Consider the following 72,089-nt stretch of genomic DNA (forward strand, 5'->3'; position numbering starts at 1 on the left):
TTGGCTGCTAACAGAAAGGTCACTGATTCAAAGCCATTAGTGGCTCTCTTGGAGAGAAGACTTGGTTATCTGCTCCTGAAAAGATTAGTACCTAAGAAAGCCTATCAAAACAACAAATTCAGTGCCAACGAGTCCATTCGGACTCACAGAATGCTGCAGGGCAGGGTAGAAATGCCCCTGTGGAGTTCCTAGACTATCTTTATGGGAGCAGAAAGCCTCATCTTTCTTCCCATGACCACTGGTGGTTTTGAAACACTGACCTGCAGCTAACAGCCCAACTTGAAACTCAACTGTGTCACTAGGGCTCCTGCGGATGGTGGCCCGTGGGACAAACTTATTGTCATATGGGGTTGCTGAGTCACAATTGGGTTGTTGTTTAAGACAGACTGAACTTACAACAATATCTGTCTTTAAGAAACCACTCAAACCAATCCCATTGCCTTCAAGTTGAGTGCAATCCGGTGACCCTATAGGACCGAGTAGAACTGTCCCATGGGATTTTGAAGGTTGTATTTACTAGAGCAAACTGTCACATCTTTATCCCCAGGAGTGGTTGGTGGACTTGAAATGCAAACTTTCAGTTAGCAGCCCATTCTTAAACCATTGTGCCACCAGGGCTCCTAACTACTCAGTAGGTATTAGATAGATAGATAGAAATGTTGTATTTAATGGTAAAGCTTAGCACCCTCCAGCATAGGGCATGGCCTGGAGTTGAAGCAGCAGGGACAGGTCGGTGAACCCCTTGGAGCCTCACATGGCGAAGAGGATGAGGAAGGCGACCATCAAACAGAAACGCCCCATAGCCTCCCACAGGACAAAGCCAGGATGGCATAGAAGAGTGGCTGCTTGAGAAATGGTTCCTGGCATAGCTGATGATCAAGCTGCCAAACACTGTCCCAATGCCAGTCCCCGAACCAGCCACACCAGCCGTGGCCGCCCCAGCACCAATAAAGCTGTCTGTGCTGTCAACATCCAGGGAGACCACGCTGGTCTGGACCTCCCACCTGGCCACCCGGAGCAGGAGCTGCTTAGATGGGATCTCTGGTCTATTCAGGAACGAAGCAGACACAGGCCTGACGAGACCCCGGGCACAGCAGCGGACCAGAGCTGGAGGAATGAGTAGTGCCCGGTGGTCTGCATGTTTTCACTCTCTCTAGCTATTATATTTTTAACCCCCTCCACCATCACAAAATCAACATGTAATCTTTTAGTTCGTGATTCCATCGTTGAAGTCCTGGGGTATGAGGTGGAGGAGAGAGGTGAGAAAGGATCCCTTTCCTGAGGCGACTAAACAAGGAGAGAGAAGAAGTTGAGCAAGGGCGTGAAGAGAATACAGGACTGCAGTCTAGTGTTCATGGTGCAGATCAAAGTCTACGCATTTACTCCCAGGGGGCCCGTCGTGGGTGAGAATGTGGTTTTCAGGTTACGGTAATGCCAGGTCTTGAAAGTGCCCTCTACCCAGCAATCTTTAAAAACACAAGTGAACAATAAAAACAAGGGCATACAGCACTTGTGTGCATAGGAAAAGTTTACTAAGACATCTTATTAAAAGTGAATATATCACACACACACAAGATTCCTATCAGCATAGACCTTTGAAATCAATTCCTGGACCCATCTATAGTAAGCCATTTTAGGAGAAGACATCTTCCAGTGGCCGGGAATTCCCCTTTATTTGAACTTGAATCTCTGTATGCAATCTCATGCTTGAGATGTGACCAGAGAGCACACACACAAAAATAATGGCATCCATATGGCTTTAAATTCAGTTTCTTTTAAAGACCACTGGGCAAAGTAGAGTCAAACACTGGGTACACATTTTATGGTGTCAAATATTTAGCTAACAGAATTTCATCTTTCTCCCAAAGAGCACAGGATGGGTTCAAAGTGCTGACCTTGTAAGTTAGTCCACTAAGCTACTTAGCCCCCTTTCGGGTATTTGAGATCCAGGCAAACTCTCAGGCAGCATTGAGGCCACATCTGTCTCTCTGGGAGGGCTCAGACCAGACACTGTGAGACTAGGCTGCCACCAGCTGGCCCTGTGGATGAATGTCTTCACCTCTTGGTGCCTCTGTGGGGCCGGAGTCATAACCAACCTGCTGTCACTGAGTCAGTCCAACTCACGGCGACCTGCCCTTGTGGACGGAGCAGACAGCCTCATCTTTCTTCCACGGAGCAGCGAGTGAGTTTGAACAGCCCATTGTGTGGTTCGCAGTCCAATGCTTATCCCACAGCGCCACTCGGCATCCTCCGACAACAGGCACCCAGGGAGGCTTCTTGTTGAGGAAACGTGCAGATGCTGAGAACTCACAGACCAGCACCTGGCAGGGAGTAGGATGTCCTTATCTGCCTAAAACTGTTCATACGAACACCGTGAGACTTTAATGACTATACAGAAACCAGCGAGATGCTAGCATGTTCATGTAAGATTAGGGGGGGAAAAGAACCCCAAACATCAAACTCACTGCTATCAAGTGATCCCACTCAAAGCGACCCTCCAGGACCAGGCAGGACTGCCCTTGTGAGTGTCTCAGGCTGTAACTCTTTGTGGGAGAAGAAAAGTTCATCTTTTTCTGGAGGAGCGGCTGGTGGCTTTGAACTGCCGGCATTGTGGTTAGCAGTCCAAGGTGTAACCACTCCACTATCAGGGCTTCCAGAGCGCCCACGATCAGGAAAGCAAGGGAAAATACTCTCTCTAGAAAATACACGGAAATACTTAAAACTGAGACACCCCCCCCCAACACACACACAAATGGTCCCTTAGTCTTTAAAAGCAAGTGTACAGAATGCCTTGGCAGAGAGGCACAACTTCCCCCAAACAACAAAGTTGTTAAGTTTTGACTTGGAAAGACAAGGCTAAATGGGCAAAGGGGAATCTTGGCAAGGAAGTGATCCAGAAAGATTCCAAGTGGTCAAAAGTCATTTGACGCCGTGTGGAGACTTCCTGCGACTGAACTCGAACTCACGTCCACTTTGTGCCTCTCTCGTTTCTCTGAGGGAAGCACGATTTTCCTCCGCAAAGACCATGACTGCTTTAAATCCTAATCCCAAGCCTATCTCAACTCCAGGCAAGGATCAAGGGTATCCGGCACTAAGCATCTTGTCCTAAGACCCACCTGAATTCATTGAAAAAGAATCCGCGTGTCTCAAGTACTGAGATGTTTTTCATGTGCTTCTCCCTCCCCCAATGAGCTCTTCTGTCCGTTGACATAGAAAAACTTACCCTCATCTCAGAGGGGACAGTTTTCTGACGAGGCGCGCTGGTGGCTTGGCTTAGTGGTTGTGCTGGGCTGCTAACTGCAAGGTCAGCAACTGGAAACTTCCAGCAGCTCCTTGGGCGAGACAGGGCTCTCCACTCCCCTCCAAGTGACAGTCTCGGGGTTCTACCCTGCCCAAGGGGGGCCCTAGGGGTCGGCGTGGATGCCAAGGCAGTGGGTTGGTTTTGACTTTTGGATTAACCACCTTTATCTGTTGATCGGGGGGGGGGGGGGGGACTTCTCGCCCTGAATCCATCCCAGCTCACATCACACGCCTCTCCAAAGAGCAACAGCAATGGGGCATTCACCCAAACCCCATCACTGCTATTCAGCCGATTCTCACGGCGACAGGGTAGAGCTGCCCGGGCGTTTCTGAGGCTGCCTGTCTTTGGGCACAGAAAGCCCGAGCCTTTTCCCGTGGGGTTACCGATGGTTTTCAAGTACTGTCCTTGCGGTTAGAGCCCAGTGCGTAGCCTGGCACCAGAACTCCCAGCTCGCACATGAGGGGAGGGGGGTTAATGAAATGTCTGACCAGATGGACCCAAAATGTTCGACATATCCAAATGGCCCTTGGCAGAAAAACACGTTCCCATCTAGCACACCCACAGGGGCAGTTCTACACCCCTCCAGTCGCTATGAGCTGGCACTGACTTGGCGGCGAAGTCGATCCTCCCCTCTCCCATGCCCCTGGGTTACCTTTCTGCTACCTGAGCACCCTTTGTCTTCATGCGTGGACAGCTCTTTTGTGAACATATAGAATCCTCTTTGTTTGGGAGGCTGATAGTTTAGAGAAAGGTCAAAGGATAGTAAGTCCTTCCACCAAAAAAAAAAAAGAGAGAGACAGAAGAAACCAATATTCATTTTGGTTCTCATAAACTTCCTATAAAGATGGATTGCAATGCGCAGAACTGTCCTGGGTCAGAAAAGAATTTCAGAGGAGCTTTTTTATGAGAACCCAAGTATCTACTGTCCAGCACGGATTCCTTACGGCATTCCACACTGCTCCCTGACGGACAAGACCACTTGTATTCTGTGGGCTGAGTCTCGGGCCCTACCCACGACCCACTGGAGCCCAGAAATCTGTCAGATTCCAAGATGGTTCTTCCCGTCGATTCAAAGGCAGTGATGGCCGGGGTGGGCAGCGTGATGCTCAGGATCACAGGTAGTCTGGTGGTGGGAGGGGGGCAGTGGGGAGCAGCAGCAGCATTTTACTGTAGGATAACTGGAGGCGGGCTTCGGGTGAAACATCCATCCTCTAACATGTTATCTGCCATCTTGAAATGCCTTCCCATTATGCTTAACCTTTCTCACCAGGTGCTGCTGAGCTTATCCTGACTCCGAGATGTCAGCGTAGAAGTGCGCTCCACGGGTTCTTTAAGGGCTAGTTATTTCATTTTATAGCAGATTGCCAGGCCTTTCTTCCAAGTGCTTCTGGGAGGGATCACGCCTCCTAGCACTCACTTGGCGTCCAAGGGCACTACTGCCGCCCCAGGCAGGGACCCTTGGTCTGGACGACTGCCCCGTGTGTTTCACGGACAGGTAGTGGTGCTGCCGGACGGTAAGAGCATGTGCTCACACGTCCTCCTAACTTTGACAGATCGATTCACAGAAACCTCTTCTCTTCTCAAAAGGGTGGCAGGATGGACTATGGCTGGGTTTCTGAATGTTCCCTCGGCCAGGTTAATGACCGCAGAGAAAGCCACTTCGTTTTTCACCTTGATGGCATATGGCGCCCCCCTCGATGCTCACCGCTTCTGCCCGAAAGCATTTCCCCAGGAAGACCTGGCCATCGGGTCCCACTAGGAACATTTCTGCCTTGGCCTGGAGGGCCGCCGAGTAGGGGCAGGCTTGGCAGCACCCAGCAAGAAGTACTTGCAAAATTAAACAAAAACCAAGATTTCACACAGCAAATATTGTTAGTAGCATTTTTTTGAGGGGCAACAAGAGTAACATGGAAAACAAACATTTCATCTTCAATGGAAAAACTAATTATGTCTTAGTTGGTTACTTTATGAATCAGATTTCTTAGAGCCGAACAATAGCATCTGCAACACTGCACAGAGCAGCAGCATCTGCAACATCTTACAAGATACGTGCTGTTCAGATGTGAAGCACACTCCACCGAGAGGTAGAAGCAGAAAGAACCACCCCTACACGATGTAGGTTTTCTAGACCAGCACGTTCGCATATGTCAGTGAGCCAATGACTGGAGAGAAGAATTAAATAAGGTGCATGCTGACAGTGCTATGAATAATTTTTGTCGTGAACATTCTACAATGAGCAACTGAAAATTTTGTTCTCTCAGACCAACTGTAATGCTTCAAATTCGTTTAGGATTTTCTTTTTAAACTCTGCAACATGTAAGCTACATGAGAAACCAGGTGTTTGCCAATTAATCCATTTTACGAGGATGGCAAGTGGCAATTTCCTGATTGGAATACTGCATCATTAACTAATGCTATTTACAGGAAAGTATCACAGGAACATTCCAGAATTCCCTCAAGTAACAAGAGAACATCGTTGCTAGCAGGGTATGGCCCCTCCAGCGAGACAGGACTCATTCGATATGAAGCACATAACCAACTTGTTTTAAACAATTACAACTACCCCAGTCACGATTTGTGCATCAGGTATGCTAAGTATACCGCATCCTTAGACTCATCCAGAAGTACTGGAAATGTTTTCTACAATAAGCAAACTTAAATTTTCAGTTGGGCAAAAAACAAACAAAACAATCGAGGCAATTAAATTTCAGAGATTGCTTTTATTAAATAAAAGTTACACTATGATTTTTATATACCGCTAAACAATGACTCCTGCGCGTCTAAAGGCAGCGGGAGTTCCCATTTCCCTTTCACAATGCCATCTGCATTTAGATTTGGAAAATGGTGGGGTACAATTTTTTCCATACGTCCCTGTATCTGTCCTGGGTAAAGGGACTTGGGAGCAGGACGGAAAACAAAGCAGAAATGGAAGCACATTTTCAGACACTGACAATAATGTTTCCTTACAAGTTGGGCCTACTTGGCTGCTTCCCAACATTTTTGGTACTCTCTTCCACACAAATGCATCTCGGTTTTGGAGACCCCAGGAGACCTGGTGGGGAGGATGCTGGCCCAGCACGGCACACAGCAAACTGCTGTGGAGCACGAGCAAGCACTCGAGCGACGGCATTCCCAGACCACCTTCATGTCTCTCTGCGGAGGCACTGGCTACACGGAAGACTCAAAGTCTCGGGTTATGGGATGGCAGGGTGCTGGGGGGCAGGAGCAACAGCCAACACATCAACCCCCAAAAGATGTGGAGATGCATGGTCCCCAAGAAGACAAGCACAGTGTTGAGGGAGAAAAAATCAGAGGGGGAAAAAAAAGCCATACATTTGATAACATTATTTCTTTTGTTTTTGTCTAAAAAGTGGGGAATCTCCTTCAGGTGAAGCAGCCACCACAGGTGTGTACACCTAGTCTGCCAGCTGGGGCGGCTTCGCAGCCGACTCGGGCCACTCGTACACGTCGGGAAGCAGGGACTCGTAGGTAGTCCGCCACAGTCTTTCTCGGACAAACTTGGCCTTGTCCTCGGGCTCAGGGTGCCGGAAGGCCATCTTCTTAGCATACAGGTATTCTATAACCTGGGAAACACACCAGCAGCACGATGATGACGCCAACAAGAGAACATGATAGATAATGCTTATCAAACAACATTTCTTTGACTCATTTTTTTTTAAATTCAGAAACTATATGTTGGATATAAAACTGATGATTTAAAATGGAAACGGCCACCTCGTTCACAATTAAAATTTTAAAAAAAATAAACTACAGACAGTTTACAGACCATAGGTTACCCCCACTTTTCTGTGCACATGGGTTTTCTCTGTACAGTGAGGCTCCTCACTGGGTTGCCCAGCGCAGTGAGAGACTAAGTGATGAAACGCAACAGAGTCTCCATTTCACCCCGAGGCATCAATCATTTCCCCCGTTTCAGTTATCTTTGAATTAGTAAACCCAATTAGGAAATTCATGAAAAAGAGGAGAACAGCCAAGGAAATACCAGAAAACATAATGGAAGGAAACACAGAGTACCAAACACAAATACATATGCTTCACATTGTAATAAACAATACCTCAACACAGACAAACCTGGTTGGGAACTGATCAACTATATTGTTTGCTAAAAACGAAGCATTCCAAGCTGTCTCGGAAGCAACAGATGGGATGGTGACTAAACAGTGGAGAGCAACTAGTCACCCTTGGGGAAAAAAGATATTCCCCTGTCCCACATTATACATTAAATCACATCTCAACTAAGGACTCACAACACTGTATGTCAGAATACACCGCTGGATATATTTGGAAGTGTGAGAAATTCGCTTTATGAAAATTAAGAATCCAAAAAACAGATAACGTAATTTCTTAGAAAGCACTTAAAGAATGGCATGCCCGCAAATCCCAGGAAAGCAAATTAATAAAAACGAGACGTGGGGAGAAAACGACAGCATAGCAAACAGAAGGAGCACAGCCCTTAATCTATGTAAAATATTAAAATAAAACCCCCCAAACCTGTGGTCATAGAGTTGATTCTAATTTCATGGAACGGCCAGCCGTCTCCTCTTTCTCCAAAAGAGCAGCTGGTTGGTTTGAACCACTGACCTTCTGGTTATGCATTGGCCAAAGCCACCCTGCCACCAGAGCAACTTAATTAAAAAAAAAACAACGCCTTCACAAGCCAATAGCAGAAAGGACAGATACTTTCATACAAAAATGATTGAAAGCCAAGAATAAGAAGTTCACGTAAGAACGACGAAGGGGTTTTAGTTTGTGAAAAAAATGGAATTAAAAAATGGACCTTTTCATAAACATTTGAAGTGCCTCATAAAAATGTTTAATAAACACACTAAAAAACTGCTCATTCCCACTTAAGTGCTTTAAACAAAAGTAATACGTAACGAGTTACTTGGCTTTACATATTAGGAGCCTCAGTCCATTATAAGGTGCCCTGGTGGCATAGTGGTTATGTGTTAGGCTGGCCACTAGCTCAAAAGTTCAAAACCACCAGCCGATCTGCAGGAGAGCAGCAGCTTCCTACTCCCATAAAGCGCTGCAGCCTCGGAAATCCATGGGAGCAGTCTCCCTGTTGCCCAGGTCCGCTGTGAGTGGGCACTGAGTGGTAGCTCACTGAGCTGCTGGCGGAGGGGCCAGCCGAGTGGCGAGCAGTTACTCCAGGGGAGAGCCCGCTCCCGCCGAGAGTCGCTGACAGGCTCAGACACCCACAGGGGCAGTTCTGCTCTGCGCTGCGGGGCTACTGAGCCTTTCGGAACTGACTCCTTGTTGGTGGGTTTGGCGTTTTGGTTTTCAAGCACAGCAATGCCGTCTGTTCTTTTAAGCAGGAAGTTATTTTTAGGAAAACCAATCACACATGCATGTAAATACTTATCTATAAGAATGTTCACTACCCAAAAAAAGTTCACTACGGTATTAATTCTTGCAATTCCAAGACTAGTTAGGGCACTGCACAAGGGGGGAGATGGGGGGCGAAGACCACGTCCACCGAAGAAGAAAATGGCCTGGCATTGCCTGTGCCAGTGAGTTCACAGGTTCTGCCGATGCGTCTGCGCCACTCACTGGGATGCCTGTCAGCGTCTGTCAGCACACGACTGTAAAAGAGCATGGACTTTCCGACAAACGTTTGGAAGCTCCCGCACATTAACCAACACCCTAGAACAAACAAACTGAAAAACTTCAATGTCCCAGGAGGGAAACAGTTCAACACATTGTGGTATTAACCGCCAAAGACAACACCGTGCAGCCCAGTAATCCTACGGACAGTCAATTACCGACTTACACGGGAAACGATTTATCATATGCTAACCGGCAAACACACGGCGTGAAATCTGTCCTCAAACAAGGTCAGGGGACTGCGCATGTGAGCACGTGTGTGTCCATGCGTCTACAGTGAAAAAGAGACTCCACAAAAAAACCAAGCTCGCTGCCGGTGAATTCCTTCTGACCGCGAGCGACATCAGAGCTACAAACCCAACCTTCTAGTGTGAGTCACAGTCTCGTAGCAAAAACGCGTCACCGAGTCCGTTCTGACCCATAGCAGCGACTCTACGCACACGGACTGCAGCACTGCCTAGGCCTGTGCCAGCCTCACAGCTGGCCTGGTCTCTGAGCTCCCTGCTGCAGCCACTGTGTCAACCCATGGCGGGCGGCCCTTCCACGCGACCAAGCAGGGAGCCCTTCTCCAAGGACTGCTCTCTCCTGACATGTCCACAGGGTGGCAGACCACGCCTCGCCGTCCCTGCCTCGCAGGAGCACTGGCCATCCTTCTTGCAAGAAAAGGGCAGGTGACCTAAACTGTCTCCGTGGCACCCTTTCACGTGCCCCACGTACCCATGATGAACTGGCATCACACGCAGCGCGACAAGGCTACTGGGTTCCGTGGGCAGAAACGAGCACTTACTTTAATGGCGATGTTAACAGAAACTTCCTGAATATTCGCAAGTGGAGGGTAGAGTCTCCCTTCCAACAGTTCTTTCTCCGTCAACTGGCCGGTCAGCGCCTGCAGTGGGAGAGAGCATTTTCCTTCTGTTTACAAAACCCCGAGTCATGAGGGCCTCATAACATGGGAAGAGCGTTGGGAGAGCAGAGACCAGTTGTAGGTACGTGAGGCACTTCAACCACTGCAGAATCATCACCAAACCCGCTTGAGAGACTACCTCTTAGAGACTCGAACTCACGCAGCGCGTGGCATAACGAGGGCCACAGCAGCTACCATGAAAGCTGATCATCTGAGCCCCCAAAATGATGAAAAAAGATAGTGGTAGATACAACCTAAAAAATAAAGTCGATAATGTAATATTTCTCTTCTTGTTTGTTTTCCACAAGCCCCGTCTCGAAGTCTAGAATCCCAGCAGACTAGCACTCCAAAGAGACCAGTCCTCTCCTACGGCGAAGCGCAGTTACGTGTTCCTGTGGGATCACAGTCGGCTACCTGCAGGCATACAAGTGGGCCGTGCACGGGCTTCACTTTCAAAGGCTGCAGTGTGCACCACAGATTTAATTCTCGTTCTACATTGAAGGGTCATTACCTTTCTTAAGACAACCACATTTCAATCATTACCTTCGCCGCTTCCAGGAAGACAGTGTTACAAATGTGCCGGGTGCCACTGAGAATGACGGCGAGAGCCACACCTGAAATTCATTTGAGAGAGCTTACTTAGAAAAGGCACGTCTCAAGTTATGAAGTTCTTAGAAAAGGAGATGAAGACATTCTGAGATTTTAAGGAAATAAATGGTAATCCACCCCCCAAAACAGAAATCTTAACACATGACAGAATCAACTCATCATTCTTTTCCACGGAATGAAACGACTTTAGAATTATCAAATGGCTTTTCTCCATTAATTAAAAAAATTCTAAATACTATAAATGCACACAATTCCCCCAGGCTTCTAACAAAAGACGGTGGTTCCCAGCCTTCCTCTGCCCTCCAGCTCTCTGGCACGCCAGCCCTTTCAGTCCTGCGGACAGAAATACGCATGCTTCTCCCGCTCCCTGTCACACATGCCTATTTCCTGATTGTTCTTTTTTAAGTTTTAGAAATTATTTATTGACTCTTTCCTGTAGGAAGCATGTATTTAACCCTTCCACATTTCCACTCTTCTTCCCCAGACAGCATAATTTTTGGTTCAATCAATATCCACCATTTATATGTATTATCACTTCACATACTCTCAAATTTGACTTTCTAGAACAAGTCTCAGCTGAAGCCTTCTTCTGTCTGCTCCAGTCTGGCCTAGCTGCCCTCCCTTCCTGACCGGGAGCTGTCATTCTAGAGAACCCTTTATAAACCCCCAATGCTTACTCACTCCCCGTCCTCGTGTTTGGTGTGGCACATTCCCCTGAGGCTTGCCGAAAACCAGTTAGAATCAATTCAAAGGCAGTGGTCTGGGTTTGAGGTTTTTTCTTTTTTAATGTGTGGAAATAAATTTGTGGACTGTCTTCTACTTCTCTCGACTTCAAGACTTTGGGTTTAGCACTCTAGATTGGAAACCAGGTTCCTTTAGAACAGCGCGGCTTTATTCCAACATCTCCTAGCTCCGGTGTTGGTGAGAGGGCCATGCCCATCTGAGTCCAGAGCCTTCCAGGTATCCCACATCTGCAGGTGTGGCCCTCACGTCCTGAAGCTCCCTGTGATCTGCCTTCGGGGGCTATTTTCACCCGCCCCGCAAGGCCCTTGGTGAGCCCTTTTTCTCTGGAAACGTGGCTCTCTAGACGCTTGCAACATTCGGACAAGTGACCTTTTGGGACAGTCCTCCAGTTTTCTTCTTCCACTTTCCCTTCTGTTCTTGGCTTTATTTCTAGGCAATTACCTCAGTTTTCTTCTAACCCTGCTACCATATTTTCCATCATTTAAAGGTGTATTTCCAAGAGCTAGAGATACATTTTCTTTTGCCTCAAGTAAGATCTTGATAGTGTTTTCTTTTGTTAAAAAACGTTCCCACTCTCTAATACAACCCCTGTTCCCGTGCCTTCCCCTCCCCAAGTTGCCTTTCTCTGTTTTTTCTGTCTTTAAATTCTTTTGTGAAGTAAATTCTAGTAAAATCCTCCAGAGAGCTTTCAGAGAATATTGCAACTTTAAGGGGGAAAACCACAAAGGTGTAAGTCAAGGACAGTTGAGGGATTTGACCATAGTCTAGCATGAGTTCCTTATTGGGGGCAGGGCGGATGAAAGGGGGAAAAAATCATTAAAGAAAAAATAAGTTTCTTTATACCTCAATCTAGATATATTCTGAACATTTTCAGAAAGCTAGAGAGAAAACGTAACACTGTTATGGAGAAGGAGCCAGTATATAAAGGACGTCGGCTGAATCTCACTGACAGCAGCTTTGTCACCAACCACACTGGATGCTGAAAGGGATGGAGGCAGGCTTTCTAAGGTGTGAGGGAAGTGGCACTTACTGAAGCTGCTTCTTTGCCAGACTTTCAGGGGAGCGGAAGCAGGTAAAAGTGAATAAAAACAAGGCAGAATGACAAATGCTTATGTAGGGGACAGAGACCATAAACACAGGATTGCAAGACACTTGACTGAAATGGGGTCAAGAGGAAAGAGGAGAGCTGGCAGGAAATAAAAATTCAGTGATCTAAAATCGGCTGTTCCACTGGTTTTATCAAACCACATGCTTATCAGAACAGTGAGTAACATTTACCTAACTGTGGTTTTTAGATTTCAGAATCAATCCCTACACCCAGCAGAGTCCACAACACAGTGCAATGTAAATGTCACAAATCGAAACAGCAAAGCGCTACGGCAGAAACACTGGGGAGCCCAGATTGAGAAGTAAAGTGAGAAAAGACAAAGTTAAACAGCAGAGTGCTCCCTGGTAACAAGCTGACCCAAACTTCCTTACACTGCTAACAAAAATGCTTCTTTAAGTCAGTTATAGAAAGGTAACTACTCTAAAACAAACAAACAAACAAACAAACAAAACACCAAGCTTACGGCCATCACATAATTCCAACTCAGTGACAGAGTACAACTGCCCCTGTGTGTCCCTGAGCCTGTAACCCTGGACAAGAGTAGAAGCCTCATCTCCCCCACAGAGTGGCTGGTGGTTTCACACTGCCGCCCCGGGGCCTGCAGCCCGGTGCATGGTGCACCATGCCACCAGGGCCCCTGAAATTAACCACTAGAAACGCAAAGATAACAACAAGCGAGCAGTGGACAGTGAAATCAACTCTCAGAAGGCAGTTGGTGAGTCAGACAGAGGCGAGAATGGGCATCAATTCTAGGGTCACCAGCAGGAGAACTCCGAGGAAGCTCCCCACAGCGGTCACTTCTGAGACGTGTAATAAGGAGGTACACAGGGAAGGCAGTCCTTCATGCCATTCCACTGTTTATTGTGTGTGTATTTTTATAAACCATACACTGTATTGTTTCTATAATGACAACCACATTAATTAACAAGGCTAATTAACAATAAATAAATCTCCAGGGGAAATAGAGCAAAATTGAACTTGCTGGAATCCCAGTGTTTTTATGCTAAAATTCCATTAACGCTGTTGCTCATTTTAATTTTAACTTCTATAGGACCTCCCTCCAAAGCATTTTTGGGAACACAGGTTAAGTCTTCCTCTCTAACAGGCCAAGTGGCATGTACCTGGGAAAATGTACGCGTTGTTCCCTTGGCCTGGCATAAAGACTTGCCCGTCACTGAGCTTCACTGGACCGAATGGACTGCCACTTGCAAACAAACACCTTCCCTGTTAATGAGAAAACATGATTTGCATTTTGTCACACTTACATGGATGAGAAGGTTACAGTTAATTCAGACAAAATGAAATCCTGCTGTAAAGCAGATTCATACATTACTTGGAAATGAGACAAAAATTTATTACAGTAACAATCCTTTTGTTAGGATATCTTATGCACAGTATACATTCAGGTAAAGTTGAAAAAAGGGGCAATGAATAAATTTGACACCTCCCTCCACTAAAAATTAAAAAATGTAGATAATCAATAAACACCATCAAAGACTGATATAAACATCTGCCAGTAAAGAGGGGAAACATCAAAAATTAAGTGGCTACTGTTTACTGTACATCTGCTGCCTTGGGCTCCCTGCCAGTTGCTGTCTGTATGTTAATTCCACTCATTTAGTACTTCGCCCAAACCCCACTCAGCTAGCACGGTCTTCATCTCGCTGAGACACAAAGGAGGAACCAAGGCGTAGGGAGGGCCAATACTCCGCAGAAAATCTACCCCTCAAAAATTGTAGCAGCTAAGCCTGAATCTAGATTTTAAAAATAAATTTAAGATGTTTCTATTATGATGTCTATTCTACATTATATCATCTCAGCAAACAAAAAGAGGGCGGGACACTTTGCCTGGCTGAAGAAAACCACATTTCCCAATTGCTGCCTCCTCTGTTTAGAGCCATGCTCCTAAAAGGCAAATGGTAAGTGCTACTGGTTGGTTGTCTTTTTAAATAGCATGTACCGCTCCACATCGTACCGAAGAAAGGCCAAGGGAAAATGTAATAGATCACAAGCAACAAAACTGACCTGAAAACACTCAAGGCATCAAATAGCCCTGTGGATTATGTAAGGTAAAAGGTGTTTACAGACAAAGCTAATTACTTCTTGCGATGCACTGACTTATTATTTTTTTTTAAAATATGGAACGCTTCACGAATTTGCGTGTCATCCTTGCGCAGGATGGCTTATTTTATATGGCTCCTCTTCTTGTCTGACCTACGTAGGGTTGTTGAGGGTTGGAATCAACTCACGGGCAGTGGGCTAGTATTAATTTATAATCTTCAGGGAGAAATGCTATGTCCCCGTGGTGTCACTGAGTGTAGAGCTTCAGCAAGCTCTGAGCAGCGGTCTCCAGAATGGCAAGGTTCTTGTTCCTCACTTTCTTTTTCCCCCGACTCAGCCTCTCCCCTCCCAAATGACCTCAAAATGGGGCCCCACCTCAAAGACACCGGTATTCTCACTCTGAAGCCCACCTGAGTCTCATCTTTGTTCTGTGAGCAACTATAATTGTAGTGCGCGCACACACACGCGTGCACACACGCACGCACACATACACACAGTTTTTCCCTGAGCAGCAGAGAGTGCTAGAGTGACATCAAGCTAGCTGCACGGAACCTCAAGGCGGCAATCGCTGAAGCGGTGACAGCAGCAAACACTGACATGGGTGCCACTGGTGTATGCGACAGAGATGCTGGTGGCACAGGGGCTACGTTTCGGGCTGTCCTCCACAAGGCCAGCAGTTGGAAACCAGCAGCTGTTCTTCAGGAGAAGGACCGTCTCAGAAACTCCCGGGGCAGTTCTTCCCTGCCCGTGGGGTCGGTATCGACCTGATGGAGGGGGGGGGGGTTGTTTGTTGTTTTGTCTGCTGTACATTATGCCACGCACGGTGTCTGACTGCTACTGTGTGTGAAGAGACAGCAGTCTGCAAGCTAGGAAAATGTGAAAACTCAAGGTGCAAGGTAGCAAGCCAGTGTCTTTGGGAGTTGCTATTCATTCCTGTGATGCCCCTTAACTACAGGAACATTTATCCTATACATTCCTTAAGATTTGAGCAGTACTTTAGATATACACTGCATATCTCCTCTGCTCGAGTCACGGAGCAGCTGCACTCTGGCCCACAGTCGCTAGGAGTAGAATCGACTCGATGGCTACGGGTTTGGGTTTGAGGACACTAAGCTTTACTTTTCTTGGGCAATAACCATTAGTTTCTGCAGTAACAGCAAGAGAGTAAAGCTGGATGAGCAGCTCAGATGAAAATACCTCATTGTGGTAAAATGGTTACAACAGGATACTAGAGAGATGAGTGTTTTTTAGAGACTGATTTTAATATAAGCATATGTATGCACGCACATGAATACGCTGACTTTGTAGACAACTTTAAACGTACTAATTATTACAGCTCTAAGAATTATAATGATTAAAAGTAGTGTTGCTGGAGATCAAGAGTGAAAGAAAGACTTTGCCTAACACAGGGTGACATTAGAGAAACCAAAGGAATTTGGAGGGAATCTATGTAGTGACATAAAAGTTTTCAACACAGAAAAGAGAACTCAAGGTCTAGAAAGAGCACGGCTACTCTGTCAGAAGGCTCTGAGTGTGAGCGGAGGGCTGGCAGTGTTCTCCTAGGTCTCAGTAAACTAAGGGGAATACCAGATAAACTACAAACATTTTCGTGAAGAAGCCAATGAGAACATAGGAGTTGGGGCAGAGAAAGCATTTGATCTGTCTCCTTCCAAGCTACTTGCACAGGGATGCAGGAGCCTGAGCAGCCAGGCCTTCAGGAGGTTCACGACTGGAGAATGAGGAGTGGCGGGTAGGTGCCGGGTTCTGACCCCTGTGAGAAGGCCACTTGCAGTGACTGGGCGAAGCTGATCTGCCCGCCCTACCAACCCCTAGGAGAAGGAGTGCTCTCCAGAGTCTCCACCGATCCCGGCAGTGTTGTAGCCACACCACCCACTCTTCCAAAACGGGTGAGCATCGCAACCCAAGAGCGGGCGTGAGGAGGGCACTCAACAAACACAGCGCCTAAAAACAGGCGCAGAGTTGTGATTTTGGAAATTAGTGAATACTAATTTTAAATATTTATGATTCCTACAGTCAAGAAATTAGAGAAAAACTAGAAAACAGCAAGCTGTACACGAAGAGGATTAAATAAGTGTTTAAAATGATCACAGTTGTAAAGTGTGACCAGAGTTCTGGGATTTTAAGACTGGGTACTCAGAATGACAGGAAAGGCTCTCTCTGATCTGCTGCGAAGCGGTCTTGGGTGCACGGGGTTCATGAAGCAAGGCTGGGGAGCAGTTGCTTGTGTTTGAGGCAGGACAACTGCAGGCTGATGATGCGATTCTCCCCACTTCTATGTATGCAATCTTTTCAAAGAATATTTTACAGGAGAGGAAACAAACGTGTGCCACAAACATATTTCCGAAGGCATGGCCTCATCATCGCCACCACTGGCTGCCACTTTAAATGCGCCTGTAGGGGTCACTTCCCGGTGGGGCAGGCAGCCTCTCCACGGGAGCAAGTGGTTATTTCTAAGGGTGGTCCTACCGGGAACTTGGGCTTCCAGCCAGTGCAACCAAGAGATGTCACACTGCGGCAGGCTACATGGTTTGGTTTCTCAGTGCAGACAAACGCTCTGTCGCCTGTCAAGTGTGTGACAGAATTATGCAAGTATGTGAGCATTCCATGTATCACCGACAAGCTCTGGGAAAACAACAGAGAGCGGTCCATTCTGAGCTGAGGGGACGGTACCTCTGTGAGCGTATACGCCTCCTCTGCCGTGCATTCGGCCTTTGCGGTAGGGTTGCTCAGGGCAAATATGACAGGCCGCTCATTGATAGAGGCCATGGCTTTGATCACCTCTGGAGTGAAAAGTCGGCCAGCACCTGCAGCTCCTGAAATCGATCATAAGGAAAGGTCAGTGTCATTACTGGGACACCATCATCTCCATGACACACTCACCAAGCCAAACTCACTGCCATCTAGTCAAATCTGATTCACAGCGACCCTACAGGGCAGGGTTTCCGGACTGTTAAAACCTCGTCTTTCTTCCAGAGGTGGCAACTGGTTTTGAACTGCTGACCTTGTGGGTGGCAGCCCAATTCGTAACCACTCCACCACCAGGGTTCCACCCTGACAACTGAACTCACCGCCACCGAGTCAATGCTGACTCATACATAGCACAGCCCCTCTGGGTTCTCAACCTTCCTAGTGCTATGACCCTTCCAGACAGCTCCTCATGTGGTAGTGACCCCCAACCATAACATTATTTTCGTTGCTACTTCATAACTGTCATTTCGTTACTATTATGAATCGTAATGTAAATATCTGATCTGCAGGATGGATTTTCACAGTTACAAATTGAACATAATGGAAGCTGAGTGATTAATCACAGAAACATTATGTAATTATATATTGTGAAATATTTATTTCTAATGACAAATCAATGAAGTTTTGTCATGAAACATGGTATAGCATGGGTAACAGTCTTTACGCCAAGTACTTGTATGTGGGCGTATCTGCACGTGGGCGGACCCTCTTGGAGACAGAGGAGCGATGTCTCGGTTCCTAAGACCATTGGAAATGTGTTTTTCAGTAGTCTTTGGTGACCCCTGTGAAAGGGTTGTTCGACCCCCAACGGTGTCGCAACCCACAGGTTGAGAACCGCTGGTGTAACTGTTTATGGGGATAGAACCTAGTCTGTCTCCCTCGGAGCCGCTGGTGGTTTTCAACTGCAGACGTGCGGATCGCAGTCCAACACGCAACCACTGCACCAGTGCTCCACCCACCATGACAACGGCACAGGTAAATTAGGCTCTGGTGTACAAAGTAAGACTTCATGCTGGTAAGACCATGCTGAGGAGCCCAGGTGGCACTGTGGGATAAGCTCTGGGCTATGAACCACAAAGTTAGAGGATCAAACCCACCCATTGCTTTACAGGGGAAAGAGGAGGCTTCAGGACATTGGACAAGGGTTGCTTTGAGTCGGAAGAGACACCATGACAATGATGTTTGCTTTTGTTGGGGGCTGGGGTGTGTGTGTTAACACAGTGGAAACCCAACTGCACATCAAAGCAAAAAACCACACACATACTAAGCTACACGGGGGTGGGGGGTGGGGGTGGGGGGTGGCGGTGTAAGACTATCACGATCACTCTAACAAATGACTTTTGAATCTGAAATGCTAAGCTGGGCCCTTCACGGTGGCGTGTGGCCCCGTCTAGGAGCAGACCGTGTCTGCAATGCCTGACTCCCCAAACCCACCAGGTTTCGCCTCTGCCCAGGACCTTCCTGATGGAGGCCGTCCAACGTGGCCCAGCCTCGTCAACCCTCAGAGCAAAGCCCGGTGAACGGCGTGGTCACTGGGCCTCAAAAGTACAAGACACACCCATCCACTGACCTTTCCCCAGTCCTAAAAAAGCTGTCACAGAAAAGCTCTCAGTTCCGCTGAAATCTGCCCATTAATTTGCAGTTAACTCTACATGGCAAAAGAGGCCACCTGGTGGCACAGTGGTGAAGTAATTACACGCTACCTGAAAGGCCGTCACCTTCTGTAACCCATGCGCTTCTGTTACGTTTTGTTTACATGGTAGTTATAACCCAAGACATACATTTAAACAAACAAAATCACTTATCAACTTGACTCACCAATTATAGCTGAAGGCTTTAGTATATTTACTGCTTCTTCAAAAGTGTTAGGGATGCTCTCTGGGGCTGGGTGGGCAAATGGCTCCTGATGGCTATCGATTCTTGATTTCCGACCCTGAATTAAAAAATATAATATGGGAAATAGATCTATGTGTCTATATTTATAGGTCAAGTATTAAGGTGGCGGAAGGACCTTGGGCCTCTACTCAAACACTCCCTCAATGAATGAATACCTTCTTTTATTAAATTGGAACTCTATGATGCTCACTCTCCTGACACAACGGCTGGAGCCAAAGTGGGTGAACAAGTAAATGTGGTGAAGAAAGCTGATGGTGCCCAGCTATCAAAAGAGATAGTGACTGGGGTCTTAAAGGCTTGAAGATAAACAAGCGGCCATCTAGCTCAGAAGCAACAAAGTCCACATGGAAGAACACACCAGCCTGTGTGATCGAGTGGTCCCAAAGGGATCAGTTACCAGGCATCATGGGAAAAAAAAAGATATAAGTGTGTGTATGTATGTGTATATATGTGTATATGTATATATATATATATATATATATACCACATTAAATGAAGGGGGAAGTGCAGAGTGGAGACCCAAGGCCCAAGTGTCGGCCAATGGAGATCCCCTCATAGAGGGGTTTAGGAGAGGAGATGGGTTAATTAGGGTGTGAGGTAGTACTGATGAAGAACACAGCTTTCCCCCAGATCCTGGATGCTTCCTCCCCCCAACTACCATGATCCGAATTCTACCCTGCAGGCCTGGATAGGACAGAGGCTGTACACTGGTACATATGAGGGCTGGAGGTACAGGGAATCCAGGGTGGATGATACCTTCAGGACCAAGGGTGTGAGGGACAATGCTGGGAGAGTGGAGGGTGAGTGGGTTGGAAAGGGGGAACTGATTACAAGGATCCACATGTGACCTCTTCCCTGGGAGAGGGACAGCAGAGAAGGGGGGAAGGGAGACTCCGGATAGGGCAAGATATGACAAAATAACGAGGTATAAATTACCAAGGGCACATGAGGGAGGGGGGAAAGGGGAGGGAGGGGAAAAAAAAGAGGACCTGATGCAAGGGGCTTAAGTGGAGAGCAAATGCCTTGAGAATGATTGGGGTAGGGAATGTATGGATGTGCTTTATACAATTGATGTATGTATATCTATGGATGGTGATAAGAGTTGTATGAGTCCCTAATAAATGTAAAAAAAGCAAAGAGGAGAAAAAATGATTAGGGCAAAGACTGTACAGATGTGCTTTATACAATTGATGTATGTATATGTATGAACTGTGATAATTGTATGAGCCCCTAATAAATTGTTAAAATTAAAAAATACATATATATAATATATATATAATATATATATATATACACATACACACATATACTAACTATATACTATGGATCAATGGAAAATATATCACTATGAGTCCCATACTCTTTCTATAATACAAATGACTTTTTAAAAACTTCAGCCCACATCTTCCATGTGAAGCTCTACAGTGGACACCCAAATAGGAAATGCAAATCCAGCACCTACCTCTGGTCTCCCAGTAACTCATGTGCGTTACAATTCCTCCCAAGTCTATTGTGGCACAAGGGCCTACAATTGCTTTTCTGAGGTGTGTTTTGAAATTGGGAATTCCTCATTTTCAGAATGTAATATAATAATAAATATTAGCTACCCCCTCAAAGAGCAGCCTACACTTGTGCAAAACTTATGAACAGCCACGAGGTACAAACAGGTGCATATAAATACGTCTCTCACTACTTGAAGTCAGTCAGGTTTGTTACCAAGTGAATTTCAGGGAAGAACCTGGGAATTCAGAGCTTTCCGGGTTTTAAAATTACAGCTGGCGGTGGTAGGCTCCTAGTACCAAGAGTTCAGAAACAAGAGGAACAAGGAATCCTGAGTCAAGATGGTTGGATACAGAAACATGCTCCCACCAAAACTCCCAGGGAAACGTTCGCAGTGGCACCACCCAGCAGTAGCACAGGGGTTGCTGTCCGGTGCCATGGGGTCGGCTCAGACTCAGTGGCCCTGCCCGGTCCTGCACATCCCACCCTCCCCACTCTTCGTATGTGTGAGGCAGCCACTGGGTCAGTCCATCCTGTCACGGGCCTTCCTCTTTCACTGCTTCCACTGTACCACGCAGGAGAGCCTGCGCCAGGGAAAGGACATGTTCCCAAAGGACATGAGGCAAAGTCTCACCATTTGTGCCTCTAAGAAGCATTCTGACTCTACTTCATCCAAAAGATTTACTGGTTCTTTTTTTGTTAGATTGGTTCTTTTGGCAGAGGACAGCACTTTCGATATTCTTCACCAGCACCACAATTCACATACATCAATTCTTCTTTGGTCTCCCTTATTTAATAGCCAACTTTCACATCTAGGAGAGGCAAGTGAAAACAGCATGGCTTGGGTCAAGTGCACCCCAGTCCTCAAAGTCACCGCCTTGCTTTTCAGCACATTCACGAGGTCCTGTGGAGCAGACTGACCCCTGTAATACACGACTTAGTCGCTTAGGTGCTGCTTCCACGAGCACAGGTTGTGGATTCAAGTACGATGGAATTCTTGACAGCTCGTCTTTTCTCTGTTCATTGTGATGTTCCTAGTAGTCCAGTTGAGGGTTTTTGGTTTTCTTTACGTTACGTTGGAACTCACTGAGGGCTGCAATCCCTGCTCTTCATAGAACAGGCCAGGACAAAGAGCACTCTCTTGAAGATTCAAATCAACTAGGCTGAGGAACCCAAATCTGTATTGTCAAGGGGCAAAATCTCCCTTGAAAGAGGTTTTTTTAAATCTCAGAACTCCACAGCAAGCCAGCTGAAGGACAAGCAGGGCAGGAAAGGAATCACGCCACCCCCGGGGAGTTGGCGGCGGAGTTCAAGGGCTGAAATGAAGCCTCAACTCTTTCCGAGCAGTACTGAGCGGCTCTCTCAGACGGGTCCCAACCACTCTCAAAGCCTGAAAAAGGGAGGTGGTGTTCGGGGCCACAGGAGCGAATGAAAGAGTGAAGCCTGTAAGTCAAGCTACGAGCATACGCTCAAATACCTGCTCTGCAGGTGAAGGGGCTTCTCACTTGGGCTAAGGAAATCTATCACTGTTACCAATATCATTTCATCCTAGACATGAACTACAGATACTGGAGAGAATTGCAAAACACTTGTTGAAAATCAGGGTCACAAAAAACAAGTGCCAAATTAACTGTGTACCAGTAAAATGTGTATCCCGCCAACATCCTTCTGTAGGTGCAATAGCTTAAACAGGGGTCCTCAAACTTTTTAAACGGGCCAGTTCACTGTCTCTCAGATTGTTGGAGGGCCGGGCTATAGTTTTTTTTTAAAAAAAAAAAAACAACCTATGAACAAATTCCTGTGCACACTGGACGAGTTGGCTGCTAAGCAGGACAGGCAGCTGTGGCAAAAACACCCGGCGGGTCGCATGTGGCCCGCGGCCATAGTTTGAGGACACCTGGCTTATAAAATTTCAGTCTTACACACTAGCCAGCACAATGGCTGTGGCCCACTTGGGAAGCAGCACAATCTAGTGGTGAAGATAGGAGTCACTCACTGCTAGGTTACTTGGTTCTGAACCCAATCTTATCTCTTATAAGGTGATGTGGCCTTAGTTACCCCATTTGTAAAACTGCACAGATTTCTTGACAAATAAATGGGAAAACATTTAAATTCTTCACCCAATGTCTAATACATTTTAAACTAGTATTTTAAGCTATGGATCATTTAAGATTTTTCACTTGCACATTTTATTTTTCATTTTATTCTTGCTATTAATAAACTGTAATTACTAATTAAGACAAGATTCCAGAGTTAGAGCAAAACAGGTTGCGAGCTTGCTCCACTGGTGTAAAGCAGTGGTTCTTAACCTTCCTAATGCTGCGACCCTTTCATGCAGTTCATGTTGTGGTGACCACCAACCATCAAATTATTTTCATTGCTACTTCATAATTTTGCTACTGTTGTGAATCGGGGGACCCCTGTGAAAGGGTTGTTTGACCCCCAAAGGGGTCGGGACCCACAGGTTGAGAACCCCTGGAAGGAATAGCATGCGATGATAGCAGATATGCGAGCGCACCGGGTCCTGGACAGGCCTAACTATACAGCAGTGCACCTGCGCGTCCGTGGATCTCGGTACAGGACATGTGTTAAGCTGAAAAATGGCAGTCAATGCTGAGAAAGGCAGGACCACAGTGTACTGGTTAAATCGAGGGCAGACGCTCTCTATTTTTATCCATGGATTGGCTCCAAGGAAAGGGGCTAAAGATTTTATAGGGGATTATTATTTATTAAGGTGCTGGTGAAGAAAATCGAAAATACTGTGGACTACCAAAGACAAATATATTTGTCTTGGAAAAGTATGGCCAGAATGCTCCTTAGTGGCAAGGATGCTGAGACTTCGTCTCATGCCCTTTGTACACGTGGAGAAGGACATCGTGCACAGGAAGGCCCACGGCAATAAGCACCGGCATGTGGCTGCATCCATGGCTCAAACCTAGGAGCCACTGTGAGCGTGGCACGGGTCTGGGTGTTTGCTCTGTTGTACAGAGAGGGCGCTATGAGTCAGAACCGACTCGACAGCACTTCATCACAACCACAGCTGCAGGGGTGATGATCTCCCAAAGACTGAAGAAGCTCTGCTCAGATACCAAGTATATGGGTCACACCTTAACTCAGTTGCCATTAAACACCTAGCTTTAGAACAGTCATAAAAAAATCTCCATTGTACAACAGCGATTTGATTTTTTAAGAGTCAGAAAACAAAGTGATACGCTAAGTCTGGTGCCAACATAGAGATGGTGATTTGAATATGAAGCAAAGGTCTTTTTCAAAGACATATACACAAAGTGACGTAACCACTGACTTGTGTGCGATACGACTGTGCTAATGATCAGACAGACAGACTACACAGTCGGAAACATTCGACAGACAGCGAGATGTTAAGAGCTTATGAAATCACATCTTAAAAAGTCCGCTCAGGGCGAACCAAGAAGGGAACATAATGACTAGCAAGGGGAGCAAAGTCACAAAGCCGCCGAGGAATCTCCCCAAGACTTCAGACTCAGAGGGGCGGTGCTCAGAGCCCCACTGGAACAACAGGGAGGTAGTCATAAAGGCCAGCCGACAGACCTGCAACTATGCATAGGATTTTCTTTTTGTTAGTGTTTAGTCTTCGTCGTTTTAATTTTGTCTATACAAGTATGAGAAGCAAGCCTGAGGAGAAAGCAATGGGGCTGAGGGTCTTGGGGGGACTTGTGGGAGGAGGCGCGGGGGAAAAGAACAGTGAGCAAATAGCGTCACGGACAGGGGAGCAGCTAGGGATCTAAAATCAAACGATGATGCAACAGACGTACACATGTGCTTGACACAATGGATGGATGGTTGACTGTGGTAAGAGCTGTAGGAGCCCCCAATAAAATGGTTAAAAAAGAAAAGCAGCAGTGTGCTGGGTGTGGAGTTCCTGGTGGGGTTGGAGCAGCCATAATCTAACCACGATGGATTACTGAGAGGCAAATGAGGGTGGGTGTGATAGTGGGGCAGGAGGAAGGTAAAAGGAAATACAGGAAAAAAACCAGGAGGCAAGCCATTTATAGAGATATAAACAGAAACATTTACATATGTAAATATATTAATGCATAAAAGTCGGGGTATTGGACTTTGTACACATATTTATACGGAAATACATTCAGGCAGCACATGGACTCTGGGCCTCTACTTAAGTACTCCCTCAACACAGGAACACTGGGATCTAATAACGTGGCACTGAGCAATGCCCGCCTCCCCAACACAAACACTGAAGACAAACTGGGCACATAAGCAAATGTGGGGAAGAAAGCAGATGGTGCCTGGCCTTTAAAATGTATAGCATCTGGGGTCTTAAAAGCTTGAAGCCAAACAAGTGGCCATCTAGCAGAGAATCAACCAAGCCCACACAGAAGAAGCGCACCAGCCTGTGTGATCATGAGGCGTTGATGGAAACAGGCATCAGGAGTTCAAAAATAAACAATCTCACGGAGGTGAGGGAGAGGGGTCAAAGAAGAGACCCAAAGCCCATCCACAGATTACTGGACATTCCTGTGCAGAGGGGCTGCACGGAAGAGAAAATACATCCAGGGGCAGTTTCACACCGATGAAACACACAACACTCCTCTACTTCGTTAATCCTCCCTCCCCCACTGTTACGATGTCAGTCCTACCTCGCAAACCCTGCTGGACTGGTGTACACACAGCGGCACAGATGAGAGCTTTCAATATACAGAACTCAGGATAGACAAACTCGCCCCGAAACAGTAATGGGCGTAGCGATCCCAGGAGGGTAGGAAAAGGGAAGGGGGAACGGATACCAGTGATGGTGGAATAACCCCCTCGAGGGGGACGCATACCAGGATAGTAGGTAAAGAGACAGAATGGGGAGCATAAATAGTAATAACAATACATAATATGTTAAGGGTTTGGGGGGTGGCAGGGTGGAGGAGGGAGGGGAAAAAAGAGGAGCTGATATCAAAGGGCTCAATAAAAAAGATAATGTTTAGAAACGGATGTACGTGTCCACTTGTTATGATGGGTTTATGGATTGTTGTAATATATGTAAGAGCCCCCGATAAAATAATTTATCAAGTTAAAAAATGAAAAATACACACATCCACAAACAGCCAACTCCACATCTCACAGCAACACACTTCTTTTGTTTCTCCTTTTGCTGGATACCTTACCTTCACTAATAAACCAAACTTGTCAAACATCCAGATTTTATTATGCGCCTCCTCCTCCGAGAGGCCGTTCTCCACCATGGACATGACGATCAGGTTTGCAATTCCAAGCGCAGCCTGTCCAACACAGGACACATTTGAAAAATAAAGACACAGAGTATGTAGCAATGCTTGAGTCGCTTTACGTATTAAGATCAAAGAGGATGAAGAACAGTCCTCCCTTATAAATCACACAAACCCTGATTTGTTGTGGTACTCTATATATATTCAATCACAGAATTTACATAGAGATCTTGAATTCACATCCCCTCTCCTGGCACAAGTGTGAGCTTGATTGTAACAATCTTTTACAGCCACATTCTGTTCCACTCCCCAGTTCCACAAGAGAGCGTTCTTTGTAGATTCTAGAAAGTTAACAAAACTTACCTCTCCTGCTCCGAGGAATAAGATTTTGTATTCTGAGATTGGTTTGCCAAGAAATTTTTGTACTGCGAGGAGGCCTGCTAAAGCTACTGCAGCTGTCCCTATGAAAAAAAATATATTTTTAAAATTACAGATAGCCACATGGAAAAAGGTAAAAAGCAGGCATCCAAGCCTTCCTGTTTTCCTTCCGCCTTACCTTGGATATCATCATTGAAGGTGCAGTATTTTTCTTGATATTTTCTCAAGAACCTGAACGCGTTATGATTTCCAAAGTCTTCAAACTGAATAAGTGTGTTCCGGCCATATCTAAAACAGCAAACACCAGGATAATTGAAAATACCACCGTTACACAGCTTCTCTGCCCAGTACTGTGTGTGACAGTCCTTTACGTCAGTAGGGTATTAAAAGCAACAGGCACTTTGCCAGTCCTAGGAAGACAGGCCCCATGGGAAATATTCATGGGGTGTTGAAAAAGAATGTAGCACCTTGTGGGACCTTATGAAGTATCAATTTGTGTGAACTATTTCCAATTGTCTTTGAAGGTACCCGGTATATAGAAGTACTAAACAAATTTTCTAAAAGGGAAGAGACAGTCTCAAAGTTGTGTACACACACACGCATGCTCTCAGCACATTAGCAGTCAGCAACATAAACTCACTGCCATTGAGTAGATCCCAACTCATGGTAACGACAGTTACAAACGGCCTCTGTGGGTTTCCAGGCTGTAAACCTTTATGGAAGCAGAAAGCCTCAGCTTTCACCAGCAGAGGGCTGGTGGTTTGGAACTGCTGATCTTGTGGTTACCAGCTTCACAAGCGGCCCACTATGAAACCAGGGGTCCTTAATTGCATTTTTTAAGGAGGGGTACCCCTCGTACCTACTTAATATTTCTCTATTTCAGGACAGAGGACAGGAAGAGAAGGCAGGGTGGGGCCAGGTAAGGGACAATTTTGGATGCCAAATTAGGGAACAAGGACCATCCCGCCCTCCCACTGCCGAATTCTTCTGATGGCTACAGAGACGGACTGACTCCTGCTAGCCTCCCTTTAGGAAGGGCAAGCCTGTTCCCGATGTGAGGATGTGATGGACACAGAGGGGGAAGCAGCTGAGCGGCTACTATGAGATAAAGACAAGAAGTCCTGAAGCAGGAGCAACGATGAGGCATGACCATGAACAGACGTGATGCTGAGAATGGGAAGGGAGGGAGCTCTTACAACACGGAAAAGATACTCATGCCAAAGGGAACAAGCTCTGGAGACTGCCAGGGGCAGGGGGGAAAGGAGGAAGGAGAAAGCGACAGGGCGACTGTGGACGGGCGTTAATGTGGGAGAAAGTGGGTGGTAGGCAGTCATCCACAGGAGAGAGAACTCAGGGGCAAAGGGGGCGGGGGAAGGGGATGTAGATTAGTAGTTTGAATTCAAATACAAAGTTGATCATCCAAGATGTAATCCCCCACCTAATTTAGAATAAAAAGGCAGGGATAGGGCAAGAGAGAAGAACCCAGAAAATAAACAAGGCTCTGTCTCACGGCGGTGGCAAAGGACAAAGGAAGTCTGTATTTCGAGGAGACATTTAGTAGAATCACTTGGCTTTGAGAACTGAATGCCTGCACTGGGCAAGGGTGGTGTGATGGGGAAGGACGGAGAGCCAAAGATAAGCCCAAGATCAAATACTTAACAAGAAGGTGAATGCCATGGCCATTAACAGAGGTCACGAGCAACACTTCCAACCAGGCAGGAAGAGGTCAAAGTTAATCTGCTGCTCATCACGAGACAAAACGGGACAAAACATGGTGGTTCCCTTTTCTTTGTAATTGAATAAGCTTTCACATCCTCAAACATTTCCCCAGTACCTGTCAGTAATGGCTTTCATAAACTCATCGATCAGGTCGTCATAGCGCTGTGTGCGGTCTCTCTTCTGATACAAGCCCAGGTAGAACGGGTCTTTTAAGAGCGCCTGGGGGCAAAGCAGATGTAAACGCAGTATCATTTAATAATCAGCTTCAATGTGCCGTCTACAACAAACCAACATAATCTTTTTAACTTTCATATCCTTTCTGCTTTTAGGGCAGTTTTAGGTTTCCAATCAATTGTACAGAGAGCAGACTGCTCCTTATAGGCCTCGCGTCTCACCGGCCCATCATCCCCTTGTCTACTCTCTCTCGGTCTTAGCGACTTGAGTTCATGTGGAATACGTATTACAATCGACGGGCCTGTCCTGATGTGTTAGCATGCAGGTTCGATCTCTGTGTGGCGCGGCTCTCTGGGTTTTGGCAAATCCACTATCAGGTGTTCGCACGACAGCATCTTGCAGATAGGCTTCACTGTGCACAACGCCGCAGGCACCACCTCCGCGGCCTTCCCTGCCAACCAGCGCTCTTCTCCAGAGCCTTGCCTTTTCCAGAAGGTCATGCAGGTGGACTCATAGGGTGCAGAGAGTTTTTCAAAGTGCCTCTGAGAGCCATCCATCCAGCTCTTTCCACAGCTTGTAGCTGAGTTCACCTGTCTGCTGAGCAATGTGAATCATCACGGGGCTGCCCCACAGTGGGGGCGTGTTTGGCAGTTATGAATAAGGCGGCTATCAACACTCTCACATGCAGGCTTCTGCAGGGCCATTACATTCACATCGGTGGGGTAGATAGCTAGGAGCATGAGCACTTGATTACGCAGTGAGATTATTATGCCGAGTTTCATTAAAACAACAGAGCTGCCAAACCACCTTCCACAGTAGCCGTAAGAGCCCATCTTTCACACAGCGAGCGGGACTGCCTGCTGCTCCCACGTCCGCACCAGTGGGCGGTGGTGTCCGAGCTGGAGGTCAGCCTTTCGAATGGGTGCTTCATTGTTGCTTTAAAGATTTGACATTTTCAATTGACTTATAGTTTTAATTAACAATTCCCTAATGATGTAAAAGGAGCCCTGGCGGAGCTGTCAGGTGTTGGACTGCTAATTGCCGGCCAGCAGTTCAAATTCACGAGCTGCTCCTGAGGGGAGAGATGAGGCTATCTGCCTCCGGAAGGATTCAGCCTTGGAGACCCTGCTCTCCGGCTGCTGTGAGGGAGATTGACTCAGCGGCGGGGGGGCTGGTTCGGAGAACGACATGCCACTCATGCCGACTGCCTCAACGGCAACCCCCAGCAGCAATGGCACAAGCTGTGGAGCCCCTGATCGCCTTTGGAGAGGTGCTTATTCAGATGATCGTGGGGTTTCCTTCTTGCTGAATTTTAGGAGCTCTGTATTCTGGAAACAAGTTCTAATCAGAGATTTGCTTTCTCGGAGTCTGTGGCTCATTCTCTTAACAGGAGAAGCTTTTAATATGAAGGCCAGCGTATCAGTCCTTCCTTACGGGTCGTGTTTTTGGTGCTGTATCCACAAAGTCATCATCACGGTCACCTTTTATGCCCGCGTCACCTTCTGAAGTTGCATCATTTCATGTCTCACATTTAGAGCCACGACTTATAAGCCACTCCCAGTTAAGTTGTGTGACAGATGAGAGCTCCAGGTCTAGACTTGCAGGCTTAAATTACTGCGATTTGTAGAAAATTCCAAGTGGAGTTTAAGGAAGAGACTGTATCGCCCAATCACAATCTTTTCTCTTTGCAGCTCCAGAAGAGGAACAAAAGAACCTGCTGAGATACCGGAGACGGGTCCAAGGCGCAGTGCTGGTACTCACTGGGTTGTCGGTGCCCACGTCAATGCACACAGGCAGGCACTTGGCAGGCCGTATCCCGGCGCAGGCTGTGTACAAGCAGAGTTTCCCTACTGGAATTCCCATTCCGTAGACACCCAGATCTCCAAGCCCCAGAATTCTCTCTCCATCAGTCACCACGACAGCCTGAATAGCAGAGTGAAAACAGGACACACATTAGAAGTTGCCCAAATCGGGGCTCTAGAGAAAAACATCTTTTAGAAGATTGCGTCCCTTCATTTGTTTTTGCTCTCACTTAAAAAAAAGGTGGTTGCTTGACTAACTTCCAAAGTAAACCAGCCAGTCATACCTAAAATTCTACAAGTTCTAATGAAGAGCTCTTTTTGTTTTAAAAAGAATGAGGTAGATTTGAATCGCTCACTTAAAATTCCAGAAGTGCTAATTAAGCTGTCTCAAACACACACACACACACACACACACAACGCAAAAACAATAATTCCCTCTAAGTTTGATTTAGGAGCAGGGTGCTTCTGAGGGAATGGCCAATATAAACATCAGGACAAGGAAATACAAGTGAGGCAGACAAGGTCCTGGCACAGAGACCCCACCCTCTACTTCCAGCACACATAGTAAGCTAGGCTAAACAATGAACAAATGAATAAACCATCAATCTCAGTGGCAGTGGAAGAGGAAAAAGTCTAGGATTAAAAATATATAGCTATCCCCCTAGGCCCCCAATATATACATACCTACCTATAGGGCTTTAAGATGACATGGGGTGTTTCAATGATCTGATCAAGCATTTTTCTCCATCATTACGCTAGTGATTGTTCACTAGTGTTTAATTTGGTAAGAAAACCAAAACGTACAGGCATGTCAGATTACTGCCTAGAATAAACACAAAAGCTAACCAAAGAGCCCTGAAAAACAATACTTGCTCCATTCTATTTATGAGAAAACAGCCAGATTGACCAATGCTTGTATCTGTCAAATGGCAAACTCTTAAAGAGTTTTCTCTTTGCTAAGACTCTGACTCTAGGATTCAGACTAGAACTGCTTCTGGCAGGTTCTTTTGCTCCACCTGGGGCAATGCTCCCCGAAAGAGAACAGGGACATGGGAAAAGCAGAAGACATGGGTGTACTGACGGTGCGCAGGCTCCAATTTCTTCCTCAGCGTCAAACTCGGCACCGGTTACCCACTTAATAAAGCCATCGCTGCTAGCACGCCTCAGAAACAAAGCCTCAACTCTGCATTTAAGTAAGTGCAAAATCAATCAGCGCAACCATGAGAAACCGTTCTCAGAAATTTGAGAGGCAACTTACAAGGAAAGGGGGGAAAAACAAAACAGAAACATTGTGCAAAGGAGGGTTGTGCGATTAGTACCTTAACATCATTTTCTGGCCAGTTATCCACAATTGATTTAATATGGCCTCTGTCTGAGATTGAAATAAATAATCCCCTGCAACAGAACAAAAACACCTTGGCATTTCACAACAGTCTTTTTTGTTTGTTTCTAAGTTTTTGCTTGTCACTGGAATATCTAGAGACTTTAATAAAACATACTTTCCAAGCAGATTTTTAGTTAGTCACATGGCCTTCTTTTCAAGCAGTTTCATGGACTCCCAGTGGTCTTTAACATGGCTCACAGAGAGGCTGCAACCAGGAGTGTGCTACAGGAGGCGACCGAAGCAGAAGTGCGCCGGTGTCCACGTCAACCCACTGTAGCTCCAGTAACAAAGTGGCACAACGCACTCCCTGGTGCAGGCGAGCCTGCCGCGGCTGAGTGACCAGTTAACACACAATGGAACTCAAAATATGGAATTGGAAGGAACAGGAGGAAAGAATATTGCAATCAATTTACACATAAAAGGCCATGCTGAGAGGGCAGGGGAGGGGGAGAAAAGTTATTTTAAACAGAGTGTATTGTTATCGAATTTAAAATGCCACCAAGGCAACAGGACTTCTAGAAAAGAGGTCACTGAGCCTTCCCCATGGGACCTTCGCTGGGGCATTTCTGCGCTGGCGCAACCTCGGGTGAGCTCAGCGTTCCACAACCAGGGCTGTGTGTTCCAATCACTGGCCCAGAGTTTGAAAACTAGCACATGTCCAGGGTCCTGTGTCCAGTGCTTCCTTGTTTCATTCGGTTGTGGCTGGAGAGGGCGCCAGGCAGGATTCCCAGCCTCTGAACCGTTCTGGCACTTGCTTTGAGAGCTCACGTTCCCCGTGGTGTATGCTGGAGACCACGCCACGTGCATGCGAGGAGAATGCATGTGGTGCTGCTGTCGGGTAGAAGGATGGACGAGAGCTTCACAAAGTTCGCAGAAAAGATCATTTTTCCCCAGAACTCTTTGAAGCCCATCCCTCAATCTACCTATTATCTTAGGTTTAGTTGGTTTGCAGCATTGTTCAAATTCTCTATTTCTTCTTTTAAAAAAATCATTTTACTGGGGGCTCTTATAACATTCCATACATCAATGGTATCAAGCATATTTGTACATATGTTGCCATCATTATTTCCATAACATTTTCTACGCGAGCCCCTGGTGTAAATTCTCTATTTCTTTACCAACCTTCTTTCTGGACGATTCTACCCACTGTTGCGGGGAGTCACGGGGAGTCAAAGGAGCCCTAGCAGTGTCGTGTTACCACTGGGCTAACTGCAGCGTCAGTGGTTCGAAACCACCAGCTGCTCTGCAGAAGACGAATGAGGCTTGACAGTTCTGGAAACCCACACCGGCACTTCTACCCAGTCCTGAAGGGTCACTCTGAGTCAGAGTCGACTTGATGGCACTGGGGAGCCCAGAGTAATGGGCTCAAGAAAGAGGAAACGATTTTAAACTGATTGTGGTGATGACTGCACAGCTCCTCAATTCATTTAAATCATTGGATTATATGGGATGGTAATTAAATGCCAATTACATTGATTTAAAAAGGCAAAAAAATAATCAGCCCTCAAAAAAAAAAGGTGTTATGTTGAAATCTGCAGCTGTGTCATGGCGCATGGACTGCTTCCTTTTACCCTGTCTGCCCACGTCTTTCATGTGTTAGGGCTTTGACACCAGCAACATCGACTTGAACAAGTCCTTTTATTCTGATGTAACCTCATCCCTCTTGTTCATATGCACATGAAATTGTAATTAGCGATAAGGAAAGCCTTATTTTTGCCATTGTGTTGTTTTGGGGCATCTGATACCTTCTGTGTCTCTCTCGTTTCCTCCCAAACTGCCTTGCTTTGGGAGTGCTTGAGTTCTGTAATGAGCCACTGTGTTTCCCTTCATCCTCTCTCCACGTTTCCTAGCTTCTTTCAGAGACTGATCTGATTGGCCTGGAGCTTGGGTCAGTCAACCAGCACAATTCACTGATGAACATACGCAAACATATGCTGTGCACAGTACAAATAATAGACGCTATCTGCCCTCTTCCAAGAGCCCTGCTCCTCAGGCTTGCCAGTTCTCAACCCTGCTTACACAATCCCTCCAGGGCCTTTCATCGCCCAGCCGCCCCTGGGCCCAACTCTCGACTAACTGGAGCAGGATCTCGGCGGCTGGGGCCTGACGCCAGTATCTTCTTACCTTTGCCTTCCTGTCATCTCTGAGGAACAGCTGGGGTATGTGAGAAAAACGGCTGAGAACTATTCATCAATGGCAGGTCCTAGGGCAGACTGGACCTAGGGACTATCTGCAACCAGACCGTTCAGACTCTGGGCATCTACACGAAGGCTGAGGCAAGGAGCGGGCACGGAGTTGGCAGGGGCCCTCATGTGGGCTAGCGCCCCTCTGACTGCTTTCGTCGTTTATAGCAATTTAGCCAAATGTGGGAACAAGTCACTTTCTGCCACTTCTCCATAAAAGTCCGACATCAGGACCTGTTTTCACTAACTGAAAGGAATCCGAAGAGGCTTTGCTTTTATGAAGGAAAGGGTGAAGAAAAACAAACCAACTAGCATTCGGCACGTGTTTCCCAGAGAGCCGTTACGAAAAGGCAGGCAGGGGGCACATGGAGCAGAGAGGGCGTGAGTGCATGCGTGCTCAAAGTGATGTCCAGCCCCCCCCCTGCCCCCCGCAACTGCTCTGCCTCTTCCCGTCAAGCCACCAAAGCTTCGAGCCGTGTCTGTGACCACTGCTGGGGAGTGTTATTTTAGGTTTTATGAGCAATCTGGCTTGATTTGGAAGGTTATTTTGGGGTCTGGGAACATTCAAGGATTTTCCCCACGTAAGTTCACGGCCATTGCTTCTGCAGTCTACACCATTTCAGCTTGTGACGCTTTCACAGGAATGCCCGGCTGTTGAGCCATGGGGATGCCTAAGGAGCGGTGAACACCGCACTTGGTCAGAGGACCAGGCAAAGAAAAGTGGAAATTAAGTAAAACTCGCATTTAGACGATGCTTGTAAGTTTCTAAGGAAGTGTCACATTGGTGTTCGCATCTGGTCCCACCAGTTCTTGGGCAGGAACTGTTCTCCCTGGAGACAGGTCAGAAGGTACAGTCGGAGGCACCGGAGTGACCCTTCCCGATGCTTTTCCCAACTAAGAGATCGGGAGTTACTGGAATGACTGACACCGAACTTGACGAGAGGGCATGAAAGAGAGAACAAAACCCATAAAGTAAAGCTCAAAAACACAAAGGGGGGGGGGGGGAAGAAACCAATTCATTACTTTGGTCAAGGCACCAAAACACTCAGATGACAATTCTAAAGAACCTGCCACCAAAATTAAGACGACGTCATTTTTGTACAAAGCACACACTTCGCTAGCAGTCAAAACCCTTTAAAGGTCAGAATGCATGATGCTATGTCCACCGATTTTTTACACTCGGTGTGGCTGGGACCCGTCTAAACACCTAAAATGGAAATGCAGTAAGTGCCATGGAGTAACTTCTTCCTGCCCCAGCCGGCCATCGTGTCCAGGCAGGTTGTTTAAGAGCAGCCTTACTTAGGTCTCCTGAAGATGTTTCCATATTGGGAGCAGGCAAGCCCAACTGTTGGGGTGTATACAATTGGCATGAGACTTTCAATATTGTCCTGCAGTATCCTGTAGAACAATTTCTCATTTCTTTCCTGGATTCCCATGATGTAGATGTATCTGAAATCAAGCACAGTGATCAAGGGCAAAGTCAACCTGTAGACAAATGCAGTTTGGGCTTTTCCAAGTTAAACCCTAAATGTCTCAAACTGAGCCCCAACCCAAAACCCAATGATCACTGTATTATCCCTCGGACTAGAAAATTAGAGAAAACGTGTTTTAAGGGGTCATAGATTTAAGGCGGCTGATATGCCACCGGACACAGAAGCAGCTCACAGGGCCATTTCCTATTTGGTCAGCTGACAACCATGCATAACTACTATGCCTCTAGGGTCTCCGTCAGATGGTGAAGGGCAAGCAAATGTGTTCTGGGGAAAGAGGACGGTGAGTCCTACTTGAGACTTATTTAATTCAAAACGATTATTGATTTTTATTAAGCCATTACTTCCCAGTTCTTTCACCTTTATTTTTTGGAAAACACAGCTGTAGTCAATCATTATTTGTAGATTCTGTACTTGTGAATTTGCATTTGCTAAAATTTATTTGTAATTGTAAAACCTATGCTTGTGATGATTTTGCTCTATATCTACAAAAGGGGAGATGGTCAATTCATATTAAAATACATAGAGATATAGGTACATATATAGATACAGTTATTTTTTTCCTTTGCACTGTGAACAGGGTACAGGCTGACGGAGCTTGTCATCAGTTTTACAGTCAGCAATGTAAACACATTGCATCATCTCATTCATTGCGATCTCCTCAAAGCAACACTACTCATTCCATGTCCTCCGTGTCTATTCCTCCTTCTTTTCCTACCCCCTCAACTCTGTTCTTGGGTAAATACTGCTCTTTTGACCATAAATGGTTGATCTGAAGGGTGGGACTAAGGGTCGGAGTCTTGGTGGTCCCACCAATCTCTATCTGACCAGTAATCCTAATCTCTTGTACAATTCTGAGCTCTGTTCCACATTTCCCTCCACTCTATTCAGGACCTGCCAATGTGATCCCTTTCAGAGCTGGTAGTGGTAGCCGGGCACCATCTAGTTCTTCTGGTCTCAGATTGGTGGAGACAATACCATTAATTCCTGTTATTTATAGTAGTCGTCGTTCCTCTGAAGGCTGAATTAGAGAATACTAGCCAGACATTTCCTTCACAATAAACTTATTTTAGTTCATCAAATGCACCTTAACTTTTACCGTGGAGCTGGTACTGCAACCTTGCCTGGAACCCCACCCCCGCCGGCCAAGGCACAGTCCCAGGCCCATGCTCTCTCCACGGCTCAGGTGTCACATTCTCTGCGACTCGTCCTTCTTGTGGCTGCCTCACAGAATGCGCCGCTCCTTGTTAGTCAAGAGCAGTCCCTGCATCTTCCCCCTGATCCTTTGCCCTCTGCCTTTCTTTGGGGCCTTGCTCTACCATTACCCTTTCTCGTAGAGGCCTTCTTTCCTGATTAACTGTAAACATGTTCACCTTTCTTCCAGCCTGACTCCTACTCCCTTAAGCCCCAAACCCACGTTACTTATCATTTACCTATACACCTCTGTGGATATGCCGAGTTTTTCAGCACATTTCTTAATGCAGTTTTTATGGTAAAATTAGGTGCCTCAGGTGATATTCGGGTCGGCTTATACTCAAGTATATATGATAATCTCTCTCAGGCCTCTCTTCTGAAGAGTAATTTACATTCATTTCCTTTCCATTAATTTATCAACCTACTATTATCTCTTCGGCCTCCTGACATTACAGAGACCACTCTCCCTAGTCACCAATAACCTTCTGTGCTTCACCAGCCCAACAGATGCTTCCAGCGCCGTGTGTGTTCTGTCCGTACCTGCTCTCCCAAGAGCACCTTGCCCTGCTCCCTATTTGCCTGCTATCTACGGCATAGTGTTGAAATGCAGCTCAGCCATCACCTTCCAGGAAGCTTTCTCTGATTCCCAAGTGGGAGGAGGCACTTCGGGCTTTCAGAATACACCTGCATTTTTTTTTCTGACTGGGGTCACATATTCTATATTGTTCTCCATAATGCCATGGATCAGATGACTTATAGGATCACCCTACTGCCCTCCTCCGGCCTCTGCAGCTAGGACGGTGGCACACAGAGTAGGTGCCCAACAAAGGTGCAATACCCTCGGTGCGAAATAGATGGCATCCTTCCCATCAAACGTTCCCTTCGCACCCGAAACACTGACTTTAAGCAGAAAAGACTGGCGCTGGCTAAACCATGCCAGAACCAAAGTGAAGTCCTGACTAATGTCAACACTATGCACAGCTGACACAAAGGCCACCATGAGCGCACTGCTTCTCATGCCACATAACCCAGCGCTCCGATCCCGCTGGTCGGAACATCAAGGCAAGACCCGCCAACTCTTACTTTTCCAAAGGGTCGTTCATTTTCTTCAAGTTTTGTTTGAACCGTAAGGCTTGGATGTCCTGTGTCTCTATTTTGGGAGGCAGCAGTCCTTGAAGGCCGAGCATCTGTCGCTCCTGTAATGTAAATGCCATTCCCTAAAGAGGAGGAGAGAGGATTAAAAGTGATTCCGTACTGGACTAACACCTTTAGAATATAGTCCAAATGCAACAATAGAACCAAACGAAAACAATGGATTATTTTGCCATTCTCCCCCTCGCCAAAACTGCCCGAGAGTTACGAGCTGGGTAATGAGCAGCATGTATGAGGGTGTGAGGCACCCGCACACGATGGGAGCCCTGGTGGCATAGTGGGCCATGCTCTGGGCTGCTAACCGCAAGGTCCGCGGTTCGAAACACCTGCTGCTCCTCTAGAAGGGCAAATTCCCAGGGCAGCTCTGTTGTGTCCTACAGGGTTGCGGAGAGTCAGAATCAACATCAGCAGTGAGTCGGTGTCTGGTTTTGTTCTCAGACTAGCCTCAGCATCAGGATTTGGTTGACCATGTGAAGAATATTTATTTTTTTCAAGCACATACTACAAATCAAGTAATTCTACTTCTAGATAACCATCCTAGAGAAATGTGTCGGGCATGAAGGAGAGCAGCTTGACAAAGGAGATCCGTTGAAGAGTGGTTGAAACCAGCCCTGGCTGCTAGTCTCACAGCGAGCCCATCGGTGGCACAATCATTGCAGAACCCATGTGTGCACTACAAGGATCTGCCTGCAAGGCTGCAGGGACTCTCTCCTCAGTACCTCCAAAAGAGGCTCAGGAACACATGCAGCAAAACCCGACAGAACCCAAGGAAGAAAGACTACGCTGCAGTAACAGTCACAGATTTCGAGAGCCCGCTTTTCAATAATGGAGGGAAGAGTAGGCAGGAGATTCACAGGGAGAAAAGCAACTGGACCACCACTACACACAAACCTCTACAGGGTACCCCACCCAGCAGCAGCAGCAGACACACACTGCTCACCAGCGCACAGGGAACATGAGCCGGGACAGGCTGTGTGACCAGGTCAGGGACGCGTCTGAATACATTTAGAAGAACTGAAAGCACTCAGAAGTCAGGTCTATAACCACAGTGCAATGCCATTATTCCCTCCTTGTCATCAAGTTCCTCCCAACTCACTGTGACTTTATAGGACAGGGAAGAACTTCCCTGTGGGTTTCTGAGACTAACTCTTTATGGGAGTAGAAAGCCTCATCATTTTCCAATGTGGCTGGTGGACTCGAATTCATGACCTTGAGGTTAGCAGTCCAATATAGAACCACTACGCCACCAAGGCAATGACATTACAAATCAGTAACAAAGAAATGTGGGGATTTCACAAATATGTGGAAATTAGGGGCTGTAAATCTTTATGGGAACAAAAAGTCTCATCTTTCTCCCCTGAAGCAGACTGGTGAAAGTGGAATTGCTGACCCTGGAGCCAATTAGCAGCCTAATGTGTAACTACTATTACCCACCCCCCCACCGTACCCTGCTGGGCTCCTGGGAACCAAGTAACACCCCCCTAAGCAACCAAGGGACAAAGAGGAAATCAGAAGGTGATTTGGGATGAATTTTAAAAATACATAACATACTGCAACTTTATGCAGTGCAGGTAGTATTTGGAAGGAAATTTATAGCTGCAAATAATTATTTTTTAAAAGGCAAAGAATTTTGACCACCTTAGGCACGCCTGGACAATCACTACCTGGTTGACTCGGTAGAGGTTCACTACCTCCTTTTCAAGGTTCTCCTGAAAGATTCTTGGAGCGGTTTTCCTTTGGTCACATGTTGTTCCTTCCTACCAGTCAGTATCCTTAGCAATGGCTAACACTCACCCAGTGGACATGCAGGTAAGCATGCCAGGCAGAGAGAGTACACTCGCTCCCATCAGGTCCATATAACAGGGGAGGCAGAACTGCCCTGTGGGTTACCTTGGCTGTCAACATTCACCAGAGTTGAAAGCCTCATCTTTCTCCCCCTGCAGCGGTTGGTGGTTTCAAACAACCAACCTTGGGATTGGAGCAGTCCAAGAAGAAGCTTTCTATTTTCTTGAATTGTTAGTCTTGGAAACTTACAAGGTCAGTTCAACTCTGGCCGACAGGGTCTTGCTGAGTTAGAATCAGCTTCATGGTGGTGAGGCAGAAAGACACCCCACCCCCAGCCTCCTCTATTCCTTTTCCTCCAAAGTGCAGTTAGAATCACTTTTCAGAGATTAGCAAATTACCATATACAATTTTTTTTAATTTGAGAAAAATATTCAAAACAATCGGGCCACAGCTAATCCAATAATAAAGCATCACCTGATGGGAATCAGAGATTACACGTGCAGAGCATTTTAGAGTACACAGAGTAGATTCCGAGTTTGTTACTTTATTTTCCTCGACAGCAAAGCTACGTGAGGAAATTGGGGTCTGTGGTAGCTGGATGCTTTTGTGTCAACTAGACACACCTGGCTAGGTGAAGAATCAAAACTGTCCTGGATGTCTCAGCCTCCAAGGGAGGCACTGAAAACTGCTCTCTCTGCCCTCTGCCTTCCTCCGTGCTGGGACGATGCCACTGGCCCTGCCATGCGTCCACCGACCTTGGACCTGCCAAGGCTGCACCCATAGACCTGCGATCTCCTTGCCGTCTGCAGCACTGCATGTGGCTAGTCTGACAGGGGACTAAGAACCGGTTTGGACCGAGGCACTTGAGTCTGACTGGGCTGAAAGCTGAAAGGCTTCCTTCACATGAACTATTTCTGGATGTAAAGCTCTTTCTGTTACATAGATGAGGGTCACTGGGTTTGTTTTTCTAGACAAGCCAGTTTAACACAGGGTCCAGAGAAGTTATGTCTACGCTTCCTAGAGGGAAAATGCAGAGTTGAGTTTAAAATATGTACTTTTAAGTTAAGCAAATGGACATGGGGAGAAAAGGTGAACTCCAACTCTACATTCATCCAGCCTTTGGAATCTGTCAACGTGCAAGCAAGGCGACCCGCAGTGACATGAAACTCCAGTCTCCTGAGCAGTCAGTTGGAGCTAAAACGATCACCCAAGCTCCTGCTCAAAACCCAGCAAAATGGTGCCCAGCCCGTGAAATTATCGGGCCGGGTCCGTGTTAATTTAGAAAGCTTCAAAGCAAATCCACAGAGTGGCAACCAGCAGTCGTTTCCAGGCATGGGGCGGGGAGAGACAATGGCAGGAACAGTTTCACGGGTTTCCATGAAGGTGAGGGGTAGGAACGTTCTGAAACGCCACCGTGGTGGATGGCCACACGATATTGTGGGTGCACACATGCCACTGCCGGGAAGACTTTCAAATGGTTAAAATGTTATGTGTACTCTACACCCGCCGTCCACCGCTTCATGATTTTCTCCATCACAGGTAGGTATACCTTTAGTCGACAGTGATTAAAGAGGGACATCTGAAAGAATAAGGATTCAGGCAGTGCCTCCAGTTACTGTTTTATTCATCGCAGCAGCAGCAGCACACTCTTCACAGGAACATTTATAAACACGTGGAAACCCCTGATTCAGTCTACAATGTCGGGAGCGCATGCCGACTTTCTTCACCCCCTAAGTCCCCAAGCAGTCCATGACTCACCAGTCGGGATCACTCACCCGCATTCTTTCCGAAGCCCAAACCACCCAGCTGAGAACAGATCCCTCTGGAGGCCTCCTCAGGCAGGCAACCACCTGGCTGCTGCCCCTATTTCAGAAGGGCAGGTGCTAGACTTTGCTTCCTGTACTGCATTTTAGACCGTCCGCCTCGAGATTCAGTTAAGAACTTGATGGGCTTCATCAACTTCTTCCTGCCCCAGGTCTCCAGAGTAGGTTTTAAATAATTTATTTCTACCAGGACAGAAATAAAAACACAGGTTTATCAAATGTAGCTCTCTCTCCCTGACAGTGTAAGAGAGAGGAAGAAGTTTTCACACAGTCCCTGCCCCAAAGGAGCCTGGAGCAGAGTCAGGCAATTCAACCTGGTGAAAGCTCACTTATTATACATGGTTTGCTCGGCCAATTAAGACAGGAAAAGCAGCACATCTATTGATTACCTGCCAAGCAAACAGGGCTGTTAAAGGTGGCTACCGCTTCTTGTAGAGCAAACTTCTGTCCAGAACTGTGCTTACTTACTATTAAACTTACCTCATCAGCCCCCAATGTATCAAAGGGAAAAGTCCATTAGCATCAAGGTTACTAACCTTGTTTGTTCTTGGATTCAACATAAGCGGCTTGCCTTTCTCTTTTCTGTGCAAATGACGACACACCAAAGTACAAGGCCTGGCGGCCACGCGGAAATGGGATAGCATCCTGTCTTCCACCTGCAAAAAGCAGAGCCCGGGAGCCACAGGTGAGAAATCCATGCTAAACCCCCATGTGTGTGTATTAGATGGAAAAAGCAGATGTGGTCATTAGGGAAGCCCAAGTCAAAACCACAGAGAAATGTCACTTCATAGCCACCCAAACCAAACCAGACTAACAGAAACGCCCCAAACCCCCAATCTCCACGCCCACTGTTGTCAAGTCAGAGTCACGATGACACAGGATGGAGGAGGAGAACTGGCGTGCAAGGTTTTCAAGAGTGTTAAATCTTAACACAAGCAGACGACCACCTTGTCTCTCCTGGACCAGCTGATGGGTTAGAACCAGAGACCTCGAGGTTAGCCGCCCAGCATTTTAACCACTATGCTCTCTTCACACCCTCAAGGACAGTTAAATGGTTCACACGCTTGGCTGCTAACCCAAAGGCTGGCAGTCGAAGACCACCCGAAAGTGCCTCAGAAGAGTAACCTGGCACTCTATTCAAACAAAGCCACCGAGCGCCCTATTGAGTGCAATTCTGCACTGACACACAGACGTCACCGTGAGTCAGAAGTGACTCAAGGGGAACAGGGTAAGAATGGCTATTATCAGAAAGAAACCACAAACGACACTTGGTGAAGAAAGCTGAACCCTCCGAGCATGCTAGAGGAACGGAAGATGGAGCAGCCTCTGTCGAAAAGTTCCCAAAGCCAAGCTCATGGCCATCAAGTCAACGCCGATTCATGGTGACCCTGTAAGGCAGGTAGAACTCCCCCTGGGGTTTCTGAAGCAGTAACTCTTTTTATTTATGTTTAAAATAATTTTATTCAGAGCTCTTACAGATATAACAATCCATAATTCAATTAGATCAAGCATAATTGTACAATTGCTGCCACCAGTTTGAAAACATTCTCTTTCTTCTTGAGCTCTTTGATGTCAGCTCCCCTTTGTCCCCTCACTCCCCCACCCTGCTCCCCAGGAACCTGAATTGTCATTTTATATCTATCTATCTACACACACACACACACACACACACATATATCCTTATCTTCCACTATCCAACATATCCGTTCACTTACAATTCTGTTACTGGTCCCGTGAGTTGGTTATGCAGTCCTAATTGCTCTGTTCCCCTTTCCTCCCTTCTCTTCCCGTACCCTCAAGGAATCATTACTCCCATTGCTACTTTGAAGTGTTCATCTATCTTGGATTGCATGCATCGAACGATCTTAACCACTCAAATGAATAGGTGCAGGTCTAACAAGATTAATGAAGTAACACTAAGACCATAGTAGTGAGAGGAAGCAATGTTCAAGAACTGGAGGACAGTTATGTGTTTCATCAGTGCGACACTGCACCCTGAATATATCATCCCTTCCGTGTGGCCCTTCTGGGAGGGCCTATCCAATTATCTGACAGGTAGGTTTGGAGTGAAGCAGTAACTCTTTATGGGAGTATTCAGCCTTGTCTTTCTCTTGGGTAGACAAGTTGGGCTTTCCCTAAATTTGTCAAAACAGAACCATGGGATCCAGAAATGCTTCTTCTAGATAGTCACACTTTACAGTAGACGGAAACAGGCACCTGAACATTAGTCTCACTGCAGCTTCATCCATAATAGACCTGGGGGAGGAAAGGGTAAACCCCTCAAAAGTTAAGGTGGAGTATGGACAAACAGTGGACTACTATTCTGCTCTGTTATAAAGAGAAATGAAGTTTTGAGACATACTACCAAGTGGATTAACTTTGAAACCTTTTTGCCAAGTGAAACAGGCCAGATATGAAAGAACAAACACTGTGTGCTCCCCCTTACCCCAAATGTCTAGATATATGAAGACAAAAGGAAACTAGTAGGTGTGTGTGCGTGTGCGTGCAGGGTGTGTGTGTGTGTGTGTATACTTCTTCCATGTTCTTTTCTCTGTGTATTGTTCTCTTTTAAGTCCTTCCAATCCAAATTCACTCATGGCGACCTGCCTGTGGGTTTCCAAGACTGTAACTGTTTACGGGAGTAGAAAGCCCCGTCTGTCTCTGGAAAAGCTGCTTGTGGTTTTGAATTGCTGACCATGCAGATCATAACCCAACACATAACTTCTACACTATTAGGGCTCCTTCTAAGTCCTTAAGTACACTGATACTAAAACTATAGGTACGCACTCCTTCCCATGATAATAAATGAAGCTACCTCAAGAATCCATGGCTTGAGAAGTCAATGTATGTTTTCATAGCCATAGTGAAAATGTCCTTGCACAAGTTTAAAAAAATTAAAAGATTATTTAAAAACAAAACCAAAAAACAACAAACATTAAAAACTCAAGTGGGGATACATATAACCTCCTCTCTGGTGGACGGACAACAGAAAAGTGGGTAAAGGCAGATGTCGGACAGTGTAAGAAATGACAAAATAATAATGACTTGTAAATTATCAAGGGTTCATCAGGGAGGGGAGAAAGGGAAGGGGAGGGAAAATGGAGGAGCTGATAGCAAGGGCTCAAGTAGAAAGCAAATGATTTGAGAATGATGAGGGCAACAAATGTACAAATGTGCTTGACACAATGGATGGATGTATGGATTGTGATAAGAGTTGTATGAGCCCCAATAAAATGATTTTTTAAAAACCCTCAAATGGAAAGAACCCTCGCCCCCCCCCGCCCCCCACACAACTATGGAAGAGGTGAGACAGGGCCTGTGTAATGTCTGTGAAGTGATTGCACTTGGTCATGGAAAGAGATGGCACTGCGTGGTAAGGAATGGCATTTAGCATGAATTAGAACAGGTGGACTATGCCAGGATGCCCAAAAGATCATGGGATTTCTGATCTTTATATACTGTAGTTTAAAATCTTTGATGGAACATGAGAACAGGCATTATCATAGCCCGGGTTTTTCAGAGGGGGCAGTGAGTGACATTCAGAGGGCAAAACTGGGTTGGTCAAGGTCATGCAACTAATAGGTGATCTGTTTACGACACCTACACACAGCGTAGAGCACATTTCCCACGACAGCACCCCACCGCAGCAGTGAACACATCTGGGCAGGAAAGGCCCGCCAAGTTGCTGACGCCGACTGACGCCTTCCTAAATCCCCCGATGGAAAACCCACCACCATGGACTCAAGTCACAGACCCATGCATCTGACGACTCCACACTATGCAAGGACGGGAGGAAGAAAAAGATGGAAGATTTCCTGATGCAGGCAATTCTAGTTGTCCTTCTGCTAAGCTTGTGGTCCTGAGAGGCTATGAGCAGAAAGAAGTCAATCCAGCTATTCTCTACTACATTTCTTATAATCTGTAAGTTTCTAGTGTGTAAAATCACCAAGCTCACCGCTGCTGAGTCACTCTGACCCTGCAGGACAGGGTAGAACTGCCCCTGTGGGTTTCTGAGACTCTTTCCTGGAGTAGAAAGCCAAGGTGGCTTTAAACTGCTGACCTTGCAGCTAGCAGGCCCCAGTCTAACCCACTCTGCCACCAGGGCCCCTTGTAAACCCACAGCTGAGATCAGGGGACAAAGAGGGCCTTGGGACGAGAAGAACGCAAAGCCGCCCCCCCCCTCCCCACACACACCTTGAGAACTTTTGAAAGGGACACATCGATCACACAAAGCCTGCTGAGGAGGTGGCATTTGCTTAGAACACCAAAACAAAAGCCTACTGACCAAGTAAAGAACGTCTCAGGAGAAAAGGCCTAGCTTTCTACACCACAATTTTTCAAATAAACTTCAAAATTTCCAGTAACTTTAGATTTACACAGAAGCTGCACACAGCAGAGTTCCTCCCCGGAACTCTAACAGAAACTTCACCCTATTTCAAGTTCCTCTAATGTCTGCCACGGGTTCTTTTAGGGGAAGAATATGCACCAGGCTGTAAACAGGCACTTTGGTAGCACAGCCACTGGGCTACTAATCCCAAGTTCAGCAGTTCAAAACCACCAGCAAGTCCACAGGATACAGATGAGGCTGTCTGCTCCTGTGGAGATCTACAGCCTTAGAAACCCACCAGGGCGGGTCTCTATCCTACACAGGGTCCCTATGAATCAGTGCCAACTCAATGGCAGGGAGTCGTGGATGCTCACAATGTCACCATTAGAAAGACAGGTGCTGGCTTCAGAGCATCCCAAGACTGTATTGTTTTAGAGTGACGTATTTCGCACTTGAAGCCCAGCTTGATTTTCTTTAATAGACTGGTGACTTGTTTTTATGAGGCTCTAAGAATGGATTTTACAATGTAATGTGGTTGTAGAAAAGCAATAAATAAGTGACAGAAATGTATGTGACCCTCAACGCGCAAGACATTTACCAAAAAAAGTGTGCTGACTCTTGTTATACGCCTACAGTTCCCTGTGACCCAAAAGTCACACACACAGTGACGCTGACTGGCGGCAGCATTACTGGATTTGTTCCACACGTAACTCGATCCAGGAGGCTGTCTGTTAGATATGCAGAGTTCATCCTGGACACTAACCCTCTCCAGTCTGCAGGTGTCTACCCGGAAGTTGTCTTCTAACCTTCACGCCACTTCCATCGGCAGTCTCTGAAACAAGGTGTGCTTTGCTGCTTCCAGGCGTCGGGCCTCACCAACACAGAAGGCAGGTGTGGATGGTGATCCCAGTCTTAGGAGCAGCACGGTGCAGGCCATTCTTCACTGCTGCCAACACAGGCATCGTGTCTACTAGACAGCCGAGAAGCAATCGAGCGCTAAAGAGTGAAAGCATGCAGGGAAATAAAATGGCATGAAGGAATGATTGGAAAGGTTTCTTGATTTTTGAGAAACATGGGGAAAGCCTTGCGCGGGTGGCCCGATCAAAAGAGCATGATGGCTTTGCTCACATCTTCAGGGAGGAACATTACGGACCAACTGAGAGAAGCACTGACAGAGAAGGTCCAAAACAGGAAGAAGAGAGACGATGACTAGGAGAAGCCAGCAATCCAAACTCTTCCCACGTCGACTTTAGTGCTGTGCGATGCTTCCATTTCTGAAGGTCGTCTCCATGTCTCCCTATAGAGTGAAACCCGCAAAGTCACACGGAGACGCTTCTAGACATGTTCCGGCAGCTCCAAGGACAGTGAGGGGAAGCAGCCCAATGACCCACTGCAACGTGCTGTTTTTTAAACAGTTTTATTGGGATAATAATCCACACAAAACTATTTTTGGAGTCACACAAACTACTCCTCGATTACTCAATCTCAACTCTCCAAGGCTATCCACCCATCTGCTAGGGAGATACGAAGCTCCCCGACTGTGTTTTCAAGGGAACAGAAAGGCCTACTATTGGAATGATGTCGCGCGTCTCGGCAGTCTCATCATGCATGATGCAGATGCTGCGCTCCCGTCCCCATCGTTTCTCACCACAGCACTCCAGGATCACACCCAGGTTTTCACTGGCTGCCTTTTGGGAGTCAATCACCAAGGCCTTTCTTCCGAGGCACCTCTCCAGATGGACTCAAACTTTCACCTTTTCAGGGAAGCAAAAAAACAAGAAAACACAAACCCCAAACTCACTGCCACTGAGTCGATGCCGACTTCTAGTGACCCTGTAGGACAGGGCAGAACAGCCCCTGTGGGTTTCCGAGACTGTAGCTCCTCCCGGGAGTGGACATCCTCGTCTCCCTTCCGTGGAGCACCTGGTGGTTTTGAACTGCTAGCGAGTAATGGCTGCACCGACAGGGCTCCAGCTGCCCATTAGTCGCTTCTACCACCCAGGGATTCCACTGACGGTACCACCCCCTGCCACACAGGTAACTGTGATGACAAAGCGAGGAAACCCAGGCAAAGGAGTAGTGACATTTAAGACTTAACAAGAAAAGTGTTCTATCACTCAAGTTATTAAGGAATTTTATGACCAAGCCAGAGAATAAGATAAAATGTTATATCATTTTAATGTCTTTAAAACAAGTAAAATTAAGACCAAAACATGACTTAAGGAAAAAGGAAACCAATCTCTGCTAAAATTAGAACCAGACAGACACCAGCTGGAGGCACGTGGGTAAAATAAGGAAAACACAGGTAACTTCTCATATTACAAACAGAGGCTGGAAGAACTGTAGGACTCACATGATCCCAAATGCTCACAGCTGCGGACGAGAAGGTTGGTGATTCAATTCCACCTGGAGGTGCCTCAGGAATAAGGTCTGGTGATTGCCTTTCGAAAAACATCCTTAACAGCCCTATGGAGCACAGTTCTATTCTGACATGCCCGAGAATCACCATGAATCAGCATCAGCTCCACTCAACAACTGGCTACATACAAGGCTAGCTCACGGAGGAGATTGAGTCCCCTGACAGGTTATGTGTTGGCGTACTAACCTCAAGGTGTGAAGTTCGGACCCACCAGCCACCAGTTGGGAGCTCTATCAGCCTCAGGACTAGCTCTACCCTGGTCCCATGGAAGCCCCAGGCAACAAGGAAAACAAGATGGGAAGGAAAGGGGGAGGGCACCCAACTTTGCACAAGTACATAAAACCCAGCCTGCCCCTGCGGCTCCTGGCCTGGTGTGGCCATCATCTGAGGACAGGGACCAATTCAAGCAGATTTAGTGCCTGGCCCTTCCCTTGAATCAACACAGATGAGGAGGGGACTCTTTAACTGTGTGGGGAGGAGTCGGGCTCCTAACCAAAATTCTCTGGGGGAATCTTTCAGCCTGGATGACACGGGCACTGACCAAGACTACAGCTGGCATTCCACCAGGGAAGCCGCCCTCTCCACACCCAACCACGTTTCTACAATGAATATCTATTACTTTTATAATGAGGAAAATAGTGTCGTATTAGTAGTGCCACCGATTACAGCAACACAATGGTAAGGGAAACAAACGTATACGCAATAGCTGTTCCCCTGGCTGGCTAGCCGTCTTCTATATGCCAGGGCTGGCGCACCTTTTCTCTGCCAAGGGCCAGTGGGATATTTATAGCACCATCCACGGGCCATACAACATTATCAACTTAAAAATGAGCCTGCTGTATTTGGTCACACATTTAAAGAACTCATGGCTGGAATGGCTTCTCTTTGGCGAGGCGGCTGATGTTGGCTATCGCTGGTTAGATGCTCCCCATCTTGTTGAACCAAACTCACTGCCTTCGAGTCAATGCTGATGCGTAGCGCCCGCTGTGGGTTTCCAAGACTGTAACTGTTTATGGGAGTAGAAAGCCCAGTCTTTCTGCCATGGGGCTAGTGGTGGTTTCGAACTGCTGACCATTGGGTCCCGCCACAACACACAACCACACCACTAGCATTGTGGGGGGTGTGGAGGGTAAAGTCTTGAAGACACTTTCTCAGCTGACTCTGGCTCCAGTGCTCTTCCTGCTCCCAGCAACCCACAGGCAACACTTACAGGAAGTGACTATCCGTTTGGTGTGTTAACTGACCACCCAGGCTCTGGCCGCTCAGCCCTCTCTGGCACTCAGCTCATCGCCCACCGCGGGTGGTGTTGGGTGGTGCTCTGCACCGGTCCTGTGGAGGACCTACATTGCCATTATGTTCAGCTCCAATTTCATTGTGTCCCTTGTGCTGGAGGGGCTATTATTGAAAACTAAGCCCTGCGGGCGGTCATCCAAAGGTGTTTTGGCTACCAATCAAAAAGCCCATATTGGACATGGCAGAGGGCCTTGGCAGAGGGCCCAAGTTGGCCTCCATTTAACCAAACCTCTTGCTGTGACATGCCAGTGTTTTGAGAGCAATGGCGAACGCTTTTGAAGGGCACGTGATCGCTGAAGCCCACATAACAGAAACAATGACACAGGGAAAAATCAAACAAACCAGATGGAGACGGAAAGTGCAAGGCCACTGGCTGCTGGAGACTGCTTTCCCTGTCCGAACTGGCTGGTCATCGCCGAACACCTGGGACTGACCAATTACTAGAAACTAATCATTGGTTTATCGCTGCCACCTGCCCAAGGTCTGCAGTCAGACAGACCTGTGTTTGACTCGACCTACTTACCCACTGCCAGCGAGGGGTTCCTGACTCACAGCACCCCTACAGAGCAGAGAGGACCTGCTCCCGCAGGATTCCCGAGACTGTCAATCTCTCTGGAGGGAGCACTACTGATGCAGATGTGAAGCCTTGGGTTGCTGTTAGCAGGGTCAGCAGCTGAAAACCACCAGCTGCTCCGTGGGAGAGAGAGGAGGCAATGGGTCTCGGAAAGAGTTCGTCTCAGACCCACAGGGGCTCGTCTGCCCTGCCCTATACGGTCCCTATGAGTGGGAATCGACTCGATTGCGTTGAGTTTGAATTGTTGAAACCGTTATGGGAGGAGACAGGCTCACGTTTCCCCCACAGAGCGACAAGTGGATTCAAACTGGGGATCTTTTGGTCAGCTGACCAACGCTTAACCACTGCAACGCCAGGCCTTCTTCGTTTGACTCTGGGCTCAGCTGCTTACCAATCTGGAACCAGCCCAGTCATTCAGAACTCCCAAAAGACAGTCTCTGAACTGGTGTTAGTCTGGACACCTTTCTCCCCAGTCTCTGACCCAAGGAAGGAGCCCGAGGATCCCAAGTCAGCAGCAGGGTCAAGGCAGGAGGACAGGCTTTCTGCTCCCCTCACCATTTACAGGCTCAGAAACCCACAGGGGCGGGGGAGGGGACAGTTCTACTCGGTCCTAGAGCGTAGCTAGGAGTAGGAACTCAGTTGTTGGCAGGGAGTTTTTTGGGTGACCAAGTGAGCCAAGCATGAGCGATGCAGTGGTAGCGGTTTCTATGCTGTAGTAGAGGACCCTCATGGCCTTTGTTAAATGGAAGGGTGTGGACAGTGGAGCCTTGTCTTCTTGTTTAAATTCTGAACTATGACAGCATGAAAAGGTGGTCACCTCACGTATCCGTATTATCAGTAAAGTGCAAAAGTCTAGGAACCACTGGTTTCTCTTCCACAGAATGGGAGGCGCACACCGCAGCTTGCAGTGTCGTGCGCAGTTAACGATGACGTGCGGGGACTATCAAGCCTGCCCAGCTTTATCATCATTAAAAACTTAAAAATAGCTTGATTACACGACCTGCAGGTGACCCTGGCCGTCTGGCACAACGGCTGGAAAGCAAGCTCTGCCTGGGAGCCAGACTGCCGGCATTCAACTCCTGCCCGTGCCATTTGCTAACTCAGTGACCGTGAACAAGGTACAAGCTCCCCGAGACCTGGTGATGGAGTGGGCTCGGAGCTGGGCTGCCCACATGAGGTCAGACCCCCCGGCAGCTCTGAGGGAGAGAGGGCCACTTCTACTCAGCCCTCTGGGCTGGTTAGCAATGGGTTTATTTTCTATGAGTTTCAGTTTTCTCATCATGCAAATGGGGGTGAAGAGCAAGTACGACTGGGTTCCAGGACAAGAGCGGCTTTCAAACGCAGATCCTCCACATATGGTGCTTAGCAGTGTCCTGTAGCAATCCCCAGGATGGACTCGATCCCAACCTGAAGCAACACTACCCGTCACAGTGGAACTGCCTCTGGGTTCCAAGGCTGTACCTCCTCACAAGGGCAGACGGCCTCATCTTTCTCCCACCGAGAGGCTGCTGGCTTTGAACGGCTGACCTTGGGGTTGGCAACCCATGCATGACCCCACCATGGCTCCCTGCAGTGTCTACAAGCCTTCCCAGAACGTTCGTCATTGTAAGCATGATGTCATTAGCAGGATTGGAATGAGGCAGCCAGAAGGTGCCTTCTGAATTCCTGCCAGTTTCTGCGTCAACATCTAATGTGAAATTCACCTGAGACGTGACGTGGGAGACACACATGGAGTCTCCATTGAACTCCCTCCGACCCGACCAAGGATGTGCAGAAGCCATTGTCCTCAGACAGCGTGCATTACATAGCGGGTTACAGCAGATACTGTTCGGTTCAGTTTTTCATCTTATCATTTGTTTTCCCTTTGGATCCATTTCTGATTCGTTCTAGTTTCTAGTCTGCTTTCTTTGGGGTTGCGGATTTTCTGGGTTGTGTTGATTTTACTGTTTTTGTTGGGGCCTGGCGTAATATTTTCTTCATGTGAAACCCGGGACACATAACCCATAGAGGTAACAACTTGACTAGTACCACAGGTTCTCAGGCTTCTGGCAGGGGAGGCTGGGAGGACACGGAGAGCTGATAATAAGGGGCCCAAGAATGAAGAAAATGCTCTAAAACTGCAGTGGCGGCGGCTGCACAACTCTTCTCAATAGATTTAAACCACTGAAATGTATGGTACGTGAATGCTATGTTCATGAGGAGATTCGCGGTACATGTAACTTCCAGTATTTCAACTTAAATCTCGAGGTTAACAAGGAAAGTGTGGATGGTGCATCGATGGACACAGTGCTGCTGTGAGTTGTCCTGAATCTGATGACACCACAGATTCTGCTCATGTTCGCTGTCATCCTAAACAGTAGCTCAAATACAACCCCAAACTCACTGCTATCAAACAGATTCTGGCTCCTAGTGACCCCAAGGAGAGCAGAACTGTCCCGCGACTGCAATTCTTTAAGCGAGTATAAAGCCGTGCCTCTCTCCATGGAGTGGCCAGTTTCCATTACTGACCTTGTAATTAGTAGGTCAATGAGTAGTCCATTGTACCACTCAGGTTCCTAAACAATAGCTATAGAACTAAAACTGTTTCCGTTACTTTTGAATTTTGTTCCCATTCATTGAAGTATCATATATAGCTGTGTAACAAAAGCCATGTCTTTCAAAGAAAATGGTTAACTTTTATGAAACCAACAACTCAATTCATTGCCCCCAGTCATTTCTGACTCATACTGACGCCCTAGGACAGAGCAGGCCTGCTCTTGTGGGTTCCAAGACAGTAAATCTTTATGGGAGTAGAAAGCCTCATTTTCCTCTCAAGGAGTAGCTAATGGTTTTGAACTGCTGACCTTGCAGTAAGCAGCCCAAAGCTTAACTGAGTATGTCACTAGGCTCCTCTTTTGTGAAAATAGTTACTTTTTCTAACACAAAAGGTAGGATAACTTCTGCTAATTATTGTGCACCTTGTACCCTAACATTTCCCCTGCTGTTATGGCATTGGGATTCTAAAACCTGCCTGTCAAGCTTGACTGAAATTCACCAACATAAAGATACTAATTTTAGTTCAGACCAGCTTCCTTTAATATAAAATAAAATATAAATCATGCATGAATGGCAGTACAGTTTTTAACTTTCAAAAGAAATCCTCAGATAACAAATTAGTTTTTTCTCTGTGGATTTTTTTCCCCAATGTGTTTTCACTAAGAAATCTTTTAAAAGACAAAAACATTACACACGAATGAATGCCTTTTGTGGGTCTAAGTCTGAGGCAGGTTCTTTCTCAGGAATAGCCTTTAAGCAGATCACTGCTCTAATCAGCCTTCTGGTTTCCAAACCGAATTTCCAAGCCTTGGAAGAATCATAAAAGAGCCAAGTACAGGTTCCACGTCAATAGTACTCAAAATCTATTATTTAAGAGTCACATATTGGATCAAGTTAAACTGTTATCATTAGAATTACTATTTGTTGTACTTCTGCAGGCCAAGTTGTTGCTGTAGGGGCTACAGAGTCAATACCGGCTCAAGGCGACCCTATACACAGCGGCAGGAAACGCTGCCCAGTGCCATTCTTACACTGTTCTTACGTTTGCACCCATTATTGCAGCCACTATGTCAATCCATCTTTGTGACTGCTGTGTGTATGCACTTGTGTGTGTAGATGTATAATGCATACACACATGTATCAGCTAGTTCTAGTAATTCATATTACAACAGTTACATAAATGGTGATTTTTTTTATTTCGAAAATAACTTTCTTCTCTTCGGAGTGCTTTAAAAATGAGGGTTGAAGGTGCACCTTACAATTAGCTTAACGTGAACTATGATTAAGGAACTTAGTGTTCAAGTGGGGGTGGGTGGGACAGGGCAAGGGAGTTGGCTACAGAAAGTCCTATCTCCTAGGGTTGGCACTTGAAAATTGATCGGGGGCAAGTGGTGGTTAACACTTCCCATGCTTTTGTTTCCTCCTTTGTAGACTGGAGTTGATAACATACCAACTTCCAAAAGTGTTCTGAGATTAATCACAGAGAACTTTACCTGTCCTGACCATTAAACAATCTAAATTTACGACGATGATTCAGAGGCACTACGGATGTCAGGGTCAATTGCAACACTAACAGAACCCGCACCGAAATCAACTATTCAACGTGGAAATGACAGCCGCGGGCATTAAGATGGTAAATTAAGGAGACGAAAATGAGAATACAGTTCTTAAGAAAGAACTTCTGTTGAGGCTGTTATTCTGATCATGCCTCTCCCTCACCCAAGGTTAATCCCAATTTTCTATACTTAACCTTCAGATCCAGGGAAGGAAGTTGAACCCAGGCTGGCCAATTAACACAGCATCAAAGACACCTGCCAATCGCAGTCCGCAGGTGCCATTTCAAACCAATGGGCAGCGCCATGCCAATCGGAGAAGTTTCAGGCCTGCCGCTAACTCCTTCCTCCGAAACGCGGAACAAACACACCCCGATACAAGGAAAGCCTAATTCGTGCCACTAATTCGCGCTGGCTGAAAAAAGACACCTACTTCCTAAATGGGGCCTCTCGAGGCACCGGACTGTCTTGAAGGAAAGGGAAGATGCTCTTGGCTTCCTGCTTTCAGAGGCCACCGAGCTTCATTCCGGGAAGGACCACGGACGTCTGCGGAGCTGGAGGTCCCAGCGCTCCGGGCGCACCTCGTCCCGCCCACCCGCCCAGCGGGGAGCCAGCAGGCAGGCCGCGCCCGCCCGGCCGCCGTCGAGCGCCCCCCACGCGGGGCCCCGATGCCCACCCGCCGTTGCCCGCGCGGGACCCGCCCCGGGGTGCCCCCGGCGACAGGTGGTGCTAAGTACCGGCGGGGAGGCTGCGGCCTGGCCGCGCGCCCGGACGATGCTCTCTGCTCGGCGCCGGTCCTCCCCTTCTCCGAGCCGCCCCCAACGACGCCACCTCGGGCTCGCGCTCCGGCTCCGGCTCGGGCTCCGGCTCGGACTGGCCCGCGCGGGCGGACGCGCGCTCAGGAAGCCCAAAAAGCAGCCCAGTGCAGGGAGGGAGCGGGACGAGGGGCGGAGACTGGCGGGCGCGCCGGCCAATGGGCGCGCTCGGGGGGCGAGGCTCCGTCTCCGGCCGCCTCAGCCGGCGCGCTGCGGCTCCTGCTTCCACGGGTTCTGCCTCCGCGGCTTCCAGGTGGCCGGTCCGCGTGGGAGGAGCCCGCAGGGACCCGCGACTCCCGCCGCTCCCGGAAAGGAGCCGGGACCGGCCGGCCAGCGAGCGCGCATCCCCGCGGCCGGCGCGGCCGGGAACGAGGCTCGCGCGAGAAGACGCTCTGCGCAGGCGCGGGCGGCGCCGGCGGGTACCAGTCTGCGGCCCCAGGAAGCCGGCCGGCCGGCCGGCCGTTGTGTCCGTCCGCGACCCTCGGTGGAGGAGGGGAGAGAATTCGCGGGATCGCCGGCTGCAGACCGAAAAGAGAGGACGCCGGAAACCACAGGCCTCCGCCTTGGGGGCGCTTTTTGTTGCTTGTTGTTTACTGGGAGGTTCCTCTTCGGTGCAGCTCTGCAAATTTCTTTGCCACTCTCGCAGCTGCTGACGCGTTACTGACCCACAGAGCATTTATGGATCATCCCAACTGCCTAATGACCATAAATAGACATTCTGTGTCCTCTTTCAAAAACAGCACTGCGTGCACTAAATTACCACCTTCAAAGCCAGAGGGACCCTACCTCAGTAAACCTTAGTTATTTTTTGTTGTTGCAACTGTACACAGCAAAACACAAATGCAGTGGTTTCTACACGTGCCATTTAGGGACGTTGATAATATTCTTTGAGTCATGGAAGTAATTTCACCTTCCTTTTTTGCTCCTCATTAACATAAATCCACTGCCCCCTAAGGTGCCTATCTAATCTTTCCATTTCTTCCAATATACATAGCTCTAAAGTAGCACAATGCTCAAGGCTGACCATTTTCCACTCCAAGCAAAGTAACACAAATAAAAATCCCAAATTCAGTACTATCTAGTTATTTCTAGCCCTGTAAAACTGGGCAAAATGTTTCCCTGATGTTCCAAGACTTTAAATCTTTACAGGGGTAGACAGTCTGATCTTTCTTCAGCAGACCTGAGAGTGGGTTCCAACTGGTAACCTTGTGACTAGCATTTCAGTTTGTAGGCTACTATGCTGTGAGCTAAATTCTTACTTGTTCTTAACATGACTGAGGAGCTTTGGCTTTAGGTTTTGGTTACTTGTGGGCAATATCTTCAGGTTTTCCTAACAGCCTTCACAGCTCCAGGAATTATGGAGTCATCCATAAAAATTTGACATTCTCTTCTGCATTTTCCCCATTTTAATCGGGATTAACCTAGGGGATCTTTGATGAAATGTTCAGTCAGGGTAGCTGGGCACCATGTAGGTCTTCTGGTCTCATGGCAAGAAGAAACAGTTATTCATAGAGGCAGTCAGTCACTCAATCCATGTCCTTTTCCCAACTCTCTCCCTTCCTCTGGGGATTCAAGTACATACAGATCAAATGTTGTGCTGTTGATGGTGGTCACGTACAAGCTTTTAAGACCTCAGGCTCTATGCAAAGAGCTAGCAGGGTCAACAGAAACACTTGTTTCCATGCTATTAGGCCAATAAACTGGGTGTCCCATGAAACCATGGCCATGACCCTAAACCACCAAACCAAGAAACCAAATCCCATGAGGTGTCTGAGTATACATAACAGCCATTCTTTTGTTGTTAAAGATATATCTACCCCCCAATTCAAATGTTTACCGCTATACAACTTATTGACAGCAATTACCAAAATTATCCTGAAAGTGCTTTTCCCATCACTGGTAATTCCCTTTCTCTCCTCTCCCTTGCCCCTGGTCACTACGAATAACTTCACTCTCTAGACATTTGCCTTTTCATAGAAGCAAAGTCCTACAATATTTGTGTTTTTGTGACTGACTGATTTTGCTCAGCAAAATGTCTTCAAGCTCCACCTATAGTGTAGTGTGCATTAAAGCTTTGTTACTCCTGGCTGAGTAGCATGCCAGTGCATGTGTGTTTGGTGCAGTGAATTACTTAAATAGGTCTTGGTGGAAATATACAAATAGGGTGTATGGTACTGTAATGTGGGGATTGCTCAGTTTTGCCATTCTACTGGGTGTGAAGTGAGACATCTCAGAAGCTAGAATGGGGAATTTCATGCCCATCAAGAATGAAGAGCCACAAGCAGAGCACTTCCTTTGGATCCTGAGATCCTGTGTGGAGAACTAGAGGCAGCAACCCTGGCAACAAAGGCACCAAGAACAGGGGTCAAGGCAGCGGGCTTCCTGGCTCACAGGATGAGTCAAGCTGAGTGCTTTCCACAGGAGGCTGGCTTGCAGAGTGGGAGGCCTTTGGGGGCATTTATCAGCACAACAGGAACTTTTTTATATGCCCATGCTGGGCAGAGAACAAGGAGTCACAACATGGCTGGAAAGGTCAAGGATAGGAGAGACTGTGAAACGACTGTCCCGATTGTGTTCTTACCATTTCTGATCCCTACTTAAACATCTGTTAGCTCTTCTCTGAGTTCACTATGGCCATTAGCAGGGAAGTAGAAAGTGCCTTGGGAGATTGGTGTCAGAATAGGATAAGGAAGTTTGGAGGGTTGGAGGTATGGGTGATCTCTGCCTCATAGATAGCAGAACTGGAATGATGAATTTGATTCTCCCCCTTGTAAAATCTGAGGAGCCCTGGTGGCAGAGCGGGATATACATTGGACTGCTAACTGCCAAGTCAGCAGTTTGAAACCACCAGCCTGCTTTGGCAGAGAAAAAGGAGGCTTTCTACTCTCACTAAAAGTTAGTCTTGAGGTAAACAAGCAGCCATCTAGCTCAGAAACAACAAAGCCCATATGGAAGCAGCACACCAGCCTGTGTGATCACGTGTGTCAACGGGATCAGGTATAAGGCATCAAAGAACAAAAAAATCATATCATTGTGTGCTCACTTTCCTGATACAGTCAGTGAAGACAAAGCGGGTACATCATCAAAAGTGATGAAGAAAGCTAATGGTTCCTGGCTATCAAAAGATATAGCATCTGGGGCCTTAAAGGCTTAAAGGTAAACAAGCAGCCATCTAGCTCAGAAACAACAAAGCCCACATGGAAGAAGCGCACCTGTCTGTGTGATCACGAGGTGTCAAAGGGATCAGGTATCAGGCACCAAAAACAAAAATCATTGTGAATGAGGGGGAGCGCAGATTGGGGACCCAAGACCCATCTGTAGGCAATTGGACATCTCCTTACAGAAGGGTCCCAGGGAGGAGACGAGCCAGTCAGGGTGCAGTGTAGCAATGATGAAACTTTCCTCTAGTTCCTAAATGCTTCCTCCTGCACCCTACCCCCACTATCATGATCCCAATTCTACCTTACAAATCTGACTGGACCAGAGATGTACACTGCTACATATAGGAACTAGAAACACAGAAAATCCAGGACAGATGATTCCTTCAGGACCAGTGGTGAGAGTGGTGATACTGGGAGGGTGGAGGGAGAGTGTAGTGGAAAGGGGGGACCATTACAAGGATCTACATATAGCCTCCTCCCTGGGGGATGGATGGACAAGAGAAAAGTGGGTGAAGGGAGATGTCGGACAGTGAAAGATATGACAAAATAATAATTTATAAATTATCAAGGGTTCATGAGGAAGTGGGGAGGGAAGGATAAAAATGAGGAGTTGATACCAAGCACTCAAGTAGAAAGCAAATGTTTTGAGAATGATGATGGCAACAAATGTACAAATATGCCTGACACAATGGATGGATGTACATATTATGATAACGTACAGGCCCCCAATAAAATGATTAATAATCATTAAAAAAAGTTAGTCTTGGGGCCTTAAGGGGCAATTCTACTCTGAATCGACCCAATGGCAGTGAGTTTGGCTTGTTTTTTGTTTTGTAAAGTCTGGGGAAGTCACACTATTCTCACAGTATGCATTGCGTTTTGTTTATCTATTCTTATCTGGGAGAAAGAAATCCCCAACTGGTCCATCTTCAGTAAGTCAGGGAACAAAAGGCCATGAGGTTACTAAGTAGCCAGAGCACAAGCTGACAGCTGACGTGGACATGGAATCACGTGCATCTGATTAATCCGGGGAGGGAACGGAAGGGAATCTGCCACAGCGGTAGGAACGTTACATTAAAGAAGGAAAGATTGTCAACCCATAATATTCAGCCAGGGAGGATCCCTGGGGGTGTGGTGGCTACTCTGCATGGTCAGCTGTTGGAAACCCCCAGCAGTTCTGAGGGAGACAGACAAACTAAGCTTTCTAATCGCAGGTACAGTCAGAAACCCACAGGGGGCTGCTATGAGTCAGCATTGACTGGTGGCAGTGAGTTTTGCAGCGTTTGAGTGACTGGCCAATAGGACTCTCAAACTAGGGACTGTATGAGGCTCATGAAACCATTGTTGAAGTGCCCGCTCATTTGGTCATCTGAGGCCTGAGTGCTCGATTTTGCAAAATCAACGAATAAAGCCTCTCTCTTGCGAAAATGGGTACAGGTTAAATTTCTTGAGCGTTGCTCAGTAAACGCTCGTGACGTTCCATGGGTAACCTCATATGGGATAAGGCTGGCTGCCCCATAGCTCCCTCTGGAGACCCATGGGTATGGACCACGTCAGGGGGTTTGTACTGACCCGCCAGTTATCAAGAGGACCTGCGGTGCTGTGGAGTGTGGTCAGCATTTCTCAGCCTGTTGATGGGCATTTGGATTGTACTCCCTCTTGGCTATTGCGAAGAGTGACGCAATGAGCAATCCTCTCCTTTATTTTCAAATTCTCTTTTTGAATCTCTGCTTTCAAGTCCTTCGTTATATGGGTTCAGGAAGTGTTTTCACATACACACAGAGTTCTTTATTGTAATTGAACACAATGAACTCTTAAAACAAGGCAGGATTATTTCAAACTAAAGATGTCAAACTGGGGTCCTCAAACTACGGCCCGCGGGCCACATGTGGCCCACCGAGGACATTTATCCGGCCCGCCGGGTGTTTTTGCCCCGTTTGTGTTTTTTTTACTTCAAAATAAGATATATGCAGTGTGCCTGGGAATTTGTTCATAGTTTTTTGTTTTTTAACTATAGTCCGGCCCTCCAACAGGTCTGAGGGACCGTGAACTGGCCCCCTGTTTAAGAAGTTTGTGAACCCCTGATGTAAAGAATGGGATAATAAAATTCTAAGTGATGTTAAAGTATACCAGGAAAACAGCACTGTAGTGGAGAACAGTAAATTGGCCCTCTTTGACTCCTTGGCCATTATTACAGCCTACAGCACCAACCTGCCTCTGCACACCGACGGGTGGGGCCGTGAGGGAGCCCTGTGTAGACAGATGATAAATGAGAGGTATGGTTGCTATAGTAACCACTGCAATAAAAGAGAAACTTCAAAAAAAAGTAGAGCTTGAGGTTACCCTGCCGGTCAGGAATGGCCAAGCTACAGCAGGGAAACTTCAAGAATTACAAGTGATTTAAAAAGTTTTATGAAACAAGTGCTTCATGGCTCAGCGACATTCTTTTGTTTTGGAAAGACAGTTGGTCCCACGTTCACCACACTGGGTGTTAATTGCCTCCGAGCCACAGTCGGGGTGTAGGATGGAGTTGAACTGTCCCTGCGGCACTTCGAGGCTGTCGATCTCTAGGGAAGTGCAGAGCCTGTGGATTTGAACTGCTAACCGTTTGATTAGCAGCGGAATATGGAGGCCACAACACGACCCCAAACGAAAAAACCGAGCAAAGCGGACAAATTGAAGTTCACTGCCATCAAGTCAATTCTGACTCAGGGTGACCCTGTGGGCTTCTGAGATTGTAACTCTTTACAGAAATTACAAGCCTGATCGTTCTCTGTAAGAGTGTCTGGTGGTTTCAAACTGCAGACTTTAAAGATCACAGTCCCACATGGAACCACTACACCACCAGGGCCCCCACTAGGGGTCCTTATATTACAATAATGGAAGAGCGAATGGTTGTTGAGAGTTGTAATGTGTGGGACTTCGGTACTTTGGTGAAACTTGGGGCCACTTATTCACTGGATTCCGACTCATAGCAACCTCATAGGACAGGGTAGAACTGCCCGTGTGGGCTTCTGAGACTGACTTTTGACCGGAGTAGCAAGCCGGGCGGTGGTTTTGAACTGCTGACTTTTCCATTAGCCGCCACCCAACGTGTGACCACTATGTCACCAGGGCTCACGGGAGTCACTTATTCCTTATTAAAATAGACACCTGTTCATGCCCAGGAAGCAGACACTGCTGTTTGGCTGGTCCATCCCATTCCCAGCCTCTTCCTCCCTAGCCACTTCCAGTGATTGGGTCTAAATCTTCCAGTTCCATGTGATGACATGTGGCTAGACTGAGCACTTGAAATGTGGTTCGTGTGAATTAAGATAGGCAGCAAGCCTAATATGCACCCCAGACCTTGGCAAAATGCAATAAAAGACTATAACATTTCTTCTTCAGTAATTTTATATCTTTGGCTCAATAAAAGTGTTATTAAAATCCTATATGTTTATTTGTTCCTTTATGTGCCCACTAGAACGGTTTAAATTACACACAGAGCTCTTACTTGTGCCTTGCACTATCTTTCAATTGGACAACACTGGTCTCAGGGGATCCAGTTAAAGCCACAGACCTAAAAAGTTGTTGGTTGAGACTTCTGCTTTTTAATTTTTCAAGAGAACAGATTCAACCGTTTATGCCTTTAGCTTTTTTCATCTATTCTACTTCTTCCCAGAAATACTTAGAGGCCTTATACCCAACATTGGAATGGAAGATTAGAAGCAAGAAGAGGACGAAGGCCTTCATTGTAGGATTGATTAGAGGATGGAGGTGTGTGTGTGTGTGTGTGTGTGTGTGTGTGTGTGTGTGTGTCTGGTAGCTCAACAGCTAAGTGCCCAGCTGCAACCTGAAGCTTGGCAATTGAAATCCACTCAGAGGCTCTTTGGGTTCAAGACCAGCAATCTTTTCCCATAAAGATTTACCTTCTAGAAAATCCAAGGGGGTCGATCTACTCTATCACAAGGGGTCATTACGAGTTGAAAATTGGCAGCAAATCAACAGGACCTAACAACAAAACATTTATTTACATATAATTACTTTAGCGCAGATTCTATTGCAATAAACAACTGGACCCCAAAGTTTAGCACACACAAAAAAAAATCCGAAAAACAAAAACAACTCCAAACCAAGTTCACTGCTATTGAGTCAGTTCTGACTCAACTCCCTAGAGTTGAGTTCAGGTGACACATAACATTAATCATCACATCTTCTTATAAGATGAATGTCTGATTAAAATACAAAAACGTCTGACCTATTTGGGTAGGCCTATCAATGTCAAAGGAGCCCTGGTAGTGGAGTGGGTTACACATTGGGCTGCTAACCTCAAGGTCATTAGTTTGAAATCACCAGCCTCTCAGTGGGAGAAAAATGAGGCTTTCTACTCATATAAAGAGTTAGTCTTGGAAACCCACAGGGGCAGTTCTACCCTGTCCTATAGAGTTGCTATACGTCAGAATTGACTCAATGGCAGTAAATTTGAATATCGATGTCAAGGCCCCCTAATGTCACAATGGCTAAGTAGTTGATTGCTAACCAAAATGAAACCCCATCCCCACCCCAGAGGCACTGTGGGACAAAACACCTGACTACCTGCTCCCAATGGCAGTGAGTGAGTGAGTGAGTGAGTGAGTGAGTGAGTGAGTGAGTGAGTGAGTGAGTGAGTGACCTCCTCCCATCACTATCTAAGCCTGGGAAACCCTGGGTGTCAACACCAGCTTATCACCATCTATGTCTTTCTTGCCCTAAAGCAGTGTTTCCTACCTATCAGTGGGTTTGCAAAGGACACCTTACACCTACTGAAGCACACATGCTGGAACAAACCTTTAGGCTGATTTGGTTGCTGGCTTAAGTATAAGAACCTTTGCATAACATTTGTGGTTCACAAGAGCAGTCCTCCAAAGATATTTTCCTTGTCGGTGTTTAGTTTCCTGCTGAAGGATCAGGACTGAGAAGGACATCACCCTTGTCCTCAAAGGAGCCGTCACTACACTCTGGGGACAAGCTCTTCCATAGGAGAGAGCAGTCAAGTCTTAGGTGTTTACAGGTAAAGTAACGTCTTCAAGGTGTTTGGGGTTTGTTTTATATGACTAGGAAAATATGGGAAGAAATTAAACAACTGGTGTCTGACCTAAAAGCAAAAATTGACAAGAGTGTCTTATAAGCTGGGTGGTCCATTGTTGGGTTCATTGTGTGACATTCTCTACTGTTGTTTGGAGTTGGGCGTTTAATTATGCAAGAAATCCTTTTTTTAAAAAAAAAAAGGTGTTAGAAGAATATGCTCGAGTTGCTGCAATAAATCAGAAGAAGAAGCGAGCCATTCATGAACTTGGGCTTCCTTGGAAAACTGTGTGGGAACATGAATTCAGGACAAACCTTGACTTACTTAGAAACGTTTCTTAAGTAATATTCCATTTGTCCCAGGTCCAAAGACTGATTCACTCTTCCCAAATCCAACAATGTAGAGTGTGTACTTAAACATTTACTTAAAATTTTAAAATTAAGTTTGTAATTTTAATGGTGTCTGGATTTACTCGGCAATAAAGATGGGACTCGCTACTCCTGTCCAGGACTTGCAGTCTCAAAACCCACCGGGACAGTTCTACCCTGTCCTATAGCCTGTCTAGGAGTCAGAATCGACTCAATGGCAGTGAGGTGGTTTTTGTTTTGTTTGGTTTTGGTGGCAAATAAGAATTTGTTATAAGGCTGTTATATTATAGATATAGACTATTTCCCCAATGGAATGTAAATATGAATCTATTTCTCTGCAGAAAAAAATATACACATTTGTTTCTTTTTAAAAACCATTTTATTGGGGGTTCATACAACTCTTATCACAATCCATACTTACATCAATTGTGTAAAGCACATTTGTACATTATTGCCCTCATCATTCTCAAAATATTTGTCTCCATTTAAGCCCTTGGCATCAGCTCCTCATTTCCCCCCGTCCTTCCCCCTCCCTCATGAACCCTTGGTAATTTGTAAATTATTATTTTGTCATATCTTACACTGTCCGACATCTCCCTTCACCCACTTTTCTCTTGTCTATGCCCCAGGGAGGAGGCTATATGTAGATCCTTGTAATTGGTTCCCCCTTTCCACCACACCCTCCCTCCACCCTCCTGGCTCTCACTCCTGGTCCTGAAGGGATCATTGTCCTGGATTCCCTGTGTTTCCAGTTCCTATTTGTACCAGTGTACATCCTCCGGTCTAGCCAGATTTGTAAGATAGAATTGGGATCATGATAGTGGGGGGTGGGGTAGAGGGAGGAAGCAATTAGGAATTAGAGGAAAGTTGTATGTTTCATCTTTGCTACACAGCACCCTGACTGTTTCATCTCCTCCCTGAGACCCTTCTGTATAGGGGTGTCCAATTGCCTACAGATGGGTCTTAGGTCCCCAATTTGCACTACCCCTCATTAATAATTATATGATTTTTTGTTCTTTGATGCCTGATACCTGATCCCTTGGACACCTTGTGATCACACAGGTTGGTGTGCTTATTCCATGTGGGCTTTGTTGTTTCTGAGCTAGATGGCCACTTGTTTATCTTCAAGCCTTTAAGACCCCAGATGTTGTATCTTGTGATAGCCAGGTACCATCAGCTTTCTTCACTATATTTGCTTACGCACCTGCTTTGTCTTCAGTGATCATGTCAACAAGGTGAGAATCATGGAATGCCAGTTTAATAAAACAAAGTATTCTTGCATTGAGGGAGTACTTGAGTGGAAGCCCAAGGTCCATCTGCTACCTTAATACTAAACCTATAAATCTGTGCACATATATTTCCCTATCCTCATATATAAATATATTTGCATATATACATGCCTTTATTTAGACCTCTATAAATGCCCTTTCCTCCTAGCTCTTTCCTCCATCTCCTTTGACTTTCCTCTTGTCCCACTATCATGTTCAGCCTTCATTTGGGTTTCAGTATTTCCCCTTGGTTACATTACCCTTGATCACACCCTACCAGGCCTTCTACACCCTCCTCACCACTGATTTAGATCACTTGTTGTTCCCTTGTTCCTGGGTTTGTTAACACCACTTCCTTTCCTCCCACCTCCCCCTCTCCCATGTCTCCCTGGAACTGTTGGCTCTGTAGTTTTCTCCTCCAGATTGTTAGTCCAGCTTAGCTTATATAGACAGGCCTGCAGCGATAACAACATGCACATAAACAAGACAGAGCAAAACAAAGCAACAGAAGAAAGCAAAACACCACCAACAAAAGCCCATGACAAAACAACAACAACAACAAAGAAAAGCCTGTAGTTAGTTCAAGCACTGTTTATTGACCTTTAAGAGTGTTTTCTGGTTGAGTCTGATGGGGTGCCAAACCCTGGTCCCAAAGTCTATTTTTGGTATTCCCTGGGACTTCCTTGCTCTGTTCCCCTTGCTGTTCTGTTGCACACCCTTAATGTTTTGCCCCAGTGTGGTGGGATCAGATCTGCGCAATTCCCACACTGTGTCTCCAGCGTTGTCTCCTGTCGGGCTATGGGTCAGTGAGGGTTGTCGTGTCTCATAGGTGGGCCGGCCATGTGGTCTTCTCTGTGGATTGGTTACTCTGAGCAGGAATATCATCCTCAAGGCTTGGAGGGCTTTGCAGAAGTATTAAGGTGCTCAAGGGGCATAGTATGATAGTCACATGATAGGAGGTGCATAACACACAAGAGCTATTCCTTTTAATGTCCTCTCAAATCCAAGGTTTCCAAATTTGGAAATCCAGCTGGCTCCAAGGTTCAGAGAGGGATCATGAGCCTCTATTTGCATGACCAAAAGTGCAAGCTTTTTATGTCAGAGGAAATTAGGGCAAGTCCAATGTTGATGGCCCGAGCAGACAACTTAAAGCATTGCTTATCACAAGACTTAAAAAGAATGACAGGTTTTTGTAAACACAATGCGCTGGTACTTTATTGGCTGCTGTGAGTATAGAAACGACTGAGCAGTGAGTGATCAGAACATTGAGGGAGAATTGCGTGGCACTGGAAATCAACAGTGGGAGTACCCTTGGGTGGGGATACTCTACAGCTCAGAAGAAGAGAAAACTCCAAGAGTGTGCAGGCACTCACTTCCACGGAGTGGATTCTGACTCACTGTGACCCTACAGACAGAGTAGAATTGCCCCTGCAGGCTTCAGAGCCTCTGAATCTGTAGAGAAGCAGAAATTCTCATCTTTAAAAAAATGGGCGCATAAGCAAATATGGTGAAGAAAGTGGATGGTGCCCTGCTATCCAATGAGCGTCTGGGGTCTTAAATATTTGAAGTTAAACCAGTGGCCATCTAGCAGAGAAACCACAAGCCCACCTGGAAGAAGCGCATCAGCCTGTGCGATCATGAGGTGTCACCGGGACCGGGTAAAAGACATCAGAAGACGCAAAACAAACAAAGAAAAAAACAGACAAAAACCATTATTGTTGAGAACCGTGGGGGTGACACCCAAAGCCCATCTGTAGACAATGGTATATCCCCTCACAGAGGGATCACGGGGAAGGGATGAGTCCATCAGGGTGCAGTATAGCACTGATGAAACACACAATACTCCTCTGTTCCTTGAGGCTTCCTCACCCCCCACTCTCAACTGGAGCATGTGCAGGTACAGATAAGAGATAAGAGCTCACGACACATGGAATCCAGGAGCAGGAATGGGAGTAGTGATACCAGGAGGGCAGCGCAAAGGTGGGGAGAGGATGGGAGGACGGGGGAAACCAATTGCAATGGTCAACACATAGCAGCAGCACCACCCCCTCTCCAGGGGGACAAACAACAGAAACCATGGGGGAGGGGAGACAGCAGTTGGAGTAAGATATAGAAATCATAATAATTTATGATTTATTAAGGGGCCACGAGGTTGGGGCAGAGGGAAAGGGGGGAAAAGAGGAGCTGATACCAAGGCCTCAATAGAAAGTAAATGTCTAGAAAATATTGAAGGCTGTAGTCGTTGATCTTCCTCAGAAAATGCTTCCAGTCCTTGTGGCTTTCAGCAAGCAAGGTATGTCACCTGCACATCATAGGTCAGCATAACAGCTGGTGGGTTCTCAGTGCTGAACTTTCAGTTTGCAGACCAATATGTAACTCACCGAGGCCACCAGACATGTGACTTGTAAAAACTCAGCAAGCTGCACCCTTGACATACATGAACTTCATGCCTCGCGCATGGATTTCTATCCACACAGATACATTTATAAGGAGGCAATGTTCATAAGGCATTACTGTTGTTTCAGAGTAAATGATCCTCGGGCCTCTGCTCTGGACCTAGTGCCTTCGGTAAGAACGTCCTCCTTGGTGTCCTTCATGGACCTTCTGAGTCAGGAGGAGCCAGCCATTCCTGGCACACTGAGCTGGGCCGGGCCCAGGCTGCCCACATCATAGGTAAGGAGGCCTTTGTCAGAGTGGGCAACATGACCAGGCAGCCGCTGCAAACATGCTGGGCCAGAAAGACAACGCAAGTTCTTCCTGGGAAAAGGATGCAGGCAGGGAGGGGATCAGGTTAACCAAAGTGCCCAGACTGAGATCAGCAGGAAGTGGCAGCAGGAAATACCAGGTGTTGGGAGGGGTGGTGGGATTAGTACTGGGGTGGGTCAGTGAGGCAGAGTCCTGGGCTGCTGAGAATCGAGGTGTTGGTGCATGTTTGAGCCCCAGTTAGGCCCTCTCTCCGGAGAAGGGAAAAAATAAAACCTTAAAGGGCAGGCTGCCCTGTGCACCTGACCTCGTGACTTCCCCCCCTCCCCCCGCTCCCCCGTGCTGCTCTTTCGTGGCAGAGCTTAAAGAGGTTTGTACCCTGTTCACTCAGGAGAGGTCTGCAGTCACTGACCTTTCCAGAAGGTTGTCTGGGAAAGCCTTCATCTCAATGACCATGGAAATAGAGCTGCTTCGTCGTAGCCAAGCACCGCAGCGTGTTTCTTTCAGGAAAATCCATATTCCTGAGGACTCCAAGTACCCTGGAAGGTCATTTTCTTTTTCACAGAGTGTGGTCAACATGATGGAATCAGTGATTCTGAGCCGGCACATTATCTATAGCCAAGGCGGATCGATTGGGCTACTCATCCAACTTTTAGATTTTCACAGCTCCATCTGCCACAGGACGGAAAGCATCAATAACGGATGCCGACGGGGCCACCGGGACGTATTTGCCAATAAATTAGGGTCATTAATAATGCAAAGTCTTTAAAAATACAAGGGAAAGTAAACCGGATCATGGAAGGTATTTGTGCTAGAAGCTCTACAGAATTACGCCTTCTATCGCCTTAGGCTGGAGATGAGACACGAGCATTTGACTCAGGGAAGTCCTACCACTAAGAAAGAATGATCTTTTCATGATTCCCCAAGTACAATGGTATGTTAATGGCAGTGATTCCCTCCAAAAAGAAGACTAAGCACCTTCAGATCATTAAAATCATGTAACTTCCCACCCTGTCCAGAGGAGGAAGCTAGTGCCATGATAAGCAGTGTCTTCAGCACAGATATCGTGAACAGAAGGGGGAGACATGTTCGCAGAACAAGGGACTGAGCACCATAGCTTTCATGTTATCAGGGGAGTGGCTAGTCACTAAGGAAAAACAGCACTTTTAATGCTTATAGTTGACCGTGTACTAGATTCACATTTCCTCCACGGACTTACTGGGTAACTGAGATGGAGTAAGAGCAGAGTTGACTGGAGATGTCACATTGTGCAAATTCCCTCTTTCTTTGATGGAAATGACCCAGTCCTGCTAAGGCAGTGCCCCTCTGACATCCTCCTGAGTCGTGGGCTGCACATGAACAAAAACCGTGGCATCACGTAGGATCTTGTAAAAAGGTTGCAATCTGAACCTCACTCCTTTCCAGACCCACAGGATCCTAACTTGCAGTGTCACAAGATTCCAGGTGGTTCCATGCCCATTAACGTTTGGGAATCACTGAGGACCTCAGAAGGTCTGGATTCTGTGACCTGATACCGCTGTGAACGGTTATTTATTCCTCCTTGTGGGCTAAGGAGGCGTCGAGGCTATGTTCTTTACCTTCAAGAATTCTGTGTCAGTACACACCCAGCTCTCCATTTCTCGCCCTATCGAGATTATGTTGTGCTTAAGCGATGAGCAATCCGACTTTATCATTCATTCACTAGACTTGGAGCTAGGAAGTCCGTACGATTAGGAAGGAGTTCAAAGTCCAAACAACGTCCCTGGTACCTTGATCACGACTCTACGCGTGTCCTTAGTCAACCTTTCAGGCTTCATCGTTCTCAGACTTCATGGATGTGAAAAGTTACCTCTTCCATCTCCTCTCTTGGGGACAGCCCAAGCAGGGCAAGATTATCCACTAAGCAAGGTGCCCCCCTGTCCAACTGTGCCTCCCTCCCAGTCTGCTGCGCATAATTTCCCCACCTCCTGCCCATCAAAGATGTAAAACTCATGAAGTGTTCCCCACAGATGAGCAAGGAAGCCCAGTTAAGCCCCCGTGTACCGTTCGCAATGCAAGTCTGTTTCCTGGTTATCCCACCGGTGAGTGCAAGAACGTGTTTCTAGTTTATCTTTCTCTTCAAGATGCTTCTTGACCAATACAAGGGATGCAAATTAAACATTCTTATTGTGAAACGAGTGAAGGTGTATGCATCAGATCAGTGTTTCCATACCATGAGTACACATTTTGTGTTCATGTCATTGATTGTAGTTGCTGCAATGAGCTGTAATGAATGCCACTTCCTCCCCTTGCTCCCTGCGTTGGCTGTCTCCATTCCTCCTTTCCTGACCTTTCTGAATTTTGTCTGAGCAAACGCTGCCCTTTTCATTGACAATGGTTGGTTCTCACGAGCATTACTGTTCCCCTTATTAGGCCTGTTTATGGTTTGACTGAAAACTGAGCCATGGTGGTTAATTCATCCCCAGACAATTCCAGAAGGGAGAAGAAGGACCGTAATCTCAGGGGTTCCACCAGCCTCTCTCAGGGCAGTAAGCCTGGTCTTTAGGAAGGATTTTAAAGCTTTGTTCTACATCTTTCTCCCCCTCTAACCAGGACCTTCTAATATGACCCCACTCAGAGCTGGTAGTGGTAGCTGGGCGCCATCTATAAGAGAGCCTAAGTTAGTAACCTGGTTTTGATCATCCACTATCTTTTCCCTTGAAGTAACAGGTGGTATTTTTGGTCCTTGAGGTCTTAGACCCTAAAAACAGTTATGATCTTGTTAAGTGGAATATAGACATGTTTTTTCATTGACAATATGTGGTCCTTCAGGCTTACCAGTTGGTCGGAGACTCAACATGTTGATATCCCCAGGCCAGCCTTCAGGTCAAAACGGTGGCTCAATATTCAGTCAAATACTAGACAGGCCTGTAAGGGGAACTACATCTCTAGGCAAGTACACACACCTCAGTGTGGTCATCAGCTGGGTGAGACGAAAGGCGCAGCAGTTACTCCAGGACAAAGTCCAGAAGGGTCAGGAAAGCGGGAGGAATGGAAAGAGCCAGCCCGGGAGGAAGTGGGACCGATGATGTTCTACATGGTGGCGATTGCAGTCAATGGCATGCAACAAAATGTGTGTGAATCGTTCTCTGGGAAACTGATCTGCTCTGTAAATCTTCACCTGCTTCTCAACGAAAAGTCGAAACATTTTGAAAGTTTTTAAAGTTTAAAGTACACATCTCTCCCAGCTGTGTTTTACTTCTAACTTAACTTTTTTTTCTTTTTTAATTTTGGGATTGCCTGCTTCCTGAGATGCATCCCAGAGCATCAAGCTGCCCTCCTGGGCTGGGATAGCTTCTAGAGGGGCTTCCTGTTTCTATGCCATAGGATACCCCAGGAATGTCTGGAGGACCCCACGACCCTAGAGGTTTCGTTCAATCTCTGGGTGGCCATTTGGGGACTTGGCAGTCGTGGCCTTTGTACTAGCCCCAGAAATGAAATGGGAGCATCCTAGATCCACAGGCATCCAAAGGGAAGCACAATATCTTTTATTCCTTACACTTAAACCAAAATTATACTTAGATTTCACAGACGGACACGGCACGACTGGTTGCTCTGAATCACACTACTTCACAAAGGGTGTCTAGAGGACAATTTCTGAAGGCCACCAAATTATGCACGTGGTTCAACCTTCGGGACTGCATGAGACAGCCACCACTGTGACCTACTGCTGCCGAGCTGATTCTGAGTCACTGCGGCCCTATAGGGCAGAGTAGAATTGCTCCTTAGGGTAGATTTTACTGGAAGCAGACAGCCTCATCTTTCTCCTCGAGCAGCTGGTGGGTTCGAACAACTAACCTTTTAGATCGTATCCCAATGCTTGACCTACAGCATCATCAGGTCTCTTTTAGAAATGATAGGCTTCTCTCAAAAACGACCAGAGCAGGGCTTCTTAATCTCGTCTGTGCCGCAGACCACTTGGCAGTCTGGTGATGATGACATTCTCCTCCGAATCAGGTTTTGAATCCTATTGGTTTAATGCTCTGTATAAAAGAAATATATAGAATAATTAAAGAACCCAAAGACACTGAAACCAAACTATTAGAATATTAAGAAATTCCAAATTGTGCTATAATGATACATGTGCTATTTCACACTACATAAAATCTCCTCAGAGGCCTAACAGCTTGTAATGATGGGTTTAAAGATATTTCAAAATATTGGTAACAATAGGGTATAAAGATATTTCAAAGTATCAGTAAATTGAAATTTAAATTAATAAAATAGCTGAGATTTCTGCTAAATTAGCCTTTGGTTGCCTATATTCACAGTGGAATGACATGCTACATTCCAGTTAGAGATTAGATTTCAGAAAATAAAGATATTCCTCTGCAAGCTCACTGACCCGTGTGGACAAAATTTGCCACTTTTTAACACAACCTTTAAAAGCTGTGAGGAGCCTGTCATACACGCTCATGCTATCAGAGGCTCCAGTGGGAAGAGAATGCTTTGAAAATGATGATGACGGCATATGTGCAAAAGTGCTTGACACATTGGATGAATGTATGGATTGTGACAAGAGATGTTAAGAGCCCCAAATAAAGTAAGGGAAAAAAAGAAAGAAAGAAATATCTGTTAAAGAAGTGTTAAAAATAAAATAAAATTAAGAAAAGGAGTTAAAGTAAAACCGAAACTGACTTAAATTCTTTTATGATGCACAAGCCAGTATCAACCAACCAACCAACCAACCAACCAACCAACCAACCAACCAACCAACCAAATTTGCTATTGTCACTATTTTCAGGTGTACAATGGACTGGCCTTCATTGTACCTACCATGCTGTGCCACCATCACCATTTCCAAAAGGTTTTCACACAGGGATACTTTGGTGTCTGATTTCTTTTACTCAAGGATCACCTTGTCTCCACACACATTCGTCCTACGTTCTCTGTGTGGCTGATGAATTTATATCTCTTGCTGTGGATGAAACACATTTTGTTTACCTACCATATACACTCAAATATAAGCCAACCCAAGTATAAGCCAAGGTACCTAATTATTACCTGGGAAACCAGAAAAACTGATTGACTCAAGTATAAGCCTAGGGTGGAAAATGCAGAAGCTATTGGTGAGTTTCAATAATCAAAACAAATAGAAATAAAATTACTGAAAATTGAGACATCAGTGGGGTAATGTATTTAAATATTTATTTAAAATAAAAACATAAATAAA

General features: G+C 46.6%; 1 protein-coding gene and 1 pseudogene across 3 annotated transcripts; both read right to left on the minus strand.

Annotated features, from left to right (window-relative positions):
- Window positions 1-750: 750 nt before the first annotated feature.
- LOC142428100 (ATP synthase F(0) complex subunit C1, mitochondrial-like) lies at window positions 751-3,027 on the minus strand (annotated as a pseudogene).
- A 2,974-nt stretch (window positions 3,028-6,001) lies between these two features.
- Window positions 6,002-54,967, minus strand: ME2 (malic enzyme 2). 3 transcript variants are annotated; one of them, XM_075532652.1, is made up of 16 exons: window positions 54,256-54,967; window positions 41,354-41,473; window positions 37,141-37,274; window positions 34,673-34,822; window positions 31,126-31,201; window positions 29,766-29,927; window positions 27,946-28,049; window positions 26,290-26,399; window positions 26,097-26,194; window positions 25,674-25,787; window positions 18,943-19,057; window positions 17,047-17,189; window positions 13,416-13,518; window positions 10,377-10,447; window positions 9,717-9,815; window positions 6,002-6,885 (listed from the first exon to the last, which is right to left on the minus strand). In XM_075532652.1, exons 2-16 carry the CDS (start codon window positions 41,459-41,461, stop codon window positions 6,718-6,720), a joined length of 1,755 nt encoding a protein of 584 aa, XP_075388767.1. In that variant the 5' UTR covers window positions 41,462-41,473; window positions 54,256-54,967; the 3' UTR covers window positions 6,002-6,717. The 3 variants fall into 3 exon arrangements, with proteins under 3 accessions (XP_075388767.1, XP_075388769.1, XP_075388768.1); XM_075532654.1 differs by lacking the exon at window positions 54,256-54,967 and adding an exon at window positions 53,952-54,046; XM_075532653.1 differs by lacking the exon at window positions 54,256-54,967 and adding an exon at window positions 49,380-49,496.
- Window positions 54,968-72,089: the final 17,122 nt, after the last annotated feature.

This window comes from Tenrec ecaudatus, chromosome 15, assembly GCF_050624435.1.
Source record: "Tenrec ecaudatus isolate mTenEca1 chromosome 15, mTenEca1.hap1, whole genome shotgun sequence".
Taxonomy (NCBI): Eukaryota; Metazoa; Chordata; class Mammalia; order Afrosoricida; family Tenrecidae; genus Tenrec; species Tenrec ecaudatus.

Excerpts from the sequence above, each read along its gene's own strand:
- ME2 (XM_075532652.1), bottom strand. The coding sequence starts at position 41,461 with ATGCTATCCCATTTCCGCGTGGCCGCCAGGCCTTGTACTTTGGTGTGT. Across the intron at positions 26,400-27,945 it reads ATGAAAGCCATTACTGACAG|ATATGGCCGGAACACACTTA; the intron begins GTACTGGGGAAA and ends TTGCTGTTTTAG. Across the intron at positions 13,519-17,046 it reads AGGCGTATACGCTCACAGAG|GGAAGGTGTTTGTTTGCAAG; the intron begins GTACCGTCCCCT and ends TCTCATTAACAG.